Genomic DNA, 72,089 nt, shown 5'->3' on the forward strand with positions numbered 1-72,089 from the left:
GTTGCATCAGCTGGTATGATGGAACCAAGTGTACACAGTGGATATTTTTGCCAGTACTTCTCATCCGTTATCAACCAATGACAAATTTGGCCATTGAGAATTGCGCCATGAGCTGCTACCATCTTTTTGTCATCAATTAACTCTTCTAATAATACTTTGTCCAATCTGACATCGTACTGCAAACCTTTGTCGGTAATCCAGTACTTCAGAAAACCTTCGAAATAATCACTCCGCTCACCAATTGGTAAACAGATCTCGTTGATGTGCGTGGAGAATTCCGCCATACTGTTTATCTTCCTTGTTCCAAAACTGCCGTGTCCGATTACTGGCTTCAAAAACCCACCGTTGCCTTCTATGATTTCTTGTGCTTTCTTCATTTTTTCTCCATCATTGATGTCATCTTTATCGACAAGCATGTGCTTAACTGTCGCGAATTCCGGATCAAGGTATTTACGTGTACTGAATTTGTGATGGGTGAGAAAAACCGACTCCACAGTTGGACCACGAATATGAGGGAAAGTTTCAGACAATGCAGCATGGACCAAACAAGCGATATCGGAAAAACTCAACACCATTGATATGTTTTGTGTCTTGATGATATCTTCACATTGTTTTGTAAACTGCAATAAATCGTACTTGCTTGATTCTGGCCGAATTTCGTGTATCTTGTAGAGCTGTTTGGTCACTGCTGGTAAGTATTTGATGAATGTAGAAAGCTGCTGATCCCATTTGGTTGGACAGAGAAGTAGTATTTCACTTTGCTTTCGCTCACTTTCCATAATTAGCGAGAAGCTGACACTGGCAGCAATACCCCTACAAATGATCAGCGACCTACTGGGGACAGTGAGAAAGATGGTGACTAATTACCTATATGATCAAGGGTCAAGGCAGTACTATGATCTCTTGTTTATATCCCATTCATCTATTCAATTGTACAGATAGCTTTGCCATGACCATGTATAATCCCTATGATTAAATCCTATTGACAGTTGGCATCTTTGTAAAAGAAATTCGACTTGAAAATATGTCAGTTTGCGAGATAATGATTTAGAAAATGCAATGAATTCCTATAAACCACCATCGAGCGAATAGGTTGGTCTTGCACCAACACGTTTCCAGGTCAGTCATTTCAAGAATGAGCTATTCCCTTGTTGAACAATGTGTGCATGAATACATGACTTGCTGAAATATGTCTGTAGGCTTTACCCTGCCCTGGCCCATTTTCACAGGCGCAGCAGATAATAATAATAATAATAATAATAATAATAATTTGACCCGCTATACTTGAGTGACGACAAACTTTGTAGTTTGTTAGCATTCAGCTATTGAATGTAACACAAATTATGTTTAATATCGTTTGTTTATTTGTTTATTTGTCTATTTTGCGTGTTTTCGCAAAACATGACTATCTAAGCGTGAATCACCTCAGCACTGGCAGCATTATAAACGATTTGTGTGTTCTGTTAGTGGAATGGGTCAAGGGTCAAGGGTCAAGTGTCAAGGCTTTTATTAAGCCAGACAATAGTGTGAACACCCAATTGTTGGCAGGCAAAACGCACATGAAGTTTCGCCAAATTAGTAATATTGCTATAATTTCCTAAATAAAAGTGTGTCTGCTGGGTATGAAAGACGAAATTTATATAAATTCACATATATCATGTGATAGCTCATACAGTAGTGTACTAGGCCTAATACGTGAATAGTGTGCACACGCAATGGTTTGCAAGAAAAGTGCATTTCATTTGTGAATGAAATAATGAAATTTCCCATAATGCACCACATCTTTCTGTGTCTGCTGGGTATGAAAGACAAAATTTATGGAAAGTGAAATACATCATGTTATAGCTTATATATACCTGTATTAAGCCTACTACATCAATAGTGTGCACACTCAATTGTTTGCAAGTGAAAAACATCATATTATAGCTGATATTGTACTGTACTAGGCCTAATAGGGGAATAGTGTGCACACTCAACGGTTTCATTATTGTATGAAATAGTGAAATTTCCCATAACGCACCTTATATTTGTGTGTCTGCTGGGTATAAAAGACGAGGTTTATTTAAAGTCACATATATAATACGATGGCTGATATATTATTGTACTAGGCCTAATACTTGTATAGTGTGCACACTGAATGGTTTGGAAGAAAAAAAGCCTTCGAATGTGTGTATGAAATACCTATTTTTTTTTATAGCATACATATTACTCTACTAGGCATAATTGGTGATTAATGTGCACACTGAATGGTTTGAAATGAAAAAGCATTTGATTTATGTATAAAATAATGGAATATCCCATAATGCACCACATGTTTCTCTGTAGAAATTTTTATGAAGTGGAGTACATCATATCATTTATACAGTGCTGTATATTCTATGTGAATACTGTGAACACTGGTTTGCAAGGAGAAGTCGTGACATCCATGAATTAGTAACATTCCCATTATTATAGTGAACCCTTTGAAGGGTTTAAAAGACAAAATTTAGGTACAACCAACTTTAATAATACAGATTTCATAGAGCTGTATTTTGAAGCATGGTGAATACACAGTACTCTGGCATGGGAAGAAAATAATTGTTTGGTTAATATTTACAACATGTAAATATCTCATTGCATCAGTATCAGTATCAGTTCAATTACGTTGAAGAACCAATTTCTGGCATATGATCAAAGGAATAATTCCTTTTAAAAAGTGACTTCGGGTTTTCATTTATGTCTTATATTATGTTACTTCTATGAATTATCACTTCTGAAAGTCTGTGAAACTGATAAAGAAAGGTAAAGGCCTTGTTTCTTGCTATACAGTAATATAACAGTAAGCTAGAGGGTTCGATGTTCGAGGTCAAAGGTCATTTCTGCCTGCTTCATTGCTGCCGGTGTCTGCGTGCGTCAACTTAGTCAGTACCGCGATACTTCCAGGGCCTAAGGAGAGCACTGCACATGCATTTTCTGCAAGTATGGAAATGAAGCGAAAGCAAACTAACATACTACTTCTCTGTCCTACCAAATGGGATCAAAAAGTTTCCAGTTTCATCAGATATTTACCAGAAGAGACCAAGCAATCTCACAAGGTTAAGATCCTCCACCCCAAGTCAACTAAGGACGACCTATTGCAGTTTACAAAACAATGTGAAGATATCATCAACACACAAAACATATCAATGGTGGTGAGTTTTTCAGATATCGCTTGTTTGGTCCATGCTGCATTGTCTGAAACGTTCCCTCATATTCGTGGTCCAACTGTGGAGTCAGTGTACCTGACCTGTCACAAGTTCTTATCACGTAAATACCTTGATCCAGATTCTGCAACAGTTCCGAGTATGGTTCTCGACATAAGTGACATTGAAGATGGCGGTAAAATGAGAGATGTGGCAGATTTTATACGAGGCAAAGGTGGATTCCTAAAGCCTATAGTTGGGGCTATTGGTGAAGGCACATTGAAAATCAACACAGTGGATCAATTATACGATCTTTTGAAGGACGACAGCTGTTCATATGGAACGCTTAATGGATATTACCAGTCGTTTATGAATCACTGGATCAAAGACAAAGGTTTGATGTATGACATCAATCTAGATACAGTAATATTGGAAGAGTTTGTTGATGGGAAAAGGCAGGTTTCCGTGGATGGCTGCGTTCTGGATGGGATTATCTACCATTGGTCAATAATTGAGGACACCCATTGGAAAGAATATCCTCAATGCTTCCAAGGTGGCATTTTACCAACAGCATTGACAGATAACCAGGAAAGGGTGTTGTACCAGAATTTTGATGAGATTGTAACAAAAATGATCAAAACGGGATTTGATAACCAATTCGTTCATGTCCAATATTTCTTGACTGAGCACGACAAGGTTAAGGTGGTCGAAGTGAATGGAAGAGCTGACCCTTCTCTTATTCCTTTGTATACAAATTACTATCACTATGAGAACCAAATAACTGCATTGGTGAAGGACCCAAAGCATGGCTCTGAACCCAAACCGCAGGTGAAAGGGGTTATGGGGATGCGTGGAGTAATAACTTCATTTCTAGGTGGGAAAACAGACGACTTGATAGATTTTGAAGAGGTCTCCAATCTTGGTGATGATGTGGTATGTTTGGTTCAACTCGGGGATGACGTCATTGTGGAGTCAAAAGACAGAGGAGCGCCGATAGCCGTTTGCTATGTATACGGCCAAAGCAAGGAAGGTACAATATAAATTTTATATCACACTTACCTTTAAATGTATGTATATATGTATGTATGTATGTATGTATGTATGTATGTATGTATGTATGTATGTATGTATGTATGTATGTATGTATGTATGTGTGTGTGTATGTGTATGTATGTATGTATGTATGTATGTGTGTGTATGTATGCCTGCCTGTCTGTCTGTCTGTCTGTCTGTCTGTCTGTCTGTCTGTCTGTCTGTCTGTCTGTAATGTGTCATGTTCTCGAAAACGATTGACTTAGTTCAAATGAAATTTGTACACACATTCATTCTTTGGGGAAATAGGATAAACTATTTTTTATGTAAAATCTGAGTAATGTGATCTGCATAATTGACATACATAATGTTCGGCCAAGTATCGATGTAGTGCTATGCTATCCCATCTAAAGGTTGAATAGTCCACATACATGTATCCACACTTCGCCATTGGCAGTACTCTTTACAATGGTACATATCTGTACCTGATGGGGTGGGTGACATTCAAGTCAAATCTGTTAATTAATATTTACACTATATCATTTTGATATTTTTATTTTGTTGGAGATTTAGGAGATAATATTGATGACGTATAGTGTTTTAACCAGGTCTTTATGAGGGAGACTTCATAAACAGGTTTTGCATAATATAAAACAAAGGTTGCGGAATATATTGACCGATAGACAGTGCAACCCGCTTTAGCCATGAAATCCAAGGAATTGGGTACGATTTGTAAGGGAAGCTACAACACCCATCTGTCATGCCTTCCACTCCCGTTTCTAAAGCTGTTTCTGAACAGTCCTCGTATTTCTCATAATCCCCCAGGATATGATATTGAACGAGTCATATTATTGTTTCATTCACAGAATTGATGTCTCGGTACTTTGCCATATGTCGAAAAGTGCTGAAGAAGCCAGAGTGCAGCCCATTAGCATAAAAGGTCCATTCTCGCAAACCAGACCTGTTATTTTCTGGGACGGTGATGAACGGTGCCGTAAACAGGCGTGGTTTGCGACGATAAGAAGGTCATGAACTTGACAACACGATGAAGACCAAGATAACATCATTATTTATAGCTTTACACGTACAGGGAGGGGATTTAGATCAGTGAACGCTTTACAATAGGGGACTTGCAAACCCGCCATGTTGGATGTTGCATCATGTTTGCAACCACGAATGGTCAATTCATAGTTTTCCCAGACTATTGTGGGAGGGTTTTTTATCGGTAGCTCCAGATTAGGTATTACGATAACCACAGATAATCCCATAGTCCTTTGCGTCTGAGCATGCTCCGTCTGGATTGCAAGTTTCCTATTAAATCTCCCCCCCCAAAAAAAAAAAATAATTAAATAAGTTTTGAAATGTAAAAGAAGGTATAATACAAAAATCGTTTCAGTTGTTAAAGGCCCAAAAACATCATAATGAACATTCCATTTTTGAGTAACATGTTCTATCGCAGTTCCTGAACTTTTACTTGTAGATATCCATCAAGTAATATAATAAACACGCCCTGTTCTGCAACGTCACATAGCGCCCCCTGTGTTATGTCACTTTGATTAAAAACCCAGTGTATGGCGTTTCATTGGGGCCTTTATTATGTACATCTTATTTGACTCGCCTCGACAACTTATTTGGCAACTCGACATCTTATTTGACTCGCCTCGACAACTTATTTGGCAACTCGACATCTTATTTGATTCGTCTCGACAACTTATTTGGCAACTCGACATCTTATTTGATTCGTCTCGACAACTTATTTGGCTCCTCGATAACTTATTTGACTCGTCTCAACAACTTCTTTGGCTCCTCGATAACTTATTTGCCTCGACAACTTCTTTGGCTCCTCGACAACTTATTTGACTCGCCTCGACAACTTCTTTGGCTCCTCGATAACTTATTTAGTCAACATGTATGACGTTCTCTTGCAGGCGATATTTTAGCATCCCTAGCTCCCCTTCAGTAAATATGTGCTCTCTTGCGCAAACGTCACTTCGCGTCATACAAAATCTGCTGTTACGTCAAAGAGCGTCATCAAAGTTTTGTGTAGTTTTTTTGAAGAGTGACTGGTGGGTCCTCACAATGTTGACCCGGAAACGCGGAAGTAAATGTTATATAACCAAAGTATACGTTCTAAATATGTTGGAGAAAGAGATCAAACAGAGCTGTCCGAGAGGAGAGAGGACTTAATGATGGCTTACCGCTTTATCTCGAGAAGGAAACAACAGAGTATCGGATACGTCACGCGTGTCTAGTCTGTGGAGATTACATGTACTTTGTCACAGGTAGAGAAATTTAAACTTTATCTAAATATTCAATACGCTATTTATTATTTAATTATTTGTTGTGATCCCGTCCATTATTACTGTCTGATGATCGTTCTGTGTACGTTCACGGTGACACAGCACAGTCAGTGTCACTTGTGAGCTAATAGTTCTATTCAGGCATCGTCATATTCAAAATATACCGTCAGCATTGATAATAGTTTTGAATATCGTAAATACCAAATAACACCATTACTTATGACCCATCACCATTCTTGAATAGGATTAAGGGGTCGGTCAGTTCCTTCGGCCTGGGGGTGGGGGGAGGGGGTCACCCTGTTTTTGAAATTGGCAGTGGGGGGGGGGGGGTCATGCTGTTTTCAAAATTGTGGATAGGGGGTCATTGTGTTTTGGATTGTGATGGAAGAAAAAAATCCTCTTTCTACAATGGCATATAGCCTTGTCTGAAATGTGGTACATGTCAATATTTGTTCTTCTCCCTGTTTCTTACATGATTTCTTTAATATTCCTTATTAGTTCACGCATAACAATAAATATACATATACATGTATTACCTAGCTACCACACTAGTTACAGAACATGTCATGTAAATGCTTGGCTGTTTCACAATCAGTGCTTCACTTATATTGCACTTTGGGGCAAAAGTGAACTTGAAGGTTTTGTAATGGTAATCTTCATAGATAGTTTATAAAAGAAGTTAATCTAAAATGTTCCTTACTCGTCACTATGAACTTGTCAGAAGGGATTAATACACTTTCTATTTTGGACACTACATGTTATTGACACTACAAATCACCACATCTCATCAGATTCCAGTTTCTATTATACACTCGGTATGACAATTCCTAAAGTTCTCTAACATACCGGTGACTTTACTGTACATGCAATATTAATGCCACTATACCAATGTTACAGGGCCATTTTTATGTGACATGGGAAACTCATTTAAAACTTACATTTACGTTAGCTATTCGAAGCTTGGAAATATTACCTCAAAGGCAATGAATAACCTAAACATTGTCTTAATAGAAGCCAAAAACTGCAGATCTGCCAGGGGGAAAACCCCAAGGACTCCCTCACCCCCAGAGGCCACTCTTGCATTCAACCAACAATCAGATGCACCAACAACCTGTCATAATGGTATTGAACTTTTCTTAAATATTTTCACCCAATTGTAATTTGAGATGATATTGTCTTTTAAAGATGTGAAATGTTTGCCAAGGTAGTCTAACATTGCCTTAAACTCCAAATCTCCCCTACCAATGATACTACCAGTAGATGTGCTGACCTTTACTACATGTATTTAATGATGCCATTTAACTGTTTAACTTTAAGAACATATTTCAACCCTATGTAAGTTATAAAGAATAGTTTCTGATACTTGATGGTACTGTCTTGTAAAGCATGGATTGAGTTATTGCTTGAAAGGGTCTGAATAGCCTAAAAAATGGCTTTTATAAGAGTAAAAATCCTCCAGGGCTTCTAGAGGGAGACCCCCTTGGACACCCCCCCCCCCCACATGAGATGGACATATCCCAGTCTCAAGCTCTTCCCCTCTTACTGTCAAGATGTAAGTAAAAAACCTCCAGGGCTTATAGACCCCATAGGACCCCCCTCCCCCCCAATGAGATATACATATTCCCTGCTAAAGTTTTCCCATACCTTTCACTGTCAAGATGCTATTAAACTTCATATATATATATATATATATATATATAGTTTTGGTAGTACTGGAACTCTTTCTTGGGTGATACTCACCGAGTTATATATATATATATATATATATATATATATATATATATATATATATATATATATATATATATATATATATATATATATATATATATATATATATATATATATATGGGGGCGGGGGGTCAGCCTGTTTTTGGTTTTACAGATAGGGGGGTCAGTGACTTTTTGTCGGCCCAATTTAAGAATCCCCCCCCCCTTTCCAGGCTGAAGAAACTGACAGGTCCCTAAGCTCACAAGTGACTTTAAACTGTAATCATTAGCACATTCCTGATGTTGACTAAATTGTGTGTTTTGTTTAACTGTTAGTTGTCAGCCCCAACAATTTTGGTTGAATAGTCTGCACATACTTTAGTGTAGTTACACGAGTATTATACTGAGGCTCAGTACAGAGTGCAATAGTGGCAAATGTTTGAGTGATAAATAACACAAATTATTATGATAAATGTCATCAGTGACTGAAAGTGAAATAGTGTTTGGAAGTTTTTATTTTTTCGAACCAACAATTTTGTCTTGACCCTTTTGAACTTTTAAGGTCATGTCCCCAGATAACCAGCTGTGAAAATGTAACGAGATTAATACATTCGATACTGAGCTGCCAAGTGAATCTGTTTACAGGGACATGATGATGATGAGTGATAAATGCCAATGTTGTTATTTTGAGTTGTTATTTCCCTTTCCATTTTGTAGAGTGTAAAGTTGTAGTAGTGTTTATTTTCATTTTTCAATTCCAAAATGTTTTACATTCATTGCAGGTAATGCAAGCAATAATATCCAAACTGAAAGTTGTCAAATTGAGAAACATGTAATTCTACTTATGTTTTTTTTTAGCCGGGGGGGGGGATGTAAAAAGTGACCCTCCCTCAATTTTCTTTCTCCAACAAATGACCATGCCCTGTAAAAAGATTTTAATGAAAAACATTTTTAACTGCCTCTCTGTGGCATAGTTGTTAGAGCTCAAGATTAGTCGTCAGGAGGTCCTGGGTTCAATCCCACTAGAAACAGATAATTTTTCTGTAGTAAGATCCCACCACATTGATAATTTTTAAAGGCATCACAGTTTGTGTTTGTATCAAAGCCTGTGTTTTGATCTATTGGCTGAGCTGAAGGCCGGAACTACCAAAGCCAAGATGGAGTGCACAACTGACAACCCCAGGGCTGATTGGTCAACATCTCAACTCCACCACATTATTACCAATATCTTGTAATGTTGTTCCCCCATTACTACTGTGAGACCCACTCTGCTCCTCACACCAATTTCCATTTTCTAAACTATGGCCCTCCCTGAGGACCCATTTGGAAAAAGTACCCCCCCCCCCCCACACACACACACCTTATTATTTCTTAGGGCTCTATTACATAGCTATTCTGTCACCAATTTCAACTATTGGTTCCTATGTTGAGTGTTTTTTTCATGTTCATTTTGAGATTAAAAATGATGACTCAACATTGTTCTGTTTGATGTTTTATGTTGACAGGTCAGCCTTCAAAGTTGTATTACTCGACAAATCCAGTTCCTTCTCTACACATGAGACATACAGTGTCACAATCCCCATCCACAGGCAGAATGGAAAGATATGAACAAACCATGCAGAGGTCAGAAAAAAAACTCAGTGGACATCAGAGAGGTTCCCTTCTACATATTTTCCAGCAATAAAATTAAACCAGTAGCGAGTTTAATAGACACCGAGACTTTAAAAGAGGGACATCGCACCATTTCAACACAGACAGTGCAGTGGTACAGATATTTCTCATGCAGAGATAATGAGACTTTATATATAGAGATTAATAATTTGAGAAATGCACCGAGACGGACTCAACAGAATTTACTGTTTTTACTAAACCATTGATGCTAATAATGAAAAGGTGAAGTTTTATACCGGACTTAAATTTCACGACAATAATGACTGTATTATATTCAGTCTGGTTGAAAGGTACATGTACAGTATTTACTAAATTTCAATAAGTATTGTTGGCAATGACAAAACTTGGCTTGAATTTTTGATTAGCTTAAAGCATGATTAGAATCGTTTGTGGCAAAGTATCCTGTTTCATCCTACTGCACTTCAGTTTTGTATCCTTTCATGGATGCTTCTTCAGGCTGACTGATGACACTCGTGCCCTTATAGAGGTTGTTTTCATTCCTACTCACTCACTTGTATTCTCTTTGGCTGAATGAAGAATTAAAAAAAATCTTTGGGAATTTATAAGTAATGGCCACCTATGCCTGAGTCCACTGTATTTTGAGACCCACATTTAGTAATTAGAGTCAACTAAGGGTAGCAATATTTGAATAAAATTGGGCATACCTGTTAATTTGTGTTGTTTTGAAATATATACAAGGCCAAAGTACTAAACACCTATCACATCAGTATGTAGACATAGTAGCTAAGATGAAATGTAAGTCACCAGGCGTTCATCTTATAAATAAATATTTCTAGTTAATCACAGTTGTAGTTGTTGTTCTAAATAACCCCTCATTATCTCCTTTTAACTTTCTATTTTCACTTGTGGCCCATTGTCTTAACTTACATGTACACACAGTTATACATATGAGCATGTGTCCATAGGTGGATGCATGGTTAGTATACTCCTTTTTTACGGATTTCTCTACAAAATCATTGTTTCAACCACTATATTTCCATCATTGGTCTCACTCTTAGATAATATAGTACTGCCTATGTTTCACATTTTACTGGCTACATTTAAAATTAGCTACATCCCTATGTACATCCATCCATCCATCCATTCACCCACCCACCCACCCATACATTACATTACATTACATTACATTACATTACATTACATTACATTACATTACATTACATTACATAATGTATAGAAACATGAAATAAATCAAATTGAAAATTATATTTTAATATAAAAAACTTGCATACCCAACAAGGTAAGTATTACATCAGAATATTACATGATCATTCACAGTCAACAACAGTAACACATGTCAAATTCTCAGGATATAAAGCTGCAGGGCAGCAACTCAATATTCCATTCAGATGTAATGAAGGAGTTTACACAAGACTGGATCTTTCAGTCTACAGATCCTCAAGTAAAGTACTGTAACAACAGTGTAGAATGTGCTGCTCACACTAATATACTGAGGATAAATCATATGAATTCAAATTGTCCACCATCTTGATTTCCATAGGTTCTTCTTATAGAATTCTTTGAATACAGCAGATTACCACTACCTTGAACATGCTAGACTGTTTATAGCATGGAAACGGTATGATTGCACTAAAGAAAAGCATACACACATATCTGCTTTATAGTGATGTGACTAAAATACACAGGAAAAGACTCTTCAATTCTTCAGTCAAGCTATTTTTGTCTATAATCATACACACTACCTTAAAGTGGCCATACATGGATGAGGATTTATTTTGAATTGTTAATTTATGAAACAATGTTATCATGGCTTCCTTCAATGTGAAATAATACTGACCAAGTCTATGTAAGTCATTACATTGTAAAAAGCTAAAATAATGTATAAAAAGTTTGATATTGTACATACAATAACAAACATGTTATACATTTATTAATCTTTCAGAATTTGAGTTACAAACAAAGGACTTAACATATGTTGTTTCACATTGTTTTATAAATTTAAAATCCAAAATAAATAGCTAATCCTCATATCCATATGGCCATTTTAATCCAGTTCAGTGACTGACATGGGTAGAGTTTCAATGATTATCAATGACTGACTATAATATATACTTTTTACATAATGGATACAGCAACTGTCTTACACCGATTTTCATTGATTAACTAACACATACTCTTTTAACTGGATTCATAGACTGGGATTCAGAGACTGACATACACTAAGTTTCAATGATTGTTCAGTGACTGTCTGACTTGCACAGAGTCACTAATAAAGTAACCAGTAGGCATTGTCCCAGTCTAGTCTACAAATGTAGCTGTTTTTGATTTTCACAGATGCCTCAATTCAAGCTAAAATAATAATGCAGCTAAATTGTTACACACAAAAAACAACTTCTTACAAATAATCACCACACAAAAATATGCAAAACACAATTCACAGACATGTCTGGTTTTGCATAAAAATGGGGTGCTTTAATAACCAGCAAGATCAGAACTAAATGTATTAAATTGATTAAACAAAGCACTCCACCTTTCTATTACAGTGAAAAATGGCAGAAAGGTACTGAAAACGGTGAGCTAGAAAATGATAAAACTTTGGAATTGCAAAACTTGAAAATTGTCTGTACACTGAGTAACTGCAACCCTGGTGAGATTGTCTGTAGACTGAGTATGTGTAACCATGGCATGATAAGATTGCCTGTGGACTGAGTAACTGTGACCATGGCAATAAAATATTGTCTGTACCCTGATTAACTGCAACTGTGGTTGCAGTTAATCAATTATTATTGCAGTTAATTAATTTTGGTTCATCTAAGGCTTGTTTAACACCATGAGCACAGCATTCACCAAGACCAGCCATGTAATCAGTGAGCTGCTACTATCTTTCCACCAATCTCAACAATCACTCATGGATTCAGTGGTTTCTTTATCAAGTGCTGACAATACAGGACCTAAAATAAATAGATATTTTGTTAGCAGGTTACTACAATACTGATTAGATATTTTATGCCTATATCAAAATAAGCTATGGTAAAATATTGTTTCTATTCATCTATGGCATGTTTATTTCTGTTTCACATGAAAACACTTGGCACAGTGAATCTCAGTTTGTTTTACTCAATAATTTCTAGGATGAGAATCTCAAAATCAATTAAGATTAGGGACAATTGATTTATCCTCAATATTATCATGCAATACAAAAACATTACAATTAATCAGCATAGATTAGAGATGATTAATTATATAGACTTCTGTTTATATTGTGCATGGAGTGCAAAGCATATTCAAACACTAGACTACACACATGTATTCTATATTTGTTTCTTATAAAAGTGATGTGATCATTATGGGATGTATGAATGTGTGTTGAATCAGTGCCAGCTGTTTGTGTATACATATGACATGTATCTTATCAACATGGTTTTTTTTTTAAAATGATAAACAACAGTGTGATACAACAACTAAGTGAGTTCGTTAAATGTGTGCTACATAGCAATGATGCTTCTTTCAACTTCAAAACTGCTGGCACAATGTAATACTTGATTGGGATGTGGGAAGGCGGAGGGTGGTCCTTCAAAAATAGTGTCAGCACCTTCGTTGACATTGTGAAGTGACGCTACATATATGAGGAATAGTATATAAATTCTATAGTTTATGTAAATATAACCACTGCACTTCAAATTAGTTTTCAATTGAAAACATAGGCGAAAATCTTACCTGTGGCAGTGCCTCGCTACAATTACTAGTAGTAGTAGTAGTCGTCGTCGTACGAGTCGTAGTTCATTGTGGACATACGAACGTAAACACTTCTTTCAAGTTTCACCCATCCTGACACAAATTGATTGAATGCCTCTAGGATATTCCACAGATCGATATCTGATTATTGATATAAATATGGATAATGACGATGTGTCTTGTATTGTGAGATTTGTGATACTCTCGAGCAGCAACGTATGGTTTCTGAGTGGTATGCATACCGTCTGATGTATTTCCGGGTCATGATACAACGGTACCTCTAGCCTACTGAAAAGTATTCGAAGAATAATACATGTCACATTTGACTCGACTCCTTTTTCTGATGCTCGATAACTTATTTGGCATGGTAAACATCTCCAGTGACTTGGGGTGTTCAAATTAGGTCTACCAGCAGAACGTGCGATAGAGTACTTGAATGAGATGTACACATGGCGAATATGCAGATGACGACTCAAATAAGTTGTCGAGGCGAGTCAAATAAGTTATCGAGGAGCCAAAGAAGTTGTTGAGGCAAATAAGGTATCGAGGAGCCGAATAAATTGTTGAGGCGAATCAAATAAGATGTCGAGTTGCCAAATAAGTTGTCGAGACGAATCAAATAAGATGTCGAGTTGCCAAATAAGTTGTCGAGACGAATCAAATAAGATGTCGAGTTGCCAAATAAGTTGTCGAGGCGAGTCAAATAAGATGTACATAATAAAGGCCCCAATGAAACGCCATACCCAGTGGTTGGTTTATAACTATGAATCTTTCGTAATTTTTTGTTATCATTCCCGACTCTGTTTTGTACTTCCTGGAGTATGCATTACCATCTTCTCACCATACCATAACAGTAATGAAACAAAATTATAATTTGTTGACGTACACAACTGTTTATGCACGGACGTCAAGCAAGACTTAGTGTATAAAGTACTATATAGCTAGTAGCGAGACAAGACATTCATCATCACAACTTTGACGAATACCTGGAAAATGTTTCTGTGTGTTGACTCGGATTCAAATCCAATCCACGGGATGACAAGTTTAGTGTATTGTTATATTTATGTCAGAAATCGCAAAGAAATTCTAGATGTTCCTTTGACTTTTCGAGAGAGAAATCGTTAAGATACAAGATAACTTTATTATCTCTGTACAGAGAAATTAGTTAAGTGTGGTCGCAAAAAAATACAAAACTACAATAATACACATAGAGTAATACACCTGATATAAACCACCTAATGTACAGAAATAAAAATACATACACAACAAAGGGGTCAGTATTGACTTAGATCAAGTTGAAACAACCTTGCAGCGAACTACAGTATTTGATTAGCCAGCCAGGCTTCCTTGTTAGTCTGCATGGCATTGACAGTGTTCACATTTGCATTGTTTTTACAAATAAAACTATTTAAAATCGGTCTGCCTGACGAACCGACATTGTTTAATCAAAAATAACTTTGTAAGAGAATAGTTTGCCAGATGTGGACTTACCCTATTCTTCAAGAGCTACATTTGAAAACAAAAGCATCGAAAAAATCAGTCGCTGAGGCTGCCATTGAACACTGAGTCTCACTGGACTTCTATAACAATGGTCTCTTTTTCAGGTCGATATAATGAAAAATCCATGGGGTAGAAACTGTCGTGCTCTCTAGTTGTCTGAACGAGTCATTTTTTATAGAATGACTAAAAACATTTATCTTATAGTTAATCATCTGTTTCAGAATCAGTGTGTCACCATGGCAACAGTAAACAACTTTGGTTTCACGCTATAGATATACCGTGGGTTATTATGTTGTCAGCCTTTATTCTATCACACAGTGAAATGCTTTTGAATTCAGACAATGGGAAACACTACAATACTCTGTTTACAGTTGACTTACAGCGTTGTGGAGGCTTTCCAAACTACACTGACAAGTAAAATTACCTGCGGTCATCCCATTATGATACAGAGGAGTGAACAACTATATTTTGATGTGTGCTTTAGAAAACAGTACAATATTCCATGCTTTTCTGTACACTGAAGATATAAAGTACATCACATAATGAATATGTTATCGTTTGCAACAACGCTAGCATATCTCTGCGGAAAAGAATGTGTAAGTCGCTGGCCTTTCTATGGAATGGAATCGCCCGCGGTCAAAGGTCGTGGGATTAAGGTGTGTACGTAGTTAAAGTTTTACTTCCAGACGTATTCACGGGTCTTTAATCTCCAGGGTTCGCTGCCTACAATATTCATGTAGTTGGCAAAACAGGGACTATTGTGTGAGTTTGTATGACCCATAGATATATCACACAATATGTACGCGATGTAGATGACACTTATTTGCCAAAAGTGTTACGAGGAAATCGCGAACATTAATATCATCTTCTATACTCGACTTCATTAATTCCGTACTATGGACACTTTCCAGTGTGCAGGCTGACTTTCTGGAGCTATTTTAAGCTACCAAATGTTCTGTGGTGAATGGAACATAGTGGAAGTTGTTGAGCATCACTATATACAGCTTCATGCCGCAAGTTTGAACAGAAGGTACTATACTAGTAGACAAAGTCGGACTTTTTACTTGGTGGTAGAACTTGGACCATAGAATTGTACCAAGTCCATCTAACTTTAAATTGTACATTACAACGGCTGTTTTTCGATTCTATATTGCGGCTGGAATGGACACCAACGCCGTCAAAAGTTAAACAATAATCCGCTACGTTACAGCCTACAGGATATTTGAAGGCAACAAAAGTGGAGTTTACTACCCACAGCGACAAAGTTGAAGGACGCTGAACTCTCTCTGTAACTGTTTACCTCTATACCAGGCAATTCTCCAAAGTCTGAATACATTCTTATCACCACAAAGCGACTTAAACACGCGTTTCAAAGGTCTTAGCAGGCAATTGTGGAAAACTCCGAGTCAAGTGACGATGGTTCAATTTTAATCTGATAATGGTAAGTACACTAAACAGAGTAGAATAATATTTGGAACAGAATACCTGCCAGTTGCCACTGATGCAGTGCTGGTGTTAAAAGTTTGTTATGTATTTTGTTCAATGTGTATCTATCAATTGCAATCGAGACGCAGCAGCGTCGCAAACAACGACCGTTTTACGGTACCGTTCTTAACGAGCCGGTCCTTATTACTGGTTCGAAGTGTAGTGGTAGAAATAATAACTCTAATGCTGGTTTGCGAGAATGAGACGCTGTGGCGGATTTAGAGCCTAGCGGAACTTTTTATACCGGTACCCTTAGAACTCCAATTCATATCGTCATTATTTTGACTAGATTTTATCTATATTACCTTGGAGTAATCATACTGTCAGTATAATTATTCCAAGATATTACCAAAATACTTTTGAAAATATGTTTATGAACTTTGTATTTCCTGCAAATCGTCAAAGTTTCCTCTCTCAATAATAGAATTCTGCTCCAGGGAATGATTGCACCTTATATGTTATATTTCACACAAAAAAAATGAAACGTTCTTTGAACAAACAAAGTGATTATATATAGAACCAAGTCAACAATGCTTAAATTTAATACGTTGAGTATGTGTTTATTCTGTGGCCGTCAAAAGCCGTTGTTTATTTCCGTTATTCCATCGTTACAAATCCCCAGTTTCCTTTCCTTACCTAACATAGAGACACTGACAGACTGTGTAATCCAAATTTAATGAAATTACACAGTTGTTGGTGTACCGTTTTGTAGCACTCACATATATCTAGAATCTCCTTGACAACCACAGTTTGAAGTACAGCAACGGTGAACGCCAATAAGTCAAATACTTTAGCCATGGTGGCGTCAAGATTATCGTAGACATTCAAGTATATGTTTTGTCCTTGCCTAGCTATGGTTCCACTTCACACGCTATAACAAGTCGATTACACAGTAAAGGCAATGTGCCCGGATTGAGTTATGAGTGTTTCGACTTTATGATACAGAGAACAACTACATGCATGGCTACGGTTGCTAAGGTACAACGATCCGTATACTATGTACGTAGAACAAACATTGCTAACACCATTAGTACATTTTTGTATTTTTGTAGACATGAGTAAGCATGTACGTACATGGAGTGTCTTTCTGAGCTTCTGTGGATATTTACTTTACAACAGAAAGCAGATTACCCCAAACTAGTGTGTCCCTACGATAAAGCTTATAAGTTATAATTAAATATTGCAGCATTTCAACATCTGGCTCGACAAAAACCTTATAAAAATAGCAACATTTCATCTAGCTCCACACAAATATTTCAACCATAATACTGTTACATTTAATTTCGTCTGGCTCAACATGTAAGTTTTACAACATTGCTACATTTCCATTGTGTGTTTATGATGATTATCTCAAATTGTTACATTATAGTAAACTACTTGATCTGATTGTTTGGACTGTTACGTATTGTTTGTAATGTCGAGTCTGAGGAATATTCATTAAAATGTTGCGATATCTCTGAGTCACTGTAAACAACTTAGCGACAATGTACTAATGTACTGGTAACTCGGAAGAAATAAAATCAAGCAGCAATGCTGGTAAGATTTGTGTCGAGTCAGACGGTGTTTCAGGTGTACTGGTTTCAAGAGTAGTTCCATGTTTTAAACACAGTGACAACCGACATCTCCTAGAAGAAAGAAATAGACGACGCGTATGCTTGGAATGTAAAACAAAAAATAACAGAGACAGTTTGGCAAATACGGGGTATTATTTCAGATTACCATTCGTATAATTTCGAAGGCCGTTCACCCAACGGTTATCTTGAGAAAATTTATGAAACTGGCAAGCAAAACTAATATTGAAAAATCAATTCTCGTCTAAACTATGGCAAATAATTCCATGCGATACACGGATTAATAAGTTGATAAAGGCCAAAGTTGACGACATGAGAATGGCCGGAAATTATGCCAAGTCGAAACCGTGACAGGCAACTCAGTAGTATAGCAGGCAAAACTAATTTTGAAAAAATCAATTCTTGTCTAATCTATGACAAACAATTCCATGTCATACACGGATTAATGTGATAAGGCCCAAGTTGACGACATGAGAATGGCGGGAAACTACATTATGTCGAAACACAGGCATGTACAATTATACTAATTAAAGAATTCTAATTTCTCGCTCAATCTACAACAAATTCCTATGTACGATGATATAATCAATTAGTTACGGCTGATTAGTACTTCGGACAGTTGGACCATGAAAGGTACCGGTCTGTGCGGATTCAGAACCGGTTTAAGGTACCGGTCTGTGCGGATTCAGAACCGGTTTCAAATTGTTAAATTTTGACAACATACGTGCTCTCCAGTGATATAGGTAACAGGGTGAAATTCTTTCAAACTTACCGTACAAAACTACTGCAATTTTGTGATGCAGCGGTAGTCTATTATTTTAGCATGATACATAAATGTTCGTCGTTGATTGAAATGAACCACCGCGAGGGCTAATTTGGGCTAAATTTCAATTCCAAGTTCAAGTTCTCCAGACACTTAATTAGTAATTTTATGCCATGTCAATAAGGTACTGTCAATAAGTTGCCGTCCAATTCAACTAGAAGAGGAAATTATTTACATAGGGCGAAGAACAAAACTAATGCAACACCTCAGTGATACCATAAGCTATAATATAATCACTTGTATCAAATATGTAACACAGTCTCGCCATTTTGAAAATCTAACATTCCATGCACCTGACCGACTGCCCTGAACCTAGCGTACCTAGCCCTGATAACTGTCATGGCAACCGACCTGTTGAGCGATTTCAGTTTGATTGCCTGTCCATATCAAGTGGCTCTAATCTCAATTAGACATTATGTGTTTCTAAGAATTGATTAGCTGTCGTTCTTGCTACCATTTTGTGTTATGTTATTTTTATATACCTGAAGTGTCATCCTCCGTTGCTAGAATATAGCACATTAAACAATTACCAAGACACTTTTGACACGTATATGGTCGGGATATCAGCAGACATGTACAGTATTAATTGTGGATGTTAAATAGAAGCTGATGGGGGGGGGGGGGGGGGCTTTGATTTGATTGTAGAGAATGCTCTGTAGATATATAAGTGACATTTCACATACCACCACATGGAATAGATTTCTCACCAAAAACAAGCTTAAGATTTAGGCCAAGGAGTTATCTATTCTGGAGAAGTGGAAACGACTATTTATCAATGCCATAATATAAACAAACAAATACAGATAATATTTTTCATAATGTGTCTACAGTTCTTTTTGTTTTCATGTTACAGTGAGTCAACAGGTGTCCTGACCGGAGTTGCAACCTTGCCTAAAACAACATGAGTGAGCATTTACTAAATGGACAAGATGATAGGGCATCTCTCATCGACTCTCTTGTCGACAAATCCCGAGCCGGTAGTCGAATAAGCGAACGGGAAAAGACTGCTGTATTTAGTTTGTCGGAGAGGTTCGACAAACGTCGGCTTGGAAAACAACAGCAGGTTCTTCACGATTTAACCGAGCGATGCCGAGAACAAGAGGTGGCCGATATGTCGAAATCTTTGACAAGCGGGATAAGTTTAGCAACGCATTCACCGAGGAACAACTTTCGGCGAGAAGTTAGTATGTATCTGACCAATACACTGCTTCGAGATAAAGAGAAGACCCCTCGTCTGGGAAATCAGCCAGGGGGATACACACCCAAACATTCAAATAAGGAATTGAAATTGGGACTCAAAAGAAGTTCGACTGGCGTTATGAACTTCCGGCCGAGCAATGTAATAAGAATGCCTACCGGGCCTGGGCCAATCAACACGATGTTTCCAAAAGTTACACGGGTGAATTACAGTGGGCTATCCCCCACGCAGCTCTACAATAAGACAAAATGGCTCCATTCCCAAAAAATCAACGGACCCATACAACTTGAGCATTACATACATGGTAGGCAAGCTCCCTGTGCACCTCTGATGTTGCCAACGCTTCAAAGTAACCATGACGACCATTCGACAGATAGCACACCTAGGTCGTTAAAAATGAAAACAGACCTTTCAAGGAGGGACAAAAACACACTTGTGAAGTCTTTACTCGTCACTGACAAGGCAAGCGATTGGACAGATCACATCAATGCACCAGCCAACTCTGAAAAAGTGTCATTCGTCTGACAAATATACCCGCCAGGCCATATCTACGGTATAAACGACACTGGGTGAATTTGCTGATGTCGTAAAAGAGTACGTAGACTGGCGAGTGTTTTCTTGCCAATTACTGTCTGTGTGCTGATCACATGACTCGAGAAAAGATGAAATGAACTCATAAGCATTGTATTGTTAATACCACTTCAATGATTGGACATCACGAGTGGCAGTTTAATGATTTTACATACACCAGTGTAGTTCACAATCTCGAGTTTCCTATTGATTCCAGTTATTACTGGGAATTATGTAAATACCCATTTTATTAAAATCCACTATGGAGATTATATTCAATTTAAGACCCTCGATTATCTGTCTACTTTATTTCAAGTAGCTACACCTTGAACTCCAAACCCCTTCCTGTTTCTAAATCCGTCAATCAAGTCTGTCTGTCTGTCTGTCTGTCTGTCTGTCTGTCTGTCTGTCTGTCTGTCTGTCTGTCTGTCTGTCTGTCTGTCTGTCTGTCTGTCTGTCTGGCTGTCTGGCTGGCTGGCTGGCTGTCTGGCTGGCTGGCTGACAGTGTGTGACGGTGTGTGTGTGTGTGTGTGTGTGTGTGTGTGTGTGTGTGTGTGTCAAATATCTCAAAGAACTTGTTTTTATGTTCATCACGTTCTCTACATGATGAAACTCCTGATGTGATGATATAATGTTTAAATCTATCACTCTAAGTATCACATCTTATCTGTGACACATAATTGACTCATCAGGTTGACATTTGATCACATGTACTCAGAAACCTATCTTATGGATTCCTAACTTATCTTATCACCCCGTATAGTTGAATTCCAACACGTCCATCCACTGTGTTCCCCTCGATGGACAATACCTTAGTATAGACCCTGGTACCCCATGTCTCCTGGACTACGTCATCGTTTACGGCTTCTTTCATTACCTCCATGAAGTAAAACCATAAGAGTGAACTTTGTTACACTAATACTAGTTTTACTCAAGTTGAAATAAATCGTCGTTTTTAGCTAGTTATTTAAACAAAGATCTTTCTGACATTTGCTATATTGTATAGTATAGCGGTAAAGCCAGCAAAAGGACAGTTTGGCAAAGACTAAGACCTGATCAGGTGAAACGTTACTCGTAACTAGAACCCTTGGTCGTAATACAAGGACTAATATATTTTACCGACCTGACATGATCATTGAACGTATACCAAATAGTCTGCTTCCACAGACCTCTTAACTAACATTGCTACATTTTATCATTTGACTCGATACAAATCTTATTGACATCGCTACATTTTATCATCTGGCTCGACAAAATGTTATTAATATTGTTACATATTATTTTCTGACATACCAAAACTTGGTGTAAAAATGTTATATGTTAATCAACAGACATGCCTCATAAAATATACATTGTTGCAATGTATATACCTTGGCGACGATCTGCTAAGATAGCACATGCATTTTTTTGTCAAGCCAAACAGTGATAAAAAGAATCAGTTATATTAGTACGATTTTGGTTGAGACAGACGGCATTATGTTTCAAGTCAACTGGATTCGATTGTATCGTGTACGTGCGTATAATGGCTGCAATTTCCATAATTGAATGATTGGTAGACAAATTTATATTTATAAAATAAATCATACTAATAAATCTGAAACCAGCAATTGCAAAACATTTTTCATGTGTATTTCAAAACATTCTCGTGATTTCAGTTATAAACTATTGACTACTGTGTGTTCCCTTGTAAGTAGACTACTAGCCTTCGAGTCAGATCCGGCTCAAAAATCCCCCTTGCCAAGATATGAAGTAAATATTTCACAAAGGCCAAAGAACCAGTGGGCACTCATATATGAAGCGGTTAGATAAATGAAGGATTGTTCATAGTCAGTGAACACGATTCAGATAATCTTTGCCCCTTGTCAAGTTAAGGATTAGTTCAGTGAAGTTCTTTATACCTGTTTATGTACTGTTGATATAGCGACTAACAATCTTCAATTGTTAGGCCCATTTACCTACGTCTGAACTAATGGGTTTCTGCCAAACACATTGTTACTGTTCTATGGCTCTAATTGTATTCCTGCATGTACCACTGTCACAGTTTGTGCGTTGGCTAAGATCATCAATCTATTCTGCGCTGTGTTTTTTTGTGTGTGGGGAACGTCTGAGTCTCGATGGACACCGAATCAGTTGTACATGACACGTTTGAATGGTTATCGGTGCTATTCGATGACCCGAACCAGAACAAAAGCACTCTGTATTTAAGATACTGTCAGGGACAGTCTCATAATATAGCACACGAGCTCAATAAACGAACATCATTTCGAATTTGTATGGGGATTATGGTGTTTGTGCTGATTGAGGGACTTTCGGACCAGACGTGGTTTAGTTAGAAACCACGTTAGCATCCAGAATACACACGACTTGACTCTAAGCAAGATATTCTCTCATCAACAACTTGATGAATCAGATGTGGAAGTCACAGGTTGTCATCATTGTACCTTGCAAAGTGGGCAAGGTCAGACGCCAAGGTGTCAATATCGAATTCGAACAACTCTATTCCAAAGCACAATCCCGGTCTATGCGATATGGCGACAAAAACGTGGTATGAAACATAGGGGGAAAGAACTGTCAATAAATAAGCTTACACCGTGTTTTAACAAACGTATCAATCAATTAACAATTTGATTCATTTACTGCAATGCGTTGTCCTCAAGGAGTTCAACTTCACTAAGTAATGAGATAACTGGTTGACGGCCTGGCAAAACTCGTAAATTTATGTAACTTTATGGACGTGCTTTACCTTAACCCTCAGACCACTAAAAAAAATAGTGGGCTAAGTTTAACCCTAGTATTAAGTCTCCTCATAAATTATAACAGGCCATACTATATTAAAACGTGCGTTGTTTCTACAGCTTAGAAACTCAGATAACAATGTGGATATTGTAAAATGTTCTTAAATTGTCATGTTACCACACATTAGTTATCAGCAGTGACTTTGTCCTTTCTGTGTTTCTGAATTGGATCGTTAGGTCATAAAGTTTGGAAATAATTAATCGTTATTACTATCATTATTACAATAAATCGAGCGTGAACGCATTGTAAAGATCAACTATTTAAACTTGTACTGGCTGCAACCTGTAACGTTCTTTTGAAAGTGTTTTGTTATAATATAAGACGTAAAAAAAATTGCGTGGTTCCAATTACATTCAGCTTTAAAACAGGTGGGGTGGGTAGATTTTTTCACTTATATTTTATTTTCATGTGTGAGTGTCTAGTTCAGGTTTTCCATTATTTTCCAAATGGTCTCTATGTTGTTTATTTCTTCCTATCAGATGTACAGCCATTACAGAATAGTTTTATATTGTCCTTTTAAGTTGATGTCAGAGTTTCCGCACCCACTATTTCTTGCGAGAATTCACGATTTTCGTGCTTTTATTATTATTTTTCTTGACTACGTAAAAAAAGTTTAGGGTCGGCGTGAAAAACTAGGTGGGGTTAGGAAATCGGAACCAAACAACTTGTTTTATTTGGCCTAAACAACAATAATTTATTCGTAATCATGAGTACACCTAATCAATATTGAACCACCTTTTTAGCTATAAACATGACATAGTTCAATAAATCAAATCGAATAAAATATTTGGGTCCGCACCCAAAAACCAGCGCCCTCAACGGCGATCATGAAATTACGATCGTGATTTTAATATGTTACTGCTACACTTATGGGTAACATTGTTTTTATAAATATTTGTCTGTGAATAGATATATTGTGGTTGTCTGATCGAAATATATTACTAGTTATATACTCCATGTACTGCAGTTTTAACATGGCAACGGTTGAAAACCAAGCTTTCGCCCAAGATATAAACTTGTCACCACAACACCTACAGATAATGTTGACCACTAGTTAACAGATACATTTTTTATACATTTGACTAAGTTTTAGTATTGGATTAATACTTGATATAAAAATATATCCCATGGCCAGTTGCAATTAGTGTAGTCTGGTTGCATTGTAAGTGTGTGTGTCTGTGACTCGACTCTTACTATTGTTAGTGTAACTTTAATTAGTACTGGTTTAATACCCTGCAGGTTCTTACCATCCAATCGAGCTAATACGAGATAGGACTACTTTCTAGTGCATTACTAAGTTTTCCATCATACTTTGTGCATTCCAGAAACCTTTTTCAACCAAATGTTAACCATAATTTGATTTGAACCTTTGGGATCTTCGCAATATATTAGTTACTTTCCTTTACCATCTTTAATAAATGGTATGTTATCTGCAGTTGAACAAAACTAATATGTTATCGCATCTATTTGTTTCCTCAGCCGCAAATTTTGGTAGTGCGCCCTCAAACTCCTTTCACGTAACTCGATGTCGTCACGTTTCCACTGTAAAGCATGTATTATTTGTATCTCACCAAGGCACAAAATCGATTGATGTACTGCATATCAACGGTCAGGTATTAGAACTGTCCATTCACTTCAGGCTTTGATGGGTCTTTAATTACCAATTTCTCCTATTTGCAAAACCAGGGGGAAAACAGTACTGTCGCTTGTATACTAGCATCCGGTTATTTGATTATATTCTCAATGTAGACTTTGGGAAAAAACGTTTGGTGTGTACATATATACATGTAGGTTAGGGTATATAGATTATGTTGTGATAAAACAGATGAGGAATTTTACTATTTTCTTTTGAAGTGTGGTGTGTAACATCAATCATGGGTAGTATGTAAAGGGAAAGCCCACTACAGGAAACATAAGCATTTTCACAAAATTGCGGGGTGGGGGTGGGGGTGGTGGTGGAGATAACTTGAATAGTCATAACCATTGAGAGCCTATTACCTTCAGTGACAACGTCATTGTTCAACCATTGCATAAACATTTCTGCTGACTCCCATGATGCAACGTGGTTCATATGAAAGATCCTAAAATGAGAGACAACTTCAACTTGATGTTTCTTTGAACTTGTGTGTAATATAGTCTTGTATGTGATGAATTAAACCATGACATGTCTCTCTAGAACACAAAGTTCATGACCATATTTCTCTATTTCCTGGAGTGACGTTCTACTTGAAAGCTGCCCTAGCTACAATTGGAACATTATTTACAACTGTATTGTTAGATATAATGAATGAATGAATTGTATTTATTATACACACTGAACAGTATTGAATCACCTATGGGTGAACATACTCTAAACCTGGACATTTTTGCTAAAGACTTATTTTCGTTAATTTTGCTGGGGGGGGGGGGGCGCTTATCTTGGGGAAGAAAACGCAAAAATAAGTTGTGATTAAAGTGTCTTCTTGTACATGAACACAATATACCAGTCTGGTAATTAGTAAAAACTAGTCTTTTGCTGAAGACTGTAAAATCGCAAAATTTTGTGGTGGTGAAAATATCTAGGTTTACTATATTTGTGTAGCTGTACATACCATATATCGTGCTATAATAAATTTGATCAAATTGATTGATGGATTCACACCAGCACCACTAACATGATCACAATTTCAACCTGGTACTGGACAACTTACGGATAAAATTGACCTCAGGTTGAATGTGATCTAAGTATTAGTAATGAATTTGCAGTTGGTTGTCTGAGGGAAATAACTAATACTCCAGTCACATCTTGTGAAATTTGAACAGATAACATTGATTAAACTTTTTTTTTGACAATTTTTGACTGCAAACTTAAGAAAACTTTACCATCCCGGCTTAAACTTAGTTATTTTGAATATTAAAATGACAATGAAGACTGAACTGTATATTTCCAAAAGAAATGACAGATATGGAAAACTTATTGACAAATGGTCAGGCCTCACAGTGTAAATCATTTCCCCATCCCTGTCAAAGTACATGTACAACTGTATTTCCTGCATTTCAGTTTCTGTACTCCTTTTATACAGACTTGTAAAGTTTTAGAGAACCCGCAAATAAAAAAGAAATTAAAAAAAACAAAAAAAAAACATTGATTAAGCTAACTGTACCATCAATGTATGTAAGTCACAATACCATTGTAGTGATGATATAACAAGTAATACTATAATCTCTTTTGAAGTATGGTGTCAGACCACAGGGGCTTGGAATTGTTTTGTTTTTAATTTTTCTTTACAAAAATTGTTTATTGTTTACAAAACATTTTAAACAAATATGGCCAATTTCAGGCCCCTGTGGTCTGACATCATGGGGGGGGGGGGGGGGTTGTCACATTTCACCAGACAATACATGTACATATAAAATTAATACAAATAATTAGAAATATATTCACTGGTATTTATTGTTCGGGTTTGTACAAACTTCACAGATGCTAAATTGTACACATTCAGACCAAAATATATGGGATTTACATTCAGGTTGCCATAATACCACAACCATCATTTGTTCAGTGGTGCTCCAAATCATCGTCGCAAACCACGACCGTTTTACGGTACCGTTCTTAATGAGTCGGTCCCTAATATGGTCAAGAAAATGATCAAAATCACCATTTTCTAAAAGAACATTTCATAAAATGAGTTTTTTCTGATCTATAGTTTATACATTATTCCCATGTATTTTTCAGTTAAACAAGTAAAATGTCTTTAAAAAAGGTCAATTGTCACTACACACAGAGAATAATGAGAAATGTTAAAACACAAAACACCTGTTGGCATTTTCATTATTACATAACATTTGTAGTTCAGAAGTAGCATTTGAGTTGCTTTTGTAAATGAAATGAAAGTCTTTCTTCAAATGACCTGTTGGCCTATATGTGAAGAGATGAAAGATTTTCTTCTCCCAATAAATCTTAATCAAAGTTGGTTCATTTGTCATCTGCTGTCTTATGACATATTTTAACCCATCAAAATGTTTGTATGAAGCATAAAATAGTTAAAATGTTGCCCTGGTGCTTGTTTCTGATTGGTCAATATCCTGTATGGCATCTTGTGACTATATTTATGTGAATTTTAATGAATCAAATCTTGATGTGAATCATGAGAAAGTAACATACAATGTTGCCAAAAGTGCTTTTATCTCATTGATCAATGTTGCTTTTCATGTCATGTCAAATTATTATTAAATACAGATGTCATGTGTGGTACTTTCAATGTTGTTATAATACCTTGGTCTGTAGTTGGTTCACTTCTGTGACAGATGAGTTAAAAATTGGCAAATTATGTTTAATATGGGAAATTATCACATTGTGACTGATCTTACACTTCTGACTGGAGTTTCACTGATGTGTAATAGATGTAAAGCAATTGTGTCTAATGTGGCCTAATATAAATACTTTCATACCATAACAGATCCTATGTATGCCTCTACAATATAATTGGTCTGTCATTAGGTTTAACAGGTGTAAAACAATCTTTATATCCTAATGTGTCTAGTATTTCAGTATTTAGTCCTCTGATTCGTCCATTTGTTTCTGTTCCAGTGACTGTGTTTTAATGTCTTGTGTCTTTGCCACATAATAACTCCCCATTCCAGCAGCTGCCTCAGCTTCTTTTTGAGTATAAGGTTCATCTTTCAGAGCTTTCATTCTGTAATTTCAAACATACATTAATCAAAATATTAGACTTGTTAGTAGTATTTCCTTCCCTAACAATGGTGACTTTACTCATTGCAACCTACAAATTTGCATTCATTCATTAATACATACTAATGAAGTAAAGCTTCAAGTAACGCAGGAATTAAAGGTAAGAAAGTTATGCGGTTGAAATATATAGTACGTGTAAAACTCATTGATATGTACATTCAATTCTGCTCAATAAACTATTCTTCTCACTGTGCAGGCAACCGAAGGTCACTAGTGAGCATGAGGTCTAGTAGCTAGACTATGAGCCAATTTGATTAAAATCTGATGTAGTAAACTTGGCACGATTTCTTTCTTTACCCCCTTTCTTGTAATGTTGTTTGCTCTCTTTTGTTCTGTGAGTGCCTTGTACCTACATATGACACAACACCATAGTTGTTCATGTACACATCTTGTACTTCTGTTGAGCCAACCAGAATCCATCTTACAACACATCAATCAATGTTCGAATTGAAACAGAGTGAACCAGCAAACAATAACAATAGCATCGTTGTCTGCACTCATGCTCTTTTCAATCATAGCATTCTGAGGTACTCTATCCATACATATATGTTTTGGCATAGGACACATTCTCATTATTGAGTACACCATTTAGCACTCAACATTTTTACAAGAACTCCTGGTATTGTGTCAGATGTAGGAACAAGACACTCACTCACTCACACACACACACACACACACACACACACACGCACACTCACTCACTCAGGGATCTGCTGACGCCGGTCGGCACCGGTCGCTAGCGTCCGGGACTCAGTCTTGGCGACCCCCACTCAAAGGTTGCCGACCACCACCTTCAAGTGTCACAATTGGTTTACCATCAACCCCCACACTCACTTTAATAATTGTACTTTCATTTTCTGCCCACATGGTCGCATTGATTTAAAAGATAATGAGGTATTAAAATGTCTTTGAGAAAAGAACAATGTAGATGACCATTAATTACAATAATGACAAATACTGGACTATTTATAAAGACGAAGTGTGAACTGACACTATACATTGATATCCACATGTACACAGTACAGTACGTGAGAATTACAGGGCAAACACGATACTGCAGACTTCCGACTAGCATTCTTCAGCCTCATATACCTTTTTATAAAGTGTTGACGTTGTGTCCGATCATTAGTTTTCTGTTCAATTTTACTCTGAAAACACTTTTACTAAGTAGTTTGACATCGTACATAGCAGGACGATGAAAACACATAATTTCAAAAATGGCTGGTGGTGACGTCACAAACTATCGCGAGGTCTCACGTATCATGAGATTTCATCTAAACGCAATGCGTATGTGTGGAAATACGCAACTTTTTAGAGTTTTGAAACTGCAGTTGTCTTTGGATATTCAGTTTGATTGAAACAACTTTAGCTTTTCTTAGAAAACTAATCAAAAACTGTGATTGAAAAAAATTGATGTGCAAAGATTGAGATTAGAGTTATAAATCTGTAGAGAAAGAAATGTTGGTTTTATCTTTTTCATTGGCAACTTTGCTCATACTCCATGTACTTTGAGTGCACCATTAATTTATTCATGAATATTAAATATGCAAATTAGCATGAATTATTAATTAGAGACCGGAACTACTCTTAAGCTTGGCAGAACCCTGCTCACTCACTCACTCACTCACTCACTCACTCACTCAAACCCACCCACCCACCCACCCACTCACCTCAACTCAACTCAACTCAACTCAACTAACAAAAAAAGAACATTATAGCAAAGAGAGGTGAATAAAGAAATCGTGCCCAGTTGACTACATCAGATTTTAATCAGATTGGCACGGAGCTAGCAAAATGCTAGTCACTGAGTAATTCCTCTGCTATAGTTGACTTTACACACCAACTTTACATTACTAATAGCAAAACATAAACACCTCTCACCTCCTTTTATGTTGTCGACCTTTAAAATGTTCCTTCAGTGCTCTGACATCTACAAAATGTCTCCTGTACAGAGAAAATGGACAGAATCAGTAAAAAACTCTTGACATAGACATGTTACCTTAGTTAACTTGCAATCCAGACTGAGCATGCTCAGATGCAAAGGACTATGGGATTATCTGTGGTTATCATAAAACCTTATCTGGAGCTACTGATAAAATTAACCTCCCACAATTCTCAGGGCAACTATGAATTGATTATGTGTGGTTACAAACAATATCAACATTGTTTACAATGCTAATTGATTAGTATTTATTGTCATATTTCCCATGATGCAACATTCAACATGATGGGTTTGCAAGTTCCCTATTGTAAGACAACAGTAAACTGTGTATAAGTAAGAGATTAACCATGATTTGGGGTTAGCTTGGATGTAGTTGTAGATATTGCATAACAACATGACATACTAGTAGTTTAGCATGTTAACAACAATAGTAAATGAATACAAATAATGAATGTGCAGCACTTCATAAGGTGTATTCTGATTGGTTAAAAAACAAAGGCAACAAGCACATCTGTTGGCTGTATTGTTAATGAGTATTTGTATGTTTTCCAATCAGTGACAACCTCGTCCTTCTACAGGCAGCACACGTGTATTTAGTTGTGTGGGTTTAGGACGCTAAAAATTGTGAAGCCTGGGTTGACTCCCTAGCATACGTCCGATCAGAATCCACGGCCACAAATAACCATTCTTCTACAAGTTAAAATTCTACTTACGCACAATGGAGACAATAATTCTGTCCACTCCCTGGTAAATCATGGTCTATCTCTTGGTTCAACAGCTTGTCGGCGTTTTCTGTTTTCATGTCTTCGTCAATCTGGTCTAGATCTTTCGTCTTCCGCCGTGTCCTGAACATTTTCTGGACCTTTGTATCACCTTTATGATGACGTTTTCTTGCCAGTCTCCCCATTTCGAGTAAAATTTATACAAAGTGCGATATTACCTATAAATTACAGCGTCAAATTTGCTGTACAGTCGAATGCGGAAGTCAAACCACGTTTTCGTATGTACAATTTATATTTGTTTGTGGGTTATTTGCTCTTCACTGTGTTATTTTAGTTGTCGTTGGTGGCGCTGTTTGATTCACGAAGTATAGAAATATAACACCGGGGAACACAGGAACCGTGTTAAAAACAAATAAATAAATAATCTATTCACAGACAGCAACTTGAGTAGCTTGTCCTTTCGGTGACTGAAGGTACGGGGACAAATTACTGCTGACATTTTATCGTCTGCCTCGCCAAAATCTTACAAATATAGTTACGTTTTCTCTTACGTGAACCACTAAAAATGATTGAAATAAACCAATTGTCTTAAATTCTTAAATTTCTGTAGCACCAGACAATAAAAACATAGCAACTTGAATGTTAGTAACATTTATAACTAAACTTGAAGTACGTATACATATACAGTGTCATTGAAGATTATTGTCAAGCCTGCAGATGACTGAAATTTTCAGGTTTAGTGGGACTTGTAATTAGGTTCTTTCCTATCCCATTCCGTTTAACCACGTCACTCTCAGGTGATAAATTCTGACACACTTTTACATTCCAGAGTACCGTCACGGTAGATACCTTACTATGATCTAACACTAATACAACAGACTTTTTTAATTAAGTTAATTAGCTATAAATGCTAAGTGGCTGTTTCCGCTTGTCGCTGAAGCCGAGAAAATGAAATTCGTGACACTGCACTGTGACAGTAGATCTTGTACTTGGTGATGGTTGGGGGGGGGGGGGGTTACATGTACATGCGCGTGGGTGGTTGTGCGGTCATGCATGTATATATACTAGTACTGAAAAGCTATTGAGTTCTGTTTTTCGCTAAACAAATAAAACAATCGTTAAACAGGGGATGGCGGGGGTGGGTTATATATGAAAGTGAGATCGGGCTAGTTCAGTTTGATGCTAAAACCAATCGAGAACGCGAAATTCATTAATTCAGGGAATGGATGGGTGGGTGGATGTGATGGATAACATTTCCTATTATATACTTCATTTTCATATTTATTTGATGATGAATCGGAAAACCATTTGAAATGATAGCTACAAACAATGCACACACAGACATATAGATATACCTTGCAGCATGCAAGTTTATGATTGCATGAACGTGTCACAATGGAAATGTATTAAAATATATACAGCATAATGAAAAATAATGATTCTAAAGTGAAAGAGAAACAACATGTTGTACATGAACTAAAACGTACTGCCCGTTTCATGTTAGTGTTCACTGGCTCTGTTTGATACAACCACACATAAAATGGACATTCTACAACATCGCAATAAATTGCAACTACATGTAGACGCGGACGGACACAAGGGCGTCAGTGTTTTGATGCCCGAATCTACAAAATCTCGCAAAAATATATTTGTTTAATCTTTCCATTTTAAAGTGTAGTTCCTCCTGGTTTCTGCTTGGCTGTATCAAACAGAGTGAGTGAACACTAATGTGAAACGGGTTGTGTATATTTTAATTTAGTTAATCTACTCAGGTTGGTAGCAGTATATTGTGGTTACTGGTTCCCATGGTTACATCACGTTCGACTCTATCGGTCGCGATTTCGAATTATTTATCACGTAATTGGTATCCCAATATTCTAAATCACTCATGGCCTTAAGGACTGAATTTAAATATCCCTCCGGTTGTGCGAGAATCTGAGAAGACCCTGAATACATCAATACATTATACATAGTTGCAGCGAACCGAAGAACACACATTTTGTCAGTGCAATATAATGAGGGAATATTTCCGTTAGTAGCTCGTGTCATCTACAATTGCATGGGTGACTTTTGAATCGATTCACACATCCGAAAATCTTTCTGGAGGAAGAGAAATTTAAGAAGATGGCATCTTGGTTGTTTTGGATATTCTTTGCAATTACTTCATGTACTGCGACACACTTACCGGACACAACAACACAAACGTATTCCAAGCCTGGCGATATTGTTTTAGCTGGGTTGTTTTCTATTCACGAATATGACGGTGGTCATGAGTGCGGAGATCTACGCGAACTAGGTCCACTGTTGAAGATGGAAGCCATGGCATTTGCTGTTGATCAAATTAATCAGAGGAGTGACATCTTGCCGAATATTACAATAGGTTACCAAATGTACGACGACTGTGGATTCGACGAAATGGCCATGTTCATCGCTATGTCGCTATCACATCGTACGTTGAGTTGTCATGACGTTAATACCGGGGTTAGTGATGAAATTAATATCGTTGGGGTCGTCGGAGCTGAGTGGAGTTCAACATCAATACCAAGCAATAAAATACTAAATTTGCTTCACATTCCACAAATTAGTTACTATGCAACGAGTGACGAGCTCAGTGACAAAAAACGCTTTCCCTTTTTTCTTCGGACTGTACCACCCGATAAAATGCAAGCACAGGCTATCGCTGATTTGATATTACATTTCGGGTGGACGTATATCTCAATTATCCACTCCGATGAAAGCTATGGAAGGAACGGTATAAATTTCCTCACAGCAGAAGTGGCCAAACGCGGTATCTGCGTCGCTGCATCTTTGCAGGTATCTCGATTTGATAGTGATGCAGAACTCGGTAACGTCGTCACAACGTTAAGAAAACACAGCAACGCAAAGGTCGTTGTGGTGTTTTCTATTCCACTTCATGCAAATCTCTTTTTGAAAGCTGTCCGCAGAGTTAACGCTACGAGTGAATTTATCTGGATTGGCAGCGATGGTTGGGGACCTAATTTACATCTCTATGGCAACCTACATGCTGCTGTCGGTGGATTCTTCATCAGGTTTTATAGTCAAGAAGTTCCAGAATTTGAAAAGTATTTCAAATCTCTCACTCCATCAACCCACTACGATAATCCATGGTTTGAATCATTTTGGGGTAGTTATTTGAACTGTACTGTGTCGAATTCATGCCTCCAAGATCCTTATATCGCAGGGTTCAGTGAGACCAGTTTTGTGTCGTTAGTCATCGATGCAGTGTATACGTTCGCACACGCGTTAGAATCTTGGCGAAGGGTCAACTGTTCGGACGCTTCTCTACCCTGTGCTGAATTAGACCATATAACAGCTCAAGACACCATCGAGTATTTGAAAAGTGTCGACTTCGAAGGTGAGACTGGACATATCAGTTTTGATTCAAATGGCGATATTAGAGGAAAGTATGTCTTCAAGATTTTGGAAGAGAAAGACAATATGTACGATTTTGTTACTTTTGGTTCTTGGGACGCTCGCAAAGATGTTGATAAGTTAGAAGTCCATAATGACTCCATACATTGGCGACTACCTGTAGACGATACTGGTGTACCAAAGTCACGGTGTAGCGAGCCATGTTTACCTGGATACTACCAAAGGTTCGGGGTCACACCTTGTTGCTGGGAGTGTTTCAAATGTGATGAAGACGAAATCTCAATAAATGGTTCCAAGTGCGATAAGTGTCCTGACCTGTGGTGGCCAAACGACAACTTCACAGCGTGCGAACCTATGCCGTCTACATATTTACATTGGAACGATGCGTTGGGGATCAGTCTAGTGACATTAGCTAGTTTCGGTACAGTGACTACGAGTATCATTGCCGCATTATACATCAAACACCGAGAAAAGACTCTGATCAAAGCTTCAAGTCGTGAGCTGAGTGTCATGATTTTAATAGGCGCTCTACTATGTTACATAATGGTGTATATATTCATTGGGAAACCTAACTATGTCACGTGCGTTATGTGTCGTCTTGGCTTCACTCTCAGCTGTATTTTCCTCTATGCGCCGTTATTTATCAAAGTTAATCGGATTTATCGAATCTTCAAGGCAGGAAAAAAATCGACCAAACCACCTCGACTTGTAAGTCCTACATCCCAAGTAGCTATTGCCAGCATATTGATCGTAACACAGGTATTGTATTTATAGTACATTTTTTACACCCAACTGCTACAACTTTATGATTACACTGCAAATAACCATTCTCCTAACCACATTCATTAATTTAAACTGTTACGGTTTTGAAAATCAAGAAAAAAATACAGGTCTCGTACAAATTAGAAGTCAAAATAATACTACATTGAATTCATTTTGGATTTTCCAAAATGGCCGCTGTATACTGTGTTTATATATATATATATATATATATATATATATATATATATATATATATATATATATATATATATATATATATATATATATATATATATATATATATATATATCAGTGAAAATTAAATTTGTCGATTTCTTTCAAAAGAGAGACGATGAAAGCCAAAGCTTTCATGATATTGTTTGGCAAGGTTGAATTAGAGACACTGCAACAGAATTACAATCGATTTTCAGGGAATTTGGTCCCCAAGGCATCTTCAACCATATGATAATAAATATCAGAAATTTAATTAATATTTATATGTCAAATATTGCACTAGCTATTTGATATTGTATATTTTTGATTATTATGTAAATGATGGCTAACAGACATGCGTATTTGCTAATATTTTGATAATTTGTACAGTGAATAGATATGGTTCCTATAAAATCTGTCTGTCTGTCTGTCTGTCTGTCTGTGTGTGTGTGTCTGTCTGTCTGTGTCTCTGTCTGTCTGTCCGTCCGTCCGTCCGTCCATCCGTCCGTCCGTCCGTCCGTCCGTCCGTCCGTCCGTCCGTCTGTCTGTCTGTCTGTCTGTCTATCTATCTATCTATCTATCTATCTATCTATCTATCTATCTATCTATCTATCTATCTATCTATCTCTACCATATTAATACTGTTGTTGTCCACATTAGGTTATCATCAGTGTGGTTTTCGTCATCTATGAACCAACTGGAGTAGTGGCAGTGAAATCAGCCTCCGATAGGACAGTGGAATTACTTTGTAACATCCCGACTTCAGAGATCATAACATCTAGTATCTACAACCTAACTCTGATCGCTCTGTGTTGTTTCTATGCCGTAAAAACTAGACATTTACCGGACAATTACAACGAGTCGCAGTTTATAGCTTTGTGTGTGTATACAACGCTTGTTGTTAGTTTAGCATTTATGCCTACTTACTTCGCAATAAATGACGGTAGTATGCGGGTTGTAATTCTGTCCCTCGCCATCATGTTGAATGCAACTATTGCTTTGGTGTTTCTCTACGTTCCCAAAGTGTATGTCGTTCATTTTGTAAGAAACACCAACGTCAATATTGGAGTGATAAGCTCTGTTTATCATCCTCAGGCTAGCACATCCTCCAGGGTTGCACCCACAACCTGAGATGTGGTTCAAGGAATAAATTAAGGTTTGGGTATTGGCGATATTACAGCAGAGGAAACTTGGGTGTACAGAATCGGCAGTCAGAACTGATACACTTGCTTGTTTCATTTGATGGTCTATCGCAGACAATGATCTATATACATTGTTACAATTGATGTATATGTGACTGTCTCGTTCAGACTGGGGATGATTTACAACTGCTGACATCAGACTGTGGACGAACGGGACCTGTTACAAACAGGGAAAGTAAACAACTGAATCGGATTAATAACACACGGTACAGCATGTTGGAAGTACAGAAACTTATTTTCTCATTTGAAAGGAACAGTTGGACATGCCTCTTTACATACATGTACATGTATATACATTGTAGGACGATCGTTGCTTTGTATGTCTCATTCAGTCAAGGCCAACCCGATCCGTGTAGGGGGTGATATGAAGCTCTTACAAGGTCACCACTGATCGGATAACATACATTTACTTTATCACTCATTAACAATGCAGCCAACAGATGTGCTTGTTGTCTTTGTTTTCTCACCAATCAGAATGAACCTTATAAAGTACTTCACTTGTTGCCTTTGTTTTTTAACCAATCAGAATGAACATTATAAAGTGCATCCGCTGTGAGCTGTGAAACGTTTGGATTGGTCATACATTAATTAATAATTAAATCAATTTTATTCAATACACGTACTTTAATCATTACACACGTATTATGTATATTGAGTTCTGTAAACGAAGTTTGTCTTATCTTTAAAAAATGGATGTTTTGTTTGGTGCACAAGATGAATTTCCATTAGTTCGTGGATAATAAAAGTATGTCTTCACTAACCTTAAGTCAATACAATAATCTAACCTTCTCATTTACCAAGAAAATGTGCACATTGGATAGTCTGATCAGCTGGTAGCCTACGAAATTGCTAGCTTATTTCCGTTTACCTACAAGTCAAAATATAATGTATATTTTTTACCTCATAAAACCTATGCTAGCTATTTTATGACAAAAGGCAGACATGGTCTTTTCTCTCTCTGTTACACTTATCAATATTTCATTTAATTTGTTCCTATGCAATTACATCTTATCTTCTCTAGCTAACATTTTAATATCAATTCTCTGATAATATCATTCTATGTACCACTGTTCTGTCGCAAATACTCGACTTAAAAATGTGTTTTCATCCATATGTGATTGCAATCCTGAATATGTCTTCACACTGTTGAAAAACTCGTGGATTTCAGAGTAGACACATATAATGAAATGGTTTTAGGCAACTTATCTCTCAACTTGACCTAACCTATCATCTCCACCCTATAACAGATAGATCTTTAGTCAGAAGATTACTAACAGAACAACGTAGGAAAGTGTAACTGTGAAATGTACGGCGTTGACTTGTGAAGTACCCTCGAAAATAAAATCAAGTATAAAAGATCAGTGATGCAAAAAAAGAAAAGAAAGTGGCTGTCTCTAATGCAAATTAGTGTTGCACTCTTACTATATCTGCATGACACGTTTAAATCTTTTAACGTTTGGCATGTCAGTGCACGTAGTAAATTGTTCTGTATGTACACTAGCAACATAATCAACTTCTTAAGAATCAATAAACGCAGTTGGTTGTTGGGATCCTGGTGTTTTTGCTGTGATCAATTATTGACGCTAAGTGTTTCTTGCCATGTATCTTGTGTTACTCCTAATTGCCACAAACAAGCAAGGTCACCGCTATTATTCGAGACTTTTTGTCTTCGAAGACGATGAAATGTAGCAATGTTAGTATGGGATATGTCTTCAAAGACGATGAAATGTAACAATAGTAGTATATTTGTCTTCGAAGACGATGAAATGTAGCAATGTTAGTATGATATATGTCTTCGAAGACGATGAAATGTAACAATAGCAGTATATTTGTCTTCGAAGATGATGAAATGTAGCAATGTTAGTATGACATATGTCTTCGAAGACGATGAAATGTAACAATAGCAGTATATTTGTCTTCGAAGACGATGAAATGTAGCAATGTTAGTATGATATATGTCTTCGAAGACGATGAAATGTAACAATAGCAGTATATTTGTCTTCGAAGACGATGAAATGTAGCAATGTTAGTATGATATATGTCTTCGAAGACGATGAAACGTGGCAAAGCTAGCGTGATATAAATTTTGTTTTCGAAGACGATGAAATGTAGCAATGTTCTATGTCTTCGAAGACAATAAATTGTAGCGATGCTTGTACTAATACTACGATTTTTATCTTGTAGGCTTCTATCATTAGATTTAGGCGCCCTTAATTAAATTCTTTGTTTGCCGTCCGCGTGCCAGTAGGGTTGTCAGTATATTTAGAAAACCATTTTGTTCAAAATTTCCACGTAAGGCCGTATTTCATACTATTGTAAATGAGAAGACTGTTAAAATACCTTCAAATAACTACACATATTTCTAAAAAGCAGTTTAACACAATCAATTTTATCATTTCTATTTCACCAGAGTAGTAGATTTAGGTACAAACAGAAAAAGGAATCAACAGGAATGTGAATTTTATATGACATACATGCTGGCATTGTTTTTATCCTGTGTTTGTTTTCTTCCCCGTCTGCCTTGTAGGTTTTGGGGAAATTCAAGGACGCGGGCAAACAATCTATTTTAACTGATGGAGCCTTCCTAAATTATACAGGAGTTAATTAAACATATGCTGAATATTTCATGTAACTTCTTTTCTATGACGCATTTAATCATTTGGAGTTTTGCAGACGTGACTGGGACACACAGTATGTGAATGTGGATGTACGTACTGATGCAATTAATTAAACGATACAACGCCTTAGAACATCTCACTGTAAACTAATCAAGATACACGATTCGCTCTACTTACCTTCATAGCTCTATATACCGTCATTCTATCGACATTGTCATCAAAGTGATCGACCGTTTCTTTAATTTTGTGTTATGAGGGTTATGCTACACAGAAAGAGGTTGTGTCCAATTTAAAATTGACATTATGACCTCGTCCTCAAACTATACATAATTCTTTGTTCATTGATAAATACTATACAACAAATTTCATCCCTGCTGCAGTTTGTCTTATATTTTAAAGTACTGATTAAGTCAACCGTTCACACATATGAGATATATCATAGTTACTGCAGGAGTATCAATAAAATATTGTAATTATCTGCTTCATTCACTGTAAATACACTAACATTGAAAATACAAGATGTCATATAGGTTGAAGAGACACATGCTGACTTTGGACAATGTTTTTATTTGATATATATATATAATGTATGTATTCATTTTGGGGGGAGGGGGTGTTATTCTTTTATGTGTATTAATATACAGTATTGAACCTGTGCTTACCCATCACTTAATGTTGGCAGAACTCAAACCTAGCATTAATATCACCAATTTGATGACGCAATTTATTGGAAGAAGGCACGTTGTAATGCCATCGAATTAGCTTTTTTTATGATATTGTGTTGCATTGTATTATTTTATATTGCATTGAATTGCATTGCATCGTTTCATATATCGTATCGTATCGTATGGCATTACAGCGTTGATGGCGCACACACAAGCGTTTTATCTCATATATATATATATATATATATATATATATATATATATATATATATATATATATATATATATATATATACATATATATATATATGCAGTTTCAATATGAAGTCGTCTACTATTAGATTTCAGTCGATGTGAGTTGATAGCGATTATCCCCCAACCCCCTTCCATCACCTTTATTGTGTTCTCGAGTGAGAGTAGGCTAGTAGCTCGTATCGCATGGTTTAGTGGAAGAGACCGCTTGCTTTGAATAAGAGCAAATCACGACAATAACAACGTGGTTTATACATATCAACGTTCAAATCAGATTTCGTACGTAAACTCTACTCCTACGTTTTTCAAACTTTTACCAATTTCTTCACCAAACACTTAATTTTGGGAAAAGGTGAACTGGGCTTTCTAGGTTTCCATCTTTCCTTTGCAAAAAGGAATCCTTTTCACCCATATATATAATTCCTTTACAGCGTGTTTAATAAAAGCACAATGTCAACTTGATATGTTTCTCTGAAATCGCAATTAATTGTAGGTGATGTAAAATCATGAAATGACTTTCAAGAACTCATCGTTTATGAAAACTACTTCATTTCCTGGTGTGGCGTTCACCTTTGATTGAGTGATATGTCATGTGTGAAAGTAGCTAGGAATTTCACATTCTGATATTGGGTTAACGAACATATCGAAATGCTTTTCAGAGGGCACTTAGTTTACGTCTGATAGTAGTTGGGGAGAAATCCAGTCCATTGTTTTTCGCATATAACAGTTTGCAATAACGTCATGTGATTTTAGTCGCACAACATTTGCTTATATTAGAAAAACTCACATAAAATATCACTGGAATGTTCAATTCTTGAAGATGTAACAAAAAAAATCATTAGTCCAGTAGTTCAGCAGTGTCACGTATGTTATAACAATGTCATTTGATTTGGTAGGTAGCTTCAGTGTACAATCAATTGCAATGCCAAAATACACAGCGATTTCAATAGATTCGAGTAGCTAGCAACCATTATGTCCTCGAGTGACCGTATTGTGTTCTCTATCTGTTTGGTATAGTTTTGTGAGAGGGGGCTGCGGAGCTGCGTGCTTTGAATAATAAGTTGATGATGATCTGACGACATAAATGTATAATGTAATAACAGCTGTACCGTTATTTTTATCTCTGGAACTCCACGCTTACAGTTATTCAGATTTCATATGTAAACTCAATTCCTGCTTTTTTCAAACGTTTACCAATTTTTTCATCAAACATTTCACTTTGGGCAACAGTGAAATGATCTTTCCAATTTCCCGTCTTTCCTTTTCTAAAGAAATCATTCATCTTAAAATCGTATACCTTATCATCGAAATCTAATTCTTTCACAGAGTGTTTTCTCATCTCTTCCAGACTACACCTAGCTACAACTTTGTCGAGTTGCTCAGATGACAACGGTCGTTCAAGAAAATCTGTCATTTTTTTAAATTCAGACTTCATATCTTTCTTGAGATCTTCGTATGTGACGTGCATGACGTTGTGTTCTAGTCCAAATTTCTTCCACTCTACAACATGTGGTAACCACGGCCCGAAAATGTCCCCATTGGCGAACATTTGTACGTACTGTTCCCATGGTGGATACGGAATATCATATGGATGTTCCATCTCCGGATCCTTGCCAATTTTCGCAACTATAGCATTCCAAAAATAATAAGATGACACACACACATCCTTCGGGTTTCTCGATATATAAATAACTTTGCATCCTTTCTCTTGCCAGTCTACCGGAAATAAAAATGGGGGCAGATGCGTCTTGAAAAGCCTAGGTGATGGGATTTCAGTTGCAGTAGCTACAAACTTTTTAATAGCTTCACCAAGAATCCCAGGAGGCGCTTTTATTCTGTAGAAGTAATCGGGCATAGGTGCAATCTTTCGATCGCTGAGTTCTAACAACCCCCAGTCATCATACATAGTCAACAAGGCGTGAAGAACCCATGTCGTACCGGACTTTGGGTGACTCGTTACAAAAACATCATCACGTCGCACTTGGATTTGAGTTGCTCGCCGTTGTTCCAGGAATTCTTTGGAGTCTAACACATGCATAAAGTTAAATCCGCCGTATTGGTAAAACTGCATTTTGTTTTTACGTGGTGACTTCTGTTGCTGGTCGTTGTAACGAATATGGCGTTTATCCCGGCATGCACCCCACATATCGACGTACAACGGAAGCACCCACCAGACACATATCATCACGTACTCGCACTTACACTATTCCGATACATCAAATGAATGGTCATGCGCACATGAATACTGCTTCTAGACATGCTAACATTAACATAAACGTACATGCAAGTTAATACAACAGATGTGGGACCCATTATTTGTCACCATATGTATATATGTACTCCCAAGCATTGGTGGCAATTTTTGACTTTATTTATTTGCCTAAATTAAATTTATAAAAGGGTGATTCATTTGAAAATTATCTAATGAATATCCATGTTATGTCTTACATAGAAGGCAATAAACAGGAATTAAGAATATTCCTTGCTCAACCATGAATAATCATTTCTGCTGACTCCCATGGTGCAATATGGCCCACGTCAAAGATACCCTGTAAAGACACAAGATCAACTTGATGTTTCTATGAAATCGCATATAATTGTAGGTGATAAAAAATTATACAATGAATCTCCAGGACCCATAGTTTATGAAAACACATTTATTTCTTAACAATAATAATCTTTATTTATACTAGATATGTCATTAAAGGGGCACAGGCTGGGCTTAGACGATTTTTCCTTTGGATAGTAATACAAAATACTTTTATTACATAAAACCATGGCTAAACTAATCAAGTATAGTGTTTACAACGATTCATGTAGCCATGACATGCCACTTAATTCTTTACCAACCATCCATGCGTTGTTCATGTAATAACAGGGATTTTCTTAGGTTTGTTGATACATACGAACAACTATGTCATCAAATCTTTCTTATATATGCGTTCAAAAAACGTCTAAACACAGCCTGTGTCCCTTTAAGTATATTCATACTTGTCAACCAAGAAGTCAAGTGAGGGCCATCCCTCATGGGTTCAGTTTTAATGGAGGAGGAAACCGGAGTACCCTGAGGAAACTTGAACGACAATCTGCTTACTTACAGCGTGGTAAATTTAATAAAACCCTGAATGGGTTCAAACCCCGACCGCAGTGGTAAGAGGCAGTGGTTTAACCACTCAGCCACCGGCAACCCAGGAATTAAGAATATTCATTATTCAACCATGAATCGCCATTTCTATTGAGGACTGTACATTGGAGTGGCAATCCCCTGTAAGCAATATACCATGTAATACAATAGATACGAATCTGATATTGGGTTAAGGAACTAACCGAAAGGTCATTCAGAGGGCAATTAGTTTACATCTGATGTTAGTTGGGGAAAAATCCAGTTCAATCTTTTTTCGCATGTAACGGTTTGCAATAACATAATGTAATTTTAGTCACACGACATTTGCTTGTATTAGAAAACAAACTCACATAAACGATCACTGGAATGTTCAGTTCAAGACTTAACAAAAATACTGTTAGTCTACTCCATGCAGTTCATCAGTGTCACATAGGTTATAGCAATGTCACTTGACTTGGTAGAGGTAGCTTCAGCGTACAGTCAATGCTAAAATACACAGCGATTTCAATAGATTCAAGCTGCTAGCAACCGTTATGTTATGTTCTGAACTCGAGTGACCATATTATAATGTGTTCTCTGTTTGGTCTAGTTTTGTGGGAGGAAGCTGTACGTGCTTTGAATAATAAGTTGATGATGATCTGACGACATAAATGTATAATGTAATAACAGTACCATTATTTTAATCTCTGTAACGACACCCCTAATGTTATTCAGATTTCGTATGTAAACCCAATTCCTGCTTCTTTCAAGCTTTTACCAATTTTTTCATCGAACATTTCACTTTGGGCAACAGTAAACCGATCTTTCCAATTTCCCGTCTTTCCTTTTCTAAAGAAATCACTCATCTTAAAATCATATCCCGTGTCATCGAAATCTAATTCTTTTACAGCGTGTTTTCTCATCTCTTCTAGACTACAGCTCGCTACAACTTTGTCGAGTTGCTCAGATGACAACGGTCGTTCAAGAAAATCTGCCATTTTTTTAAATTCAGACTTCATATCTTTCTTGAGATCTTCGTATGTTACGTGTAAGACGTTGTGTTCTAGTCCAAATTTCTTCCACTCTACAACATGTGGTAACCACGGCCCGAAAATATCCCCATTGGCGAACATTTGTACGTACTGTTCCCATGGTGGATACGCATCATCATCTGGATCTTCCGTCTCCTGTCCCATTTTCGCAATTATAGCATTCCAAAAATAATAAGATGACACACACACATCCTTCGGGTTTCTCGATATATAAATAACTTTGCATCCCTTTTTTTGCCAGTCTACCGGAAACAAAAATGGTGGCAGATGCGACTTGAAAAGCCTAGGTGATGGGATTTCAGTTGCTGTAGCTACAAACTTTTTAATAGCTTCACCCAGAATCCCAGGAGGCTCGTGTATTCTGTAGAAGTAATCGGGCATAGGTGCAATCTTTCGATCGCTGAGTTCTAACAACCCCCAGTCATCATACATAGTCAACAAGGCATGCAGAACCCATGACGTACCGGACTTTGGGTGACTGGTTACAAAAACATCATCACGTCGCACTTGAATTTGAGTTGCTCGCCGTTGTTCCAGGAATTCTTTGGAGTCTACCACGTGCATAAAGTTGAATCCGCCGTATTGGTAAAACTGCATTTTGTTTTTACGTAGTGAGTTCTGTTGCTGGTCGTTGTAACGAAAATGGCGTTTTTCCCAGCATACACCCCACATATCGACGTACACACAACGGAAGCACCAACCAGACACATATCATCACGTACTCGCATTTACACTATTCCGATACAACAAATGAATGGTCATGCACATGAATACTGCTTCTCGGCATGCTAACATTAACATAAACGTACATTCAAGTTAATACAACAGATGTGGGACCAATGATTTGTCACCATATGTATATATGGCAACTTTTGACTTTATTTATTTGCCTAAATTAAATTTTTAAAAGGGTGTTTCATTTGAAAATTATCTCATGAATATTCATGTTATGTTTTACATAGAAGGAAATAAGCACAATTCAAGATTTAACAAAAATAATAGCCTACTCCATGTAGTTCAGCAGTGTATAGGTTATAGCAATGTCATTTGACTTGGTAGGTAGCTTCAGTGTACAGTCAACGCTAAAAATAAATAGCGATTTCAATAGATTCGAGTTGCTAACGACCATGTCCTCGAGTGACCGTATTATAATGTGTTCTCCTTTTTAAAAAATAGTTTGTGGGAGGAGGCTGCGTGCTTTGAATAATAAGTTGATGATGATCTGACGACATAAATGTATAATGTAATAACAGCTGTAACGTTATTTTTATCTCTGTAACTCCACTCTTACAGTTATTCAGATTTCGTATGTAAACTCAATTCCTGCTTCTTCCAAACTTTTACCAATTTTTTCATCAAACATTTCACTTTGGGCAACAGTGAAATGATCTTTCCAATTTCCCGTCTTTCCTTTTCTAAAGAAATCACTCATCTTAAAATCATATCCCTTATCATCGAAATCTAATTCCTTTACAGCGTGTTTTCTCATCTCTGCCAGACTACAGCTAGCTACAACTTTGTCGAGTTGCTCAGATGACAACGGTCGATCAAGAAAATCTGCCATTTTTTTAAATTCAGACTTCATGTCTTTCTTGAGATCTTCGTATGTGACGTGTAAGACGTTGTGTTCTAGTCCAAATTTCTTCCATTCTATGACATGTGGTAACCACCGTCTGAATTCTCCATTGGCGAACTTTTGGACGTATTGTTCCCATGGTGGATACGCAGTATCAACTACATAGTCCATCTCCTTTCCAAGTTTCGCAACCATAGCATTCCAAAAATAATAAGATGACACACACACATCCTTCGGGTTTCTGGATATGTAGATAACTTTACACCTCTTCTCTTGCCAATCACCCGGAAATAAAAATGGGGGCAGATGCGTCTTGAAAAGCCTAGGTGATGGGATTTCAGTTGCGGTATCAAGAAACTTTTTAGTAGCTTCACCAAGAATCCCAGGAGCCTCTGGTATTCTGTAGAAGTAATCGGGCATAGGTGCAATCTTTCGATCCCTGAGTTCTAACAACCCCCAGTCATCATACATAGTCAACAAGGCGTGCAGAACCCATGACGTACCGGACTTTGGAAAGCTGGTTACAAAAATATCGTCACGTCGCACTTTTATGTGAGTTGCTCGACGCTGTTCCAGGAATTCTTTTGGTTCCATTCCTTCCACAAAGTTGAATCCCTCATATTGATAATACGGCATCTTGGGGTCACTTATTGAGTTCACCTGTGGTCGAGATAATTTCCTAATTACCAGGAAGTCAGGCGAAATCGTTGTAACCTATAAGCACAGTAACTGGACTGAAACTGAGCCCTTGCAATGAGCATGCGCGAAGAGAAGGCGCGACCCTGGCGCGAACTACAAAAAAAGGTCAGGGTTGCAACACAAACTGCAGTCTATAGTTTACTTTACACATTTTAATTACACAGTGATCGTTCTCCCCACGGCATACGCAACGAAAAATGATAAAATATTAACGTCTAGGACATTGCCGTTAAGAGGTGTCTGGTTTTATGACCTTGTTGATGATAGACTGAACAAACATCCATACCTTTGACTGATCACACATACACTGTACTAGTAAGTTCTGTAGGTACACTGTCGAGACGTTTCATGTGGTGATACTTTTCTAGTTGCGCTTCGCATCACATTTGGTTCAGCACAGATCACTGGATTGTACGGGCGCCACCAACGATTACAAGTTACAGTCTTAACATATTTCTAAATTTGTATTTATTTGCTTTTATTGATATTATAAGACAAAGAAGAACACTTGAAGGATCTTTTTCCTTCAAAAATGTTAAATCCCTTCCTCGGGTTAACGGTTCAATTTGGTATTTCCTATACTTCTGTGATAATGGTACTCACAATTTGTCTTTCAAAGACGCTTGCATAAATTTGCCCATTTGTTTTAAATTTATTTTTTATTTTGGTCATTTACACACACTGTCAAATTGCTTTGTTCAAAATACACATATTATGCAGAAGTACTTGAGTGTGTTGTTTCTTCTTTTTTTACACGCTGAGCAATATAAGCTTACATCTAAAATCTCAGTGACATGCCCCCAACGACCACAAATAGCCACGTTTGAGTCACAGCCTGTCTGTGCATACTGTTGTCGCTTCCACATTATGTTTATGCATGCTGACGTTTCAATATGCAGTCGGTAGGTAACATGCAGTCTGTGGTGCTTCACTTTTGCTCTTATCAAAAAGAAATATATAGTAAAGTTGTTTAATCCAAAATTCAAAATAAACACCTATTTATCTTTCATAGTTTCCATTTAAAATGGAAGATTAATAGCAATACTTTTGACTTGGAGTGCAAACCAATGTGTCACCTTATACAATGTATGTGTGGTAGTTGAAGGATACACTATTAACAATATATGTTTGATGACAGACTGGCCTTGATCCGGGGTGTATGATAATTCATCAGATGGTACTTATACTATAAATCTGTTGCCATGACATTGTTGTGGCTAAGTGTCATTAATTACTGTCTGCCTGAAGATAAATCCAGTTTTCAAGTTACTGCACAGTGGCTTTTTTTGGTACAACCACACAGAAACCAATAAGGAACTGAATATTCTACATTAAGATAACAAGATTGCAATATGTTGCTACATTCAGTCGGAATGAAATAAACCATTACAACTTATTGCAACGAGACATAGACAGAGTGTCAATGTGTTCATGTCTGCATTTGACGTCTGCATGCATGGTGGCACGTAGTTATTTCATTTTGACAAAAATGTAGCTATAACAAGAAGCTGTATTCATTCAATCTTGTTATCTTAAAATGTAGCATGTGAAGTTTATTGTTGGTTTCTGCATGGTTGTATCAAACAGAGCCAGTGCATAGTATAGGGTTTGTAACATAACGAACGGGGTAGACGATGCTGATTAATTCAATACATGGGTATACTGTGTAGGGAATACATTTTTAAATACGAATGTTAACTCCATTCATATAATCCACTTCATTTAAACAAGCTGTCGTGTTTGATAGTTACTGATGTGGTGTTTGTAAATGGTGGATTTAACCTGTAGAGAGAGATAAAAGAACCCTTTATCTAGATCTGTTTCTTTCTTTATGGAGTATAGGGAAACAAGGCCTGTGTTATTAATGTGATGCAGTTGAAACAAAATGTCCTTTGCTTGACAAAAATCTTGACTACATTTTCTAAACTGGCTGGTACACAAACATCTTACTGATATTGTTGGATTGCATCGTCTGTCTACACAAAAATGTTACTTAATATATTTAATCATATTGATTCACCAAAGTCTTACTGTCATTGCTATAGTTCATTGTCTGGCCCAACAAAGGTTTTACTTAATTTATTACATTTAATAGAAAACAAGAGAATAAACCTCAAATCGCTTTATTATATCAAAAGGAGAAGGAACATATTTTTTTTAAAAGTTAAACAAAATGATAAAGCTTTCATTATGCAAATTTGGTGAGATTTGAAGAACTTTGATTATTAGGAAAATGGTCCCAATGACGTCTTCTACCATAATACTAAAACCTGACCTGTGTTAAAAGAAAAGTGCGATGAGTTATTCCGTTATTATATTATGCACTTAGGTCTAAAAAAATAATTGTTTGGTTCCGGTTACCCAACCCCACCTATAGCTTTTCACTGCCAACCCTAAACTTTTTTTTGCGTATTCGAGAAAAAAATTGATTACAGTTCCCTTCCTGAGAAATATGACAAATAATGTCTGATTTATCAACAGCGTGTACAATTTAAACTTTGAATAATGTGGAATTTGATTTTCCCAACACATGTTTAATTTTTAAATAACGTGTCATCGATTAAAAAGAAAATATTGTTACTATCCTACATACATACCATAATATGATATGCACTTTCTTGAGAAATATGATTAATATCTATTTTATCGTGTACAGAAATCTAAATATTGAACACATGATCTGATAATCATAACACATTTATTACATATAGCTTTCAAAACATACCTCTATGCCACAATTATGTCAATTTTAATAATAAAAACCATACTCGTTCAATGTAAATCCGCTATAGTAATCAACTTACTAGCATTCTCTTGAAAGACGTAGGAAATTAATTTGATATAATGTTATTACCAAAGGCAGTGAGGACCTACATCACGTACATATCATGATATTTAATCATTGTAAAATACATCGTGTATTCCACAGTAACTACAAAAAGTCTCGCGGGGAATATAAGTGTGGTGTATGAAATTATGGTCTAAAATGTCTTTAAATAGGGATTGACTAATGATAGCCTGAAGAAACTGAAGGAAAATTTACAGTTTGTTGATCAACCCCAGAAAGCTCTCGTTCATTCCTATTGATAAACATTGATGTCTGCTTAAGGGGACATGCCCTATACATTCACAGGGGTTATTTTTGCTGCATATTAAACATTCAAAATGCATACTTAGTTATTCGTTTACAGTCAAAACTCAACCCGGTGTATGGACATGATGCATAGACAATGCGATGACGTAATTTATTATGCACGTTATAAAATGTAGGAAATTACAGTTATGCAATGAACTGGGCTAACATTGCTATGAGACAATTTTTAACATCATTGCAATGAAATATTGACTTTAACGTTATTATATCATGTACTCAGCAAGCATTGTAAAGCATCTAAATAACACAATCTTAATCACCTTGTGCCATTTTCATACATGGACACAGGAATTTTGGTTCATAGGTCACCTCAAAAGTATCGTATGTACCTTCCGTGCATTTTATCTGGAAGTTAAGGACGCTGCGTCACTATAAATGTACGAATACCTCCGAGTACCCAGTCATACTGACACTACCTATACCTTACACATTTGAAATGTATGACATTATGGAACATCGGATAACGAAAATGTTTCTACTGATTCTGTTGTGGAAGGACTTGATGAGTTTGTATTGTATGGTAGAGCCCTGCCATGAAACACCATGGATGCTAAGCAGCGATATTGGCGACGTGACTGGACTTCTGTCTGAAGAGTATCAGCTCAGATCTGATTTTGTTTTCAGTGTAATAGATTGTGATAAACTGTGCCAGGAAATTCCGGAATGCGAAGCATTCAGTTTTTCAAGAAGATCGAGCACTTGTGTTTTATTTTCTGTCTTCTTGCCATCAACAAGTATCAACAATGCTATGTTCAGATATTTTCCTAAGGCCCACTATCAGGTAAGCCTGAAAGCCTGTTCCTGTAATCTCTTTAGAATCAGTTCATGAATGTCAACCATTTTGGTAGTTTCTTTAACGACTGCCCTTAAGGTATGCTCGCTGTCTTACTAGTGTTAAGACCATAACGCTTTTGTTTCAATTACACTATTTATGAAGGTATAAGCTTAATTGTTATATGGATATTCACTTCTATTTCCTCTTTCCCTTTTCCGTAGCTATCCCAAGCTGAGACTGTTTCATTTTCTCTATCTTTTTCTTTTCAATGTTGTGCATACAGCAATTCTTCTATAACGTCCCTGTTGAAAGCATCTGTCTGTGTTACCAGCGAGTTTGCCAGGTTGTATTTACTATGTTGATACCCTACGCATATGAACACGCATATTCACACATTCTGTCTGTCTATCTGTCTGTCCCCCTCTCTTTGTCTGTCGCTGTCTGTTTCTGTTTCTGTCTGTCTGTCTGTCTGTCTGTCTGTCTGTCTGTCTGTCTCTCTCTCTCTCTCTCTCTCTCTCTCTCTCTCTCTCTCTCTCTCTCTCTCTCTCTCTCTCTCTCTCTCTCTCTCTCTCTCTCTCTCTCCTATCAAATCGTACACTAAAAAATATATTTAGTAATAATTTTTCTTCTAGACTAAATATAACTTTTTAAATCTACCGAGGTGGGTTGGTGACTCGAGTGAAAGTGTACACGAGTTGTCAATTATAAATATTTTGTCAATCTACGAATTCTGAAAAATACGAAAAATGGACATTTACTTTTATGCATATGAACGTATAAAAACTTAAATTACACGTTAAGCCCTATTAAGAAATTGTGTTTTGTACGAATGTGGCTATGAGTAATTCTAGGTTTTGAAAACTAACAAAAATACGTTTCTTGTGTGTGTGTTTTCATGTTAGGCTCACGACTTCTGGCACAAATGAAGCAAATACACTTAAATTTTAACAGATCTCGCTTTTCCCTGTAACTGTTATGCTGACACTCATAGTATTGTACTTGGAATGTTCACATTTTTTTTACAACCAACGTTTGCAATATATATCTAAATTGCCTTCGTTTCCCTTTCAATTTAAACGACCCTCACATAATAATACCACCACCATTTCATAATTTTCCTCATGTTATTTGTGCAAAATTCTTAAAAGATATTTTTATTCACATTACATAATTTTAACGAACGTGATGTATATGGTACGTAAAGGGACGTGACGTCTTTTTGAAACATTTTAATTATTATTAGAGAAAGATGATCACGTAATCTTGTGGTGTGGGGGAAAGTAGTATCGCCCACTATTTGCAAGATGAGAATAGAAAATGATCCTCCTCTTGAAAGTAAAATATGAAATTATAGATAGAGCTGATAATTAGACATTGGTATTGTGTGTGTGTGTGTGTGTGTGTGTGTGTGTGTGTGTGTGTGTGTGTGTGTGTCACGCCCAATTGGTGAAACTGAACAATTCATTAAATTTGCAGGCAACGTTGCCCAATTCATGAAATGTTATACAAATTAGTGAATAGATCGAGTACGATCTGAAAGAGGCAAATCTAAGTTTTAAACGGGGATTAGGAAAATTTGGAGCAAATGAATAAGAAGTTTCACATATTTGGACAAACGTGTTCCTTGATGCAGATACATCGCTTCTTCAGCCTACCAGGCTTCTAAACCACAACTGTACTAAACTGCCCAATATCCTGCACAGTGCAACCAGATTTGGTTGCAGCCAATCAAATATCGTTATGTTGTAAAAGGTGTCAAAATGACCATAATGTTAATCTTTCAATGCTGATTCATGAGACCGGCCAGCCACCTAATGTTATGTCAGTCCACTAAACACTGATAATTTTCCGACCATAGTCTGGTATTTTATAAACTACAAATAATGGACAAATACTGATTTGCCTCTGAATGCACCTTTTTGTACGCTAGGCATTTTGGAAGATGTTACTTGATAACTTTATATTTCTCATGGTACACTTTTATTTTCAAATGCAAATACATTAATACAATCCCATGAATTGAAGCTTTCAAGACATATCTGAATATACATACAAGATTGAGGAAAACATTGCTATTTCAAAAGACAGGAGGGACTTATATTTTAGAAAGTGGGGTTTTTTTTGTAGAATATTTTGAGATGTAGGATTCTGTTATTGCTTACTTATCATCAGCAGAAACTTTTTCTGCCTGTTGTAATCTACATAATGATCTATGTGTGAACCTCTAATCACAAGTTCGCGGCGGGCCTAAATCTTCGGTTATTATAAGTGCAGAGTACAGAACTGAGTGGTAGCTGATAGCGTGGCTCGTGTATCACATCTTTAAAGCTTAAGACTATGGATAAATATGCAAAGTAAAAAGGGACACGTTAAAAAGTACATAATGCTAAAGATGGGTACTTAGTTCAATGAAATACTAGTATCTTGGTGTTTTTCAACTCAAATTCAATTTTTCTTGCAACTGTAGTACGATGTTTTAGTTATCCACACAAATCACGCATGTAATGGTTGACTAGGTTGTTTGGTCTTTTACCATTAATTAACGAAAAAATAAGCAAACTTACTGAACGTACTTGCATATTATGGAGAATGCTAGAGAAATGCCCACTGTCAGAGTCTAGTCTAACCTTCCAGTTCAAAATCGGAATATATTAAAATATTTGAAACAAAATAATGAATGAAAAATGGCGCTAAAGAAAATAAGTTACAGTATTAGCATATCTTTGGTGTACAAAATGCACGATGTGTTTGTAATAACAATGCACACAAATAGTTATTGTTGCACTTGCAAAAAGTGATTTGTAAATAAACTAGGTAAACACAGTTTATCACTTTAACTCACAGATAAACACAAGTAATCCAAGTATTTGTGTATGGTGATTATTCAATATAATGTAGAAATGACTGAGGCATACACAGACCGGATATTACGTATGATTACTTGTATCTGCTCGCTTTGAAAACACTTTGCAGTGCTACTTAAGTGGTTTACTCAAGAAGGTAACTGTTTGCTAATCTTATTAAAACGTGTAGGTAACGATAAAAAGGTTAAAATAAGTTGGATATATCATATTGCACTTTGAAGGATTTTATTGTATTTATTTCAATAACAATAGTTCATTGACCTCATATATGTTGTATCCATCTGTGATTGAGCAATTTCGTCATTCCTATTTGAACTATGTTTAATACATTATCCTGCCTGATATATTTATTGATTATTACAGTTATACCAGTGCAGCATTCAATTTAATGCATCGTTATGGTTGAACTCTAACTCAACTTAACAGTGTTGTCGATTTTTCCTACTGTAGTTGTAATTCAAGAACAGTTTGTCTCGTGCTAACAGCTCAATTTAGAACAAGGTCAATTTATTCTCACGCTCTGACAGTAATGCATATTAAGTGCATGGAGCGGAAGTTATGGTGTCGACCAAGAAATCAAATCTACTATGCGTTTAACGGAAGCTCTCTACCAGGCCTGTACGTCACTTCCGCCCAAGTTCTGATCAATGCTATCTCCGTTCTGATAAGTGAATGTGAATGAATCCATCGCAATTTCTTCTCATTAATCATCCACGTTTTTGTTAGACATAGTGAATTCATGATCACAAGTTACCCTTCCATTTTAACTGGCCGACCCTTCATTTTAAAGCTGTCACAATGAAACATGTACAATTGAATACCTAATCAGTTGGCACATACAATGTAATACAATATGGAGTTAAACTCTCTCGATAATTATTTATAAACTCAAAAACCTGTCATTCCAGGTTTATTATCGAACAACACATAATAATACACTAATAATAAATGTGCAGTGTTGACAGTGATTGATCTCATGCTGACGTGTAAACAAACTTTATGGCATGGATAGCTGTCATGGTTATATATATAATCTTAGATATTAAATATAAAATATTACAGTTTTGCAAACGATACATGGATATTTTCAAATAGAAGTACTTAATACTATTGGGTACGAGAAGGTTATACTCACCACATCCATTAGGCGTGCGTGGAATAAGATGAAAGCGGAAACGTTAAAACACACTCCCTGTGTGGTTAAAGTTTTCAACATGAATGCAAACTGTTGTCATGGCAACGCAGATGCGTCAGTTATGGAAGTGTTATCTAGGGATATAACTCAAGCCAAAGAGTGTGTACCAGTTCAGACTTACTGTAAATTGCATCTCCATTATATAGCAAGCAAGCAAGGGAGTTCTTTTTTTGTTTCATGTTTTGCCTTTCAGCTTCTCTAACATTTGACCCAGACACCACACAGTAAGACTTGAGTGTTTTACTTGCAAATGGCTACAATATACTTACTTGATAATATCTTGGCGGAGAAGCTATTGAGCTCTACAACTTGAACAGTCTTTGAAATTTCAAGGTAGACTTGCAAAGTTGGGGTTTTCCCAATCATATCTGTGATGATATACATAGCAGATCTCGATTACTTCATATCTTAATCCTTCTCTTGTTGTATTCTAGAGAAAATAAGATTCAAGCTAGGATTTCTTTACGGTAACTTTCACACATTAATAGATAAAAAATAACATTTTATTGAACCGTATAAAAATTATGAAGATTAATAACTTTAATGTGCCAGCTTTCTACATTGTATTTGTTCATTATACGACAAAGGAGAAAATCTAATCTGTGAATACATACATACATACATACATACATACATACACACATACATACATACCTACCTACCTACCTACCTACCTACCTACCTACCTACCTGCATGCATACATACATACATACATACATACATACATACATACATACATACATACACACACACACATACACACATACACACACACATACATACATACATACATACATACATACATACATACATACATACATGCATGCATACGTTCTTCTAATTACCATGCACTGTACGTGTCGCTTTAATCATTAACCAATGAATCAATCTGCACAATCCAATTTTCTCCAACCAATCGGAAGTAGCGTTATATTTCATGGTGATCGATGGTGCAGGTGTCAAGTATTACATACAAACTACATTACTGGTAATGACGCAACCACTTTAGTCGACGCTAGATATTGTCCCAACGTCGGAATTCGCTGAAGTACAAAATTGATGTCCCAATTGTCCTTCCAACATCAGATACAACGAACTAATCATAACAGATTGCTCAGTTTTCTAGTGTAAGACAAACAGGATATCTATTTAGAAAAAAAAACAGCCGCAAGAATGAAAGAGGGGAACTTGAAAGATTCAACCCCCTCCATTAACGATGAGAAAACACGGAAAAAGGAAAAAGGTATCCAGGATAATGAATAATGAGTAAAAAGTAGCCTGCAGTGTTGATCTGTTATGTCATCACTTCTATTTTGCTGGCTAAGTTGTTCTAAATACGAACGTTTCCTGCTAGAGCAAATGCAATGTATATTTAGCAGCTAATAACTCGAGAACTGCTTTGTTTGCTCATAGCCCCAAAACGATACTAATTTTACCTTGCTTGTAAAAGCACTTCTAAATTGGTGCTATCATTTCTATCCCCGGTATGCATGAAGTGAAAAATGATACTCTATGGTGATAAATATGAAAACGTTGCAAATACGTAAATACTCCTGATTGTATTATTATATTCAATTTGAGAGTAATTTGTATTGATATAATGTGAATTTTTAGGCAGAATCCTCATTTTTGCATCACAAAAATGGAGTTCTGACACAAATTAGAGTTCAGTTGGTGTCCAATACGAATGTCCAAATGAAGCCAGTTTGATGCGCCACATCACCATTACTAAAAGGTTAGCTCTTTAATACCCGTTCCAAATTCCGACTACCATGTCGAAATTGGCGCAGTTGCATACTGTATTGGTTCGTGACTTTTGGAAAATGTGTTCCGGTCGTAAATATGTACATTTCTGCTCAAAAACAAAGTTTTATTTTGAGCGTTCATAGTTACTGGTTACAGTGGTTAGGTTGTGTGGGACCCAAGGTGCATATGTGTGACTCAAACGACGGCTGCACAATATGCCGATGAGTTGCAACAAAGTTTTAATCTGGATTATTCCACGATGTTGTAGGTGAGGTTGTACACATTTGTGTTGATAGTTCACTGAACAGGTTCCTTCTTTACTGTCAACTTTAATTACATCAAATTATAAACCATGCTGAAAATAACGCAGTTCTGACTTTTGAACTAGCTGCAACAGGACCATTTTTGAAACTGCATTTGGTTACTTATTCCCAATGAGATGTATTGAATCATCTACAAGTAAACTTGTGTGTGTAACTGTGCACATAACAAGGGAAAGCGCCAGATGAATGTGTATTTTACGGTACGGACCTTAAAATCAGCGTCTCCGCAGTCCAGACACTTTGAATTTACACACATAGCTTAATCATTCACAGACACGATGTGAAATACTACATGGCGATCACTGCACTGTGACTGAAAGTGTATAACCTAGCTTGTATTTCTACATTGAATATTTAATGGGCACTGCCATATATGGGTATCGAGACAAGCCAAATTAAAATGGTGATGAATCCAAATCAAGTCTTTGCTCAGGATTTAAACCTGTCACCAGTGTAACACTAAGTATGTATAGAATCGACCACTAATAAAAAAAACAAGTAGAGTGTCCCTTATAATTCAACAAGTTTTAGTGAAATGTTTTTTGTTGCTAGACGAAAAAATTCTCTGTTGCAGCTAGGGGAATCATGATGGGCAAATGTTTGTGGCCGGCTTTGAATCTGCAGGTTGCAAGTTCGAGCCCCATCGCTTCCGTTTGACGGTTTGTTTCTGAGTGGCTGAAGTCCTTAGACAAGATTTGAACTACGACTGTGCCTCAGTACGTACCCAGCTGTATAACTGGGGGCTTGATAAGATGTGAATGCTTTAATCCTATGTACTCATAAAAAGCTGCAATGGATTGTATGCTCCCCAGGGAGTTAAGGAAGTATAAAGGGTCGTTGTGCAGTAGATCCGTGCTAGGGGTAATAATTGTAAAGTGTACAAAGTGGAAAAGCGCTATAAAACAATATTATTATTATTACCATTATTATAGTGCAGGGTTAATGTTGCCATCGAAAACACGATGCAATATCACATAGTACGGATACTGCACAAATTGGGAAAGCAAACACCTTATCTTAACATCAAATCATGAAAATGATAATTAAAGTTAAAATGTAATTAGATTTTCTTGAACACTTTAAATTCACTGCGACACGCACGATATCCCCAACAATATGTAATAGATTATTGCTATCAAAGATTGCTCGATTACTCACATGTAATAACCTTTTATATAAAAAATATGTTTCGCGTGGCTGCCACACACGATATCCCCTACAATATGTTGTTATTGATTATTGCTATCAATGATTGCTCGGTTACTCACATGTCTTTGTCACCTTTTTATTAAAAAGGTACGCTTCGCGTCGCTGACTCAAATACATTTCGTGTTTGATAATTACACGTGTTTTAAAGATTATTGATCTTACCATATTGTGTGGAGGCAAGCCATTGAAGTGTTTGATCAATGTTTTGGTGAGATAGAAGAATCACTTTTAGAGCTTAGAAAGCGCTGGTCATTGCCGAACACATTAAATTCGTTATTAGTTACACGTGTTCTCCTGGTATGAATTTTGTAACTAAGTATGATTCTCAAATATAAAATCTTTGCTGTTAGTGTTTCTTCAAACCCATTCATAGTCAAAAGTATTTTAACAATCATGTGTCACCATGAACACCTTTGAAACAGTGTTCACTCATATTTTAATATCAGGTAGAATAAATGCCAGAAAACAAATTCCCTGAAAAACGAACTTCTTCAGTTCTTACCAAACTTTGCCAAAAGAAAGCATGGTCTTTATGAATTAACAAATGAAATTTGATGACCATCTTGTTTTTAAGGAAATCGGTTGTCGTTTGTTTTACCATAGGGAGAATACAGTATTCGGCGGCCATATTGGATTCTAAAATTATTAGTTTTTGATATCCTATTGACCTTTCTTCAAAAATGTGGACGGTGGTTCCAGTTTGTTTTTATTTATTTTAAATACGGTTGAGGTAAAAGTTTAAATAATTCCGATGCGCATTCTACATTCAGCTGTTTTTGAATCCAATATGGCCGCCGAATACTACATAAGATTGTCGATTTCTTGGAAAACAAGATACCCCCTAAATTTCTTTTAAGTTCTTCATGTACAAGAACAAGTTATCGTGTTGGAATGTTTCGACAGACTTGAAGAACATTGCAATTAATTTTAAGGGAATTTATCCCCAAGGTTGATTCTACCTTCAATGGATATAAATTATCCATCTAGCAGGAAAGTACTCATCAGCGTTTTGTACATGGTTGGTATTCGGATATCTCAGTTTGTTGATATTCCAGAATTCAATCAATCGTTCGTTTTTTCATATTGAAAATAGCACAAACTGCAACTTGACATATATAAGTGCTCCAAACAGCATATTTTCGTTGTAAAGTAAATATTAATTTTGCGTGACGTTTTAGTGGTAAATCATATTCAAATGCCATGCACTAGCTTCTTGTCTCTAAATTCCACATTTACTGTTTGCCTATGAAAAATAAAAAATATCACTGCTTCCTCTGCTAAGTTTTATTTTGCATACTTCAACCTAATTTAATTACTGCAGACAGACATGAGTGTTGTAGAAACCCCTCGTGTTGTTATGATTTCTTTTTGAAGTTTTGTAACGACGAAATGGTTAACAATTAAAGATAAGTAAGCTAGAGTTTATATATTTTATGGAAAGAGGCAAGTTTTGAGTCACATAAAAATATACGTGTAGTATTCTGTTTACCGAAGTAGACTTAATCACCAATTTTTATTGACAGCTCTCAAACTTGGTAGTCAGTAATGACGTATATGAGCCGAAACCAACATTTGATGTAATATGATATTGATATTGAGGATATTCCTACTATGCTAAAAAACGAACACCAAAATACGATTATTTACAGCGCGTTGGCGGTTACTGTTCACTGGCTCTGTTTAATACAAACATGAAGAAACAAATAAGAAACTAAACTTGCTACACTTTAAGATGGCCAGTTTGAATGAAAAACTTGTTGCTACATTTTGTTGAAATGAAATGAACTACCATGCAAACATCAAATGTGGATATTCAAACATTAGCGCCCGCGTGTACCTGTCTTGTTGCAGTATGTTTTAATTGATTATTTCATTCAGACTAAATGTATCAAGAAATTGTGGTCTTGCTATAGCAAGGTGTTAATGTGTTTTTTCTTATTGGTTTCTGTGTGGTCGTATCAAACAGAGCTAGGGAACAGTGACCTGCAACGCACTGTATACGACCACAGAAGTCTGTATTAATATTTAATATATATAAGAATAACTTAATCATGGTTTTATGTATTAATGTTTGTAAACCACCAGAGTGTAAACCAACGTTTTTGAATATCGACTGCTGTACCACATGTACAAGCAAGTGCGTTCCTCCACTTAGGTTTGCAATTCAGTTGTTCCTTTATTGAAAATCGTAACCAACATTTGTTTGTTCTCAGCAAACACAGCAGACATGCAACGATGAAGATTGTTTGAACGGCGGCAGCTGTATCGGGGAGTGTGAAGTAAATGGATATCACATATGTACCTGTGTTGACAATTTTTATGGAATGTACTGCACAGACAGTAAGTTTACTGAAGTGGGCAGTTAAGTACTTATACACAAGTGGGCTTTGACACATTTTCTGTTCTCCAATACTTCTATGTGACGTGGTTTTCAATAGGATTCATAGGCAAACATAATATAAGTGTTTGTACTAGTTAAAACACGTTCACTGCCAACATATTTAGTATGTGTAGTGTTTGCAAATGATAGTCAAATGCAGTCTGAAGTCAATACATACGGCAAGGGGAAGCTTAATATTGGGATTAGGAAAAAAGATGCTTTGTCCTGTTTGTGGGTATGTATGGTTTCAAATAATTCTTTCCAACCCCAACCCTACTGCCGTAATTTTGACTCAGACAGAGGACTCCAAGTTCACAGTTCAACTTATTGGAATTACATTTTGATGGATGGATGGATGGATGGATGGATAAATGGATGGACTAGACATACATACATACATACATACATACATACATACATACATGCATACATGCATGCATACATACATACATACATACATACATACATACATACATGCATACATGCATACATGCATACATGCACACTATTTCAACAATCATCTGTTCAAATTTTGTTATAATCATTCAACTTTGCTAACATCAGTTTATTGATCATATCCGTCTTCATACATGAGAACTGTCATTTATATCATCATTGTACGTGCTAAATTTACAGTCACCCAAATTAGTAAAGCTTCTAAAACGCCAAGCATCCTGCTGACACATGCCGACTTCTAACCTGGTAATTATGTCAAATTTAAGCCGGTCCTTTCAAATATATGTTTATGTATATGGTCAATGTTACATTTATTGACACCACCATCTCGATTCATCACGCTAATATATATGCAAATATATTCATAAGTGATCATCAAGAGATAAGACAATAGTTATGTTGCCATGACTACGGTAGATGAGTAATTATTATTAAGTATACGTTCTATTCACTGCCGTACAACAAATAACTCACAGATCGGTTTGACTTGGTTGAGGACAATGTCTGTGAATTACAACATGTTGTTTGCAGTTGTTATTATTTCTTTAACAACTGCAATAGTGGCCTTTGGCCAAACTACACTACACTACACTACATTACACTGCACTACACTGCACTACACTACTGTAACCCACACTGCACTAGACTACATCACACTAGACTAGACTAGACCACACTGCACTAGACTACACTATACTAGACTACACAGCCCTACACTACACTCCACCACACAACACAACACAACACAACACAACACTAAACGTAACCCAGCCCATCCCAGCAAAACACAAACAAATGCGGATTGTAAAATTAAATTCATACATTTTCTTATTTGTTCACGGATAAACATTTTTTAAGAAACAAATTGCCGTTGCGTCGGGTTATAGCTTAACTTGTCCGTCCATCTCTCACTCAGGAGATGGGCAATGGGACGTATGGAATGCTTGGACACCATGTACTCTTCCTGCTAATACGCCGTCCTGGCAATGTGTCAGTACCCAAACAAGAACCAGGACTTGTACAAATCCTTCTCCAGAGGGCACTGGAAAACAGTGTACTGGCAAGTCTGAAGATACCCGGTACTGTATTCCAAGTGGTGCAACATGTCAAGGTCAGATTCACCTTATATCATTTCAGGAAGGATTTTGCTGTGTTTGCAAATTCATGTTTTTTTAAAAGCAAACCCATTAAACGTGTTATATATATACACACACCATATATCATCATCATGGTAAGGGGTCACGTAACGTAGTATGCCCTGGCAAATGAAAATCTTAAATATTTGTCGCTTCTTTGTTGAATACAACTTGAAGCCAGCAAATTAAGATTCACCATACGAATTTTTAAGGGGGTCAAAATTATATTAATATTAAATTAAGCCGTTATAAAATGCAATATGGTCACTGAGTACGTAATGTATGTACTCTATGGGAAAATGTTTGATTGTAGACACAACGAACAAGTTTAAGCGGTGGTATTTCAAACATTGGAGGGCTTTTAGGAATTTGAATAAAATTCGTCCCGAGGTACATTCTACCTTACTAACACCCTCACACCTTTCCAGGTTCATGCGTGGAAATTTGGTCGATGGGGGCGGTAAATTCAGGAGTACATGGGATAAAAACAGTCAGCACTGGTAATTTCATTGTTTATTGTGACTTTGACACTCTTGGAGGAGGATGGATCACATTACAACGACGATATGATGGCAAAACGGACTTTAACCGAACATTTCAACAATACGAGGTTGGATTCGGTAATGTTGAGGAGGAATACTGGATTGGGAACAGGTTCATCAGCGCTTTAACTCTTACCCTTGGAACTACCCAGCTGCTAATTGAACTGACTGACTGGGATAGTATCTCAGGCTATGTCTTGTATGAAGATTTTTACATTGAAAGTGTAACTGACAATTTCCAATTGGCTTCACCTCTAACAAAAGTTGACAGTAATATAACTGTTCACCCAAGTGCTCCCGATCCATTAGAAATTCACGTAATTGAGGCGTTTGCTACTTACAAGGATCCAACAGCCCCCTCGTGTGCTGCAGAGTACTACGGTGGTTGGTGGTTCATTGCCGCATCGGGCTATGACTGCGCCTACTCAAATCTAAATGGGTAAGTAAGTAGTCAAGTGATATTTTGAATTCCGTTAGATATTTATAGTTTGTCTTTTAGTATGCATGATTAGATTGAGTTAACCGGTTGATAAACACATTGTCTTTGGAATACTCTAAAAGAATATGGTTGTTCAGAATGTCCTGATGTCATTTGATTACTTTAATGGAGTTACTCCCGTCCAGAATGTCTTAATACATGTTTTTAATACTCAAAGGGTATCACACTTGTCCAGAACCTCACAAGGTGTATTATAAACATTTAAAAGGAATCACGCCTGTCCATAAGGTCCAAATACTCCATTTCAATGTTCGCAAAGAATCACATCTGTCCATATATAAATAACAAGGTCTCAATATGACATTTGAGTACTTGAGATGCCAAATTGTATAATTTGAAAATCTATACGTCGACGAAAATGTTAAATGCCTAATGCTTGGTCAAACACAAGTAGAGAGGGTAATACCAAATAAAGTACTATTACAATGTGCATATTACTTAAAACATTGTTATGTGATAATACTCTTGAGTTCTATTCTTTGCTCTTCTCTCTTACAGAAAATATCTTCATCTTAATGAAGGTGAAAGGTCATCGCGAACAAATGGAATATTTTGGAGTTCATGGCACAACAATACCTATTCCTTCAAAGAAACACAAATGAAAGTCAGGGAAAAACCAACAGTGTAGCCATTCCTGAAAACGGGATATTGTACTAACTGGATACTTATAACTTAGAGTTTGTTAAAATGACATGTGGTCTAAGTAAAATTAAAAGTCAGCTCGAACTCAATAGTACTATCTCATAGTTGATATTATGTTTTCAAAGATATACATCAAAACAAGGCCTTGGGTTGCCATATTTTTACTGAGGGATTGGGAACAGTCTTTAGTCGTCAGCATCATATTAAACAAACATTACTGAACCAAAGTGGTTTCTAATGATGCTGATGATGAATGGTGATGATGATGATGATGATGATGATGATGGTGGTGGTGGTGGTGGTGGTGGCGGTGGTGCTGACGATGATGACGATGATGGTGGTGGTGGTGCTTACGATGATGACGATGATGATGATGATGATGATGATGATGATGATGATGGTGGTGGTGGTGGTGGTGGTGGTGGTGGTGGTGGTGGTGGTGGTGATGTTATTGTGATGACTAGTATAACATTCATGGTTTATTAAATTTATGAATAGAATTATAATTATGGTAGATTTAATGACATACATGAGTAGAATTAATTTCGTGATTGATTTCTCTTACATTTCTGGTTAGTTATACTTGGTTTACTTTTATGACACGCCTGCTTAATTTTCATAAGTAGTAAATAAGTACAATAACAGCTTAATTCTTTGACTATTTTCGCACATGAGCAGTATTTTTCAAGAACTTTGATTTGAATTGAATTGAACTGTAAATAACTAAAGAATAACAGAACACACACACACACACTAAACAATTGCACTTTAATCACAAGTACATGTAGAACAACAACATCAACATAAATAAAATATACGCCTTCAAAGAACTAAGAAGGAACATGAATAAACTGACTTCTGTGATGGGGGGGGGGGGGCAAATCTACTACTAATAAAATGAATGGTATTAGAATGTCATTAGCCTATATGACAAATTTATCTCTCAGGTTCAAATCATAGGTTAATAGTTTTTTTTTTTAAATTCAGATTTTTAATTGAATGGTGTATGAATGTGAAAGGTAACATACACACACATATATATGATCTGTGTCTGTGTCTGTGTCTTTGTTTATGTCTGTCTGTCTGTCTGTCTGTCTGTCTGTCCGTCTGTGTCGATTTGTCAATGCCTGTATCTTTCTATCTGTAAGTGTCAGTGTTTGAGTATATCTATACCTATGTAAGGGTAAAGGAAATAAATTGCACATAAGCTGCATACAATATGTTTGAAGTAATAATTCAAGTTCGCTAACAATACGACGTTACTCTATGTACACCCGGGTGTTAATCAAGCATTTGTATTCAAGCAATGAAAACGTAAGAGTTTTATTGATGGTCGACGTAACAACTATAAATTTTCGAATATTCTTCGATTTCGACAATTAATAGTTTCCTTTATCCTTAGGTGTAATATAAAATGTGTGGTTCTGATTACATTCAATTTTAGAATAGGTGGGGTAGGTAGATGTTTTATTTTTATTTTTAAATTATTTTTTTTTATCAGTGAGTGTCTAGTTCAGGTAGTTATGTTTTCCGTTGTTTTTCATATGACCTCTATGTTACTGGATTCTTCTCATCGGATGTACAGCCATTACAGATTGGAAGAACAGTTTTATATATTGTCTTTTTAAGTTGACGTCAGTTTCCGCATCCACTATTTCTTGCAAGACTTCACGTTTTTCGCGTTTTTATTTTTTTTCTCTCGAATACGTAAAAAAGTTTAGGGTCGGCGTGAAAAGCTAGGTGGGGTCGGGTAACCGGAACAAACCATTTTTTTTATTAGGCCTTTAAATGTCACCCAATATGTTCAAATATAACTTTAATTTGTCTAGTGTCTTGTGATTAATTTATTATGTTGTAAAAACATAAAAGTTTACCAAACTCCTACGTCACACTTTATGGATAATCACTTTGTGAATAAAGAAGGAAAGGAAACGAAATCGATTGGATATGTTTACGAATTTTCCCTTTAAAGCATCTTGCTTAATGTAGGTTGAGGGCGCACGCACATGCGCAATGGAATGGGAATAAGATTTCGCCTTTTGGGTCAACGTGTTCCGGAAGAAAATCCCACATTATTGCTTGACTACAAGAGATAACCCCGATAACAGAGGTGCGTACATACTTTAAATCTTTATGAAACACATTTTATATGTACACCGGTACGGTAGTTTGGATTTATTATGAAATAACGTACGTTTGAAATAACATTTTCATCAGGAAATGATGGCAAGACATGTTGACGTCTTTGATTATGTAGCGCGTTCAAAGCCCTTATATGTATGGCATTGTATGGAGAGACGCGCAATGCATCTTGGAAACGGCAACAGGTATCGACGTCATCGTCACGTTTGCACCGGATGTGAATTTTACCATCGTGAGATACGAAATATTTAAGATATTTAGATAGACTTTACAAGATATATGCATAGTTATAGGTTCATAGTTATAGTGTGTTTGAGTACAAATAAAGTTCTAAAACGCCTGTATATATAAAGTACACACAACTCATAACCAGTGTTAAAATATTTTAGATGATTTCTCATTCCTGTCAAAAGGTGGCGGTATCCACCTAAGCTATAATTAGAGATTTCAAGTTACTGTGGAACCAAGGTGTCGTCAGTTACTGTTTATGCTATTTCACTGCACTAGCTGCAACTGGAATGCTTTTTTTTTTATGAAAACGTTTTGTTTGATACAATAACCTACTTCTAATATCGTACACCCTGAATAGTATTGCATCACCTGTGGATTAACGTATTTTGTAACTGTACACAAAATAAACCAAATAAACCAAATCAAATTTATTTTCGGTCCGCACCTGAAAATCAGCGCCCTCAACGGTGATCACGATTTCATCCAGTTTGTGAACTGCTTATGGATAATATCGACCACTGGTTAACATGTAAAATATCGAATTATTGGTATTTTAACAATTTTGGTGAATACATTGTGGATGTATAATCGAAAAATGACACTCCAGTTACAACTATCACATGTGGCAAACTCAAAACCACTAATTAACAGGTACAGTACTTGTGTAATTGACCAATTTCTAGTGCACATAACTTTGGTAATTTAATGAAAAAAATATCCCAGTCGCAGATTTAAGCAGTCTGCATTATCATGATACATATTTCACATTCAACATGTCGCCATGTACACAGTACGAGGAGTTCACATAGGACGTGGCATTTGGTCGCCTACCATTACCGCTACATGTCCAAACTTTGCACAAAATTAACATACATTGACACGAACTTCAACATTGTTTACCTACTTGATAGTTAACCTTGAGCCAACTGAATAATTCCACTGTAGCGATATATCTCTCTACTTCCACATTAGTTAGATGGCAACTATCGTCCAACTAACTCAAACCTGCTAAGTACCAAATTAGCAGCCTAATGCTATTACTATTTCTACCTATTGCACATAGATAAAATCGACCCCTAATTGAAATGTACAGTGTCCAGTTATATTAGTGTTATATTGTTGTTGGTTGTATGAGAGAAAGAAAATCAAGAACAAGCCTTACAACCAAACACAGTTACAGCCAGTATCCTGATTTAGCTATCAGACTGTGTTGTTAATTAACATTTCTATTTGTTGTGGACCTCTATAAGTAGCTGAACATAATCCAGCTGCTTTCAGTAGTTGCAATGATTTCAATTACTTGAACAAACCTTACAAGCAAATAAACTGTCAGTCAGTATCCTGTTAAATTACAATGTACTTCTAATTTGCTTGTAATCGTTTTAAAAACTATCCCAAGACTTCTAACTTTTCCATTGCTCAGAATCGTGGCCCTTCTCCTATCATTATTCGTCAGACATTTTGTACGCGAAATGTCTCATTTCGTCCTCAGATTTTACAATTTTGTACCCCATTAAAGCCATTAGTTCACGACAGATGTCTAGAGATTGTACAATTTTCAAGTCCTGAAATAACAGTTTTGATCGCCAAGACTGTGCTGCTTCAATAGAGTTCTTCCGTGTATCCATGTTATTTATAGATTTATCATTTGTAACGTTTGTCCATTCTGACATCCAGAGTGAAACTTCAACTGGAACTGTCATACCCAAGAATTTATAAATGCTTTCTGTTTGACCTAAGGGGTCCATTGCAGTATCCTCGTACGGAACAAGTTTATATCGACCATCTAACCATGCTGGTAATGTTTTGTTGTACTTAACCATTTCCACCGCATGTTGGCAGTATTGGTTCAAATTGTTTACAAGTCCAGCTTGTTCTATTGTTGTATTTCTGACTATTTCGATATCGTGCGCGTATACGAATTTTCTGGAGCTTGCGACGCCTCTTGGGTCCCGTATCACATGTAAAACTTTTAAATCTAATTTCTCTTGTGTGACTAAGGCCTGTAGCACAGGAAGTGACGTCAGACGAATCACCTTTGTAGCAATATGGCGACGATTTTTGCATGTCTGGGTTATATCTTCAACAGTGATATCAGCACAGCTCGTGTGCTTATATCTGTGGCATAACCGTCTGATGTCGTTACTAGTGGACACCATAGCCCACGTTCGCATATGGTGTACATACTGTGACGTAAAACGACAATGGTATAAATCCGATAAAGTCTCTAATTGGGATGAATTCTGGAGATCTGATGTAATAACATTTGCTCTTGTCATGTCTTGAACAAGTCTCAGAGGTTCAAAAAGATATAATACATCTTTGTTCTGGTTAAAAAGTTGACTTATAAACGTTGATCCCGTTCTAAAGGCTGCAACAATCAAAACACTTCGTCCTTGTACGTGATTGACTTCAAACACAGAACGGTTTTCCTCTTTTGATTGACTGGGATATTTTGTTGTAGTTCTTGATGCTTGGCAGTCATCGGCGTCCTGTAGTTCTAACTGAAGGCGCATAACTCGGAATGGATTGAATATTAACAATATAAAGCTCAGCTGACTTAAAAAAAGCACCAATATGAATAGAACCCTCAACGTCAACTTTCCAGCCATTTTGACACCTGTGTAAATATAATTTTTTTTTAAATGAAAAGATGTCTGCAAAATCCACATTTGTTGTCTTGGTACTTTGTAACAACAACAACAACAACAACAACAACAACAACAACAATATTATTATTGTTATTTAAACTTATGTAGACTATATTGTATAAGCACAGAGTTTGGGAAGATATTCTTGAAAGTTTCTGATCACGACCTATTAAAATATAGATATAAATAATTTATGTAAGGCAAACAAAATTGTGTGGTTCCGATAACGCCCAATTTCAAATTAGGATGAGTAGGTAGATTTTTTTAAAATTAATTTTGGTCCGGTTCAGGGTATCTTTTCCGTTGTTTTAGAGATTGTTTCACATAGTCTTTGTGTGATGGGCCGTTTTTCACCAGATATACAGCTATGGCATATTGGCAATGCAGTTTTACATTGATTTTTATGTTGATATCAATTTCACCATCCTCATCGTCTTCTCAATCTCACTATTTCTCGCGCGACTTGCAAATGTTTTCGATTTTCTATAATTTGAGCTCAAATATTGGCTAATAACACAAAAAAACAATCAAAACAGTAACATCATTTTTTCGGATTCAGTGAGGTATATGCTAACCATTTCAATGCACACACACACACATACACACACACACACACACACACCCACACACACACATACACACACACACACACACACACCTATCTCTAGAGGAAGGCAGGCAGGCAGAAAAGTAAAATTACACTTTAAAAAAAGACAATTTGTCCATAAATTTACCAATAAGTTCATTTCTTTTCCCAATGTATAGTTGTGTCCGTTTGGTAGCTATGACATTACCAATAATTTAATTGAAGGAGCTGATATATATTTAGTTTAAATCGTTTTGATATATTTGTTCATTTAATAATAAGGATATTGAGATTCTAACAATTCTGCTAATCTCTCACGAATTTGCCGTCACGTGTTTGAAATAATTGCTGCTCTTGTGAATATAAATCTCGGTGAATGAACTATGCAGGTACAGCTGTTTAGGTAAACATTCATTCATCATGTTGTCATGTACTTTGAAAGATGAAGGAGACATTCAACTAGTTATGAGTAACCAAGGTGATATTATTAACGTGTAAAATCTCTGTCAACAAATGTGTCCAAAATTTGGTCGACTTGTATTACCACTTATATTTGACCTGCGTCTCTTAGGCATAGCAATTGACGTTTTGTTTAATACTGCAACTCGTTTTCATGTAATCTGATGAATACGTTTTACAATATGCTATTATTTCAGTTGAACCATCAATAGAATGTCACCTGTACTCCACAATATACTAATTTTCAAATTTCCAAATGTGAAACCACACCGATCAATATGAATATAACATATAACCAAAACGAGAAAAAACAGAAAACAGCTCTTTAGATATTGGTATATTGGGATATCCCCATCATTATAAACCATATATATCCATTACAAATGTATCAGTAGTTATCTGGTCAGGGAGGTTATGTTTACATTAAAGGGTTCTACAGGTATGCTGACGTGTCCGGATGTTTAATACCTTCAAGCCTTGCTGTTTACAAGTGTTGTGAGACAGCTGGATGTTATCAGTTACATAGTTCTTGTTGTTGGTGGTTGTTACTGTTGGTTACTTAGTCTAATACAGTTGATTACTCTGTTATGGTGGAATATTAAACATTAACAAGGAATATAAGCGCGCGCGCGAGAGAGAGAGAGAGAGAGAGAGAGAGAGAGAGAGAGAGAGAGAGAGAGAGAGAGAGAGAGAGACAGACAGACAGACAGACAGACAGACAGACAGACAGACAGACAGACAGACAGACAGACAGACAGACAGACGGACGGAGACAGACAGACAACGGACGGAGACAGACAGACAGCAACGTTAACAGCGCGAGAAAACGAGAAGACAGCGAGGAGGGGGGATTGAGAGATGGTCGGACAACACACATACGTCTACGTGATTGAAGGTAACTACGCATAAAGCAAGGGTTATAACTTTACCAAGCCCAACATCGTTGAAGGATCCGGAAAATGTTCACGTCCCCTATATATCTCCGATCCCTAGTATATTGTTTGATAGATAATAATCTTTTTTAAAGGCGCACGTTTATCCTTCGATGAGATTCGCAGTGAAGTAAATCAATATTGCTTTTGCTAAAAACGAACAGCAGACTTGACTATTAAAAAAGTTTTGACAGAGACAAGGAACTTGGTGACTGACTTGCATCGTTTACTGTTAGACTGAATAATCGCCAGCATTTGTAAAATACGTGAACACCTACACTTACCTTTCATTGTGATAATGTAGAGATAGAATGCATGCTTACCTAAGACGAAGTCTGCCGACAAGCTGGATGTGTGTGTTATGACCTGATTTGGGTTATGTGTGATGCGACGATATTACAACGTTATCATATATGACAAGATTTGATGGGTATGCAAATTAATCCAACGTATTTCAACAAAGCTAAGTGCTTTTCAAAAGTAATGATTGGATGCATATATGCAGATCAATACAAGATATGACGTATGCATGCAAATGGTAGGTAATTAGCATACTATTACAGTATTTATACCCTCAGGGTTCTGCAACGTTTGAGAGTAGTGAAGTTCGCTCATTAGCATTCATTCTAATTTGCATATTTAATATTCATGAACCAATTAATGATATATTTAGGGTCTCTGTTCATACTATGTCAAGATAAGGTGTGTGTGTGTCAACGATTCTGCTATCCTTCGAATGTAAGTCAAATAGCCATCGACAACGTGACGCGTACATTTCAATGTACTGTGCAAGAAAGTGACAGACACGTGTGCAGAATGGATCGGACGTGACGTATCGATTACTTGCATTTACCCAGTTTATATAAAAATCACTCCTTGTACGTTTACTAATAAAAAGCGTTTCACAAAATCTAACATTTGCTTTGCAAGAACAGACTGGGTTATAAACATGGATTTGGTCTTTGCAGCTTCACATTGTCTTTCAAAGTAGAAAAACAGTACAGTAAAATTTTTAATTGGACAAAAATCTACATGCTACTCTTATAGTATGAATTTGCATAATTTTTGTCTCATAACATGGACTTTAAATTGAGAGAAATATTTGATAAATAATACAGAAGTAACCCTTGAGAGGTCATTTACATGATAAATCATACTTACAAATATGAAACCACACCAATCAATATGATAACATATACATCTGCTACTGTAACAGTTCATATGACAATAACACATCAGTTAACAAGAAAGACATAATTTTTTTCAATTATTTACAAATATTGAGGGGCATCGGTGATATCCAGTTTGTCGACTGATCCCAGTATATGGTGTTAATGTTGATATTGAAGTTACCATGTCTGCCTTAAGCTGTTTGCATCAGACCTACCAAAGTACCACGGACATTGATTTTGAAAATGAGCCATATCTGTGTGCAGGGCGATGCTTAATTTGACCATGATGCACATTGCAGGGTTTCTAACTAGGTACTCCGGTTTTCATTGAGGTTATATGGTTTGTTTGACAAAAAAATATGTTGTCAGTGCATCTCATATGCATTTGTTCATTAATTACTTTGACGCCTGGATCCAGCCTCTTTCACACCAGGTTTATCTAATTGTGTCAGCTAAAATGATACATCATGAACAAATGCTCAATAATGCAATTTAATCCAATACCTGCTAATATAATTAATCGTTCTGC

At 36.5% G+C, this 72,089-nt stretch overlaps 8 protein-coding genes and 1 long non-coding RNA gene across 9 annotated transcripts; 3 read left to right on the top strand and 6 right to left on the bottom strand.

Moving 5' to 3' along the window:
* Positions 1-11,086: 11,086 nt before the first annotated feature.
* Positions 11,087-14,125, bottom strand: LOC144452943 (uncharacterized). Its single transcript, XR_013482380.1, has 2 exons — positions 13,574-14,125; positions 11,087-12,807 (listed from the first exon to the last, which is right to left on the bottom strand). It is a non-coding gene; the product is annotated as an uncharacterized LOC144452943 (long non-coding RNA).
* Positions 14,126-15,687: 1,562 nt separating this feature from the next.
* Positions 15,688-20,839, top strand: LOC144452987 (uncharacterized). Its single transcript, XM_078144237.1, has 2 exons — positions 15,688-16,532; positions 19,824-20,839. The coding sequence occupies exon 2, from the start codon at positions 19,872-19,874 to the stop codon at positions 20,691-20,693; it is 822 nt and encodes a 273-aa protein (XP_078000363.1). The 5' UTR covers positions 15,688-16,532; positions 19,824-19,871; the 3' UTR covers positions 20,694-20,839.
* Positions 20,840-26,963: 6,124 nt separating this feature from the next.
* LOC144452972 (zinc finger protein 593-like) lies at positions 26,964-31,194 on the bottom strand. Its single transcript, XM_078144206.1, has 3 exons — positions 30,922-31,194; positions 30,148-30,210; positions 26,964-28,210 (listed from the first exon to the last, which is right to left on the bottom strand). The coding sequence occupies exons 1-3, from the start codon at positions 31,113-31,115 to the stop codon at positions 28,069-28,071; spliced, it is 399 nt and encodes a 132-aa protein (XP_078000332.1). The 5' UTR covers positions 31,116-31,194; the 3' UTR covers positions 26,964-28,068.
* Positions 31,195-33,054: 1,860 nt separating this feature from the next.
* LOC144453200 (metabotropic glutamate receptor-like) lies at positions 33,055-36,429 on the top strand. Its single transcript, XM_078144477.1, has 2 exons — positions 33,055-35,082; positions 35,959-36,429. Exons 1-2 carry the CDS (start codon positions 33,055-33,057, stop codon positions 36,427-36,429), a joined length of 2,499 nt encoding a protein of 832 aa, XP_078000603.1.
* Positions 36,430-41,182: 4,753 nt separating this feature from the next.
* LOC144453201 (sulfotransferase 1E1-like) lies at positions 41,183-42,181 on the bottom strand. The gene has a single exon (XM_078144478.1). It carries the CDS (start codon positions 42,179-42,181, stop codon positions 41,183-41,185), a length of 999 nt encoding a protein of 332 aa, XP_078000604.1.
* Positions 42,182-42,566: 385 nt separating this feature from the next.
* On the bottom strand, positions 42,567-44,831 carry LOC144452999 (sulfotransferase 1 family member D1-like). The gene is made up of 2 exons (XM_078144253.1): positions 43,510-44,831; positions 42,567-42,584 (listed from the first exon to the last, which is right to left on the bottom strand). The coding sequence occupies exon 1, from the start codon at positions 44,785-44,787 to the stop codon at positions 43,870-43,872; it is 918 nt and encodes a 305-aa protein (XP_078000379.1). The 5' UTR covers positions 44,788-44,831; the 3' UTR covers positions 42,567-42,584; positions 43,510-43,869.
* Positions 44,832-45,487: 656 nt separating this feature from the next.
* Positions 45,488-46,402, bottom strand: LOC144453202 (sulfotransferase 1A1-like). Its single transcript, XM_078144479.1, has one exon. It carries the CDS (start codon positions 46,400-46,402, stop codon positions 45,488-45,490), a length of 915 nt encoding a protein of 304 aa, XP_078000605.1.
* A 15,085-nt stretch (positions 46,403-61,487) lies between these two features.
* LOC144453203 (ficolin-1-A-like) lies at positions 61,488-63,373 on the top strand. Its single transcript, XM_078144480.1, has 3 exons — positions 61,488-61,647; positions 62,133-62,685; positions 63,244-63,373. Exons 1-3 carry the CDS (start codon positions 61,488-61,490, stop codon positions 63,371-63,373), a joined length of 843 nt encoding a protein of 280 aa, XP_078000606.1.
* Positions 63,374-67,205: 3,832 nt separating this feature from the next.
* LOC144453204 (carbohydrate sulfotransferase 1-like) lies at positions 67,206-68,276 on the bottom strand. Its single transcript, XM_078144481.1, has one exon. The coding sequence runs from the start codon at positions 68,274-68,276 to the stop codon at positions 67,206-67,208; it is 1,071 nt and encodes a 356-aa protein (XP_078000607.1).
* Between the last annotated feature and the right edge of the window lie 3,813 nt (positions 68,277-72,089).

The sequence above is a fragment of the Glandiceps talaboti genome, chromosome 23 (genome assembly GCF_964340395.1).
Source record: "Glandiceps talaboti chromosome 23, keGlaTala1.1, whole genome shotgun sequence".
Classification (NCBI taxonomy): Eukaryota; Metazoa; Hemichordata; class Enteropneusta; family Spengelidae; genus Glandiceps; species Glandiceps talaboti.

What these genes read in the sequence shown, in the direction of transcription:
- LOC144452987 (XM_078144237.1), top strand. Translation starts at nt 19,872, where the DNA reads ATGAGTGAGCATTTACTAAATGGACAAGATGATAGGGCATCTCTCATC.
- LOC144452972 (XM_078144206.1), bottom strand. Translation starts at nt 31,115, where the DNA reads ATGGGGAGACTGGCAAGAAAACGTCATCATAAAGGTGATACAAAGGTC. An exon ending in AATTATTGTCTCCATTGTGC is followed by an intron (nt 30,211 to 30,921) that starts GTAAGTAGAATT and finishes TTCTCTGTACAG; the next exon opens with GAGACATTTTGTAGATGTCA. An exon ending in GGTCGACAACATAAAAGGAG is followed by an intron (nt 28,211 to 30,147) that starts GTGAGAGGTGTT and finishes TTGAAATTACAG; the next exon opens with AATGAAAGCTCTGAAAGATG.
- LOC144453200 (XM_078144477.1), top strand. Translation starts at nt 33,055, where the DNA reads ATGGCATCTTGGTTGTTTTGGATATTCTTTGCAATTACTTCATGTACT. An exon ending in GCATATTGATCGTAACACAG is followed by an intron (nt 35,083 to 35,958) that starts GTATTGTATTTA and finishes TGTCCACATTAG; the next exon opens with GTTATCATCAGTGTGGTTTT.
- LOC144453201 (XM_078144478.1), bottom strand. Translation starts at nt 42,181, where the DNA reads ATGTGGGGTGCATGCCGGGATAAACGCCATATTCGTTACAACGACCAG.
- LOC144452999 (XM_078144253.1), bottom strand. Translation starts at nt 44,787, where the DNA reads ATGCAGTTTTACCAATACGGCGGATTCAACTTTATGCACGTGGTAGAC.
- LOC144453202 (XM_078144479.1), bottom strand. Translation starts at nt 46,402, where the DNA reads ATGCCGTATTATCAATATGAGGGATTCAACTTTGTGGAAGGAATGGAA.
- LOC144453203 (XM_078144480.1), top strand. Translation starts at nt 61,488, where the DNA reads ATGGGCAATGGGACGTATGGAATGCTTGGACACCATGTACTCTTCCTG. An exon ending in GGCAAGTCTGAAGATACCCG is followed by an intron (nt 61,648 to 62,132) that starts GTACTGTATTCC and finishes ACACCTTTCCAG; the next exon opens with GTTCATGCGTGGAAATTTGG. An exon ending in GCCTACTCAAATCTAAATGG is followed by an intron (nt 62,686 to 63,243) that starts GTAAGTAAGTAG and finishes TCTCTCTTACAG; the next exon opens with AAAATATCTTCATCTTAATG.
- LOC144453204 (XM_078144481.1), bottom strand. Translation starts at nt 68,276, where the DNA reads ATGCGCCTTCAGTTAGAACTACAGGACGCCGATGACTGCCAAGCATCA.